The sequence below is a fragment of the Alexandromys fortis genome, unplaced genomic scaffold (genome assembly GCF_014885135.2).
Source record: "Alexandromys fortis isolate MF-2015 unplaced genomic scaffold, M_Fortis_MF-2015_v1.1 scaffold_225, whole genome shotgun sequence".
Taxonomy (NCBI): domain Eukaryota; kingdom Metazoa; phylum Chordata; class Mammalia; order Rodentia; family Cricetidae; genus Alexandromys; species Alexandromys fortis.
In genome coordinates, this window is record NW_026068119.1 from 1,337,165 (window position 1) to 1,394,181 (window position 57,017).

The 57,017-nt window shown below is 40.7% G+C and overlaps 2 protein-coding genes and 1 pseudogene across 2 annotated transcripts; all 3 read right to left on the reverse strand.

Annotated features, from left to right (window-relative positions):
- Nucleotides 1–22,869: 22,869 nt before the first annotated feature.
- On the reverse strand, nt 22,870–23,436 carry LOC126490216 (CDGSH iron-sulfur domain-containing protein 1-like). Its single transcript, XM_050124969.1, has one exon. It carries the CDS (start codon nt 23,419–23,421, stop codon nt 23,101–23,103), a length of 321 nt encoding a protein of 106 aa, XP_049980926.1. The 5' UTR covers nt 23,422–23,436; the 3' UTR covers nt 22,870–23,100.
- Nucleotides 23,437–28,158: 4,722 nt separating this feature from the next.
- On the reverse strand, nt 28,159–29,118 carry LOC126490229 (olfactory receptor 10V1-like). The gene has a single exon (XM_050124992.1). The coding sequence runs from the start codon at nt 29,116–29,118 to the stop codon at nt 28,159–28,161; it is 960 nt and encodes a 319-aa protein (XP_049980949.1).
- A 5,748-nt stretch (nt 29,119–34,866) lies between these two features.
- LOC126490210 (splicing factor U2AF 26 kDa subunit-like) lies at nt 34,867–35,519 on the reverse strand (annotated as a pseudogene).
- Between the last annotated feature and the right edge of the window lie 21,498 nt (nt 35,520–57,017).

The window sequence follows — 57,017 nt, forward strand, 5'->3', positions numbered from 1 at the left end:
TTTGTGGGAGCCTAGGCAGTTTGGATGCTCACCTTACTAGACCTGGATGGAGGTGGGTGTTCTTTGGACTTCCCACAGGGCAGGGAACCCTGATTACTCTTTAGGCTGACGAGGGAGGGGGAGTTGATTGGGGGAGGGGGAGGGAAATGGAGGTGGTGGCAGGGAGGAGGCAGAAATCTTTAATAAATAAATAAATAAATATGTTTTTATTATTTTGAATTTCACACAATGTATTTTCAGCATACTAACAAAGGTTAGGTGAGTTGTCCATGAATATACAGTATGAGTCAGATTTTGAATTATTTTAGGTTTGTATTTATTTTGGGGATGACAAGAAGGCTCTAAATTAATTGTAGTCACAGCTGCATAACTGGATATATTAAAAATCACTGAATTACCAAAAAAAAAATTTACTTCACTCAACTGCTGACTGAGATGAATCTGGTACACAGGTTATACCATGAAAGACCTGAATAACAGTGCCCCCATTCAGCACGAAGCAGTTTGGGGAGAAAAAACTGCTCCCATATTCCCAAATATTGTTTATAAATGTTCTTTTACATTTAAAGGGGGATATGATCTAGATATGAATAATTTAAATTGGTATAAATTTTACTCTATTGATATAAATTTAAGGTCAATTTTGTTATTTGTATGTGTATTTCTGACCTTGACTAAGGTATTGTGATTGTGTAGTTCATGTACAAATGTAATGTATATACGTTGTTAATGGATAATCATCAATAATAGTCAAGCTTTTAGTCCTGTTAGTTAGATTTTCTAGATGTGTATAGATATATTTCAGATAGGCATTTTCATATCTTTCAAAGAAAACAGAATATGACATTTTAAATGTTTTAATAACTTAGGGCTTTTCATGACAATGAGACACGTCTGCTCCTGGCAGCACCAATCTGCTTCAAAAGGAAGATGGGCATCAAAGAGATTTCCTATGGAGTTTGATAGCCATTTGGGCAAGAAACTGCTCTTGCCTGGACTATTGAATAAACTGGACACAGAGAACCCTCAGAGAGAGGACTGCTGAACTTGCCTAAAGGTGAGATGATCTTTTGGGGTTCCTAATTCATGAAAGCGTCTGTGAGACATTCTGCAGGACACAGTAGATAGTGACTGAACTGCCTTTGAAATTTCATGTTTCATGGAAATGTCTGCTGGAAACTATAGGTCTATAGGCCAAAGATGAATGCCCCAATGGTACAGAGGAACTTTGTGTGACTGTCCAGGCAGTGAGATGTCTCTGTGATTTCTAGAGTTTTGTAAGTTGCTTACTTCTTATTTACTTAGGTAATATTATATCCTTCTGGAGTCTTTGATGGAGTTGAAGAACAGATAGATAGTTATAGTTGTTTTCCTTTGTTAAAAGATAAAATAGATGTAAAGATTGTAACTGTAATTCTTACTTGATAACTGTTTTGTTATATGTAATTTTGCTATGTTAAAGTTAAAGCCTTCCTTTTTTTGTTTAAACAGAAAAAGGGGAAATGATGTGGGAGGGTCTTCTTTTTGTGCTGATTTCATTGGTTAATAAAGAAACTGCCTTGGCCCAGTTGATAGGCCAGCCCTTAGGTGGGCAGAGTAGACAGAACAGAATGCTGGGAAGAAGGGAAGTGAGGTCAGATGCAATGAAGCTCCGGCCAAAGATGGAAGTAGGCTAGACTCTTTCCTGGTAAGCAACCACCTTGTGGTGCTACATACATTATTAGAAATGTGTTAATCAAGATGTGAGAATTAGCCAGTAAAAGGATAGAGTTAATGGCCAGGCAGTGTTTAAAAGAATACAGTTTCTGTGTTGTTATTTCGGGGCACAAGCTAGCCAGGTGGCTGTGAGCAGGGCAGCAGGAATGCAGCCCACTTCTCCTTTTACATCTAATGTGTGATTTCTCCATTTTGTTTATGTGGGCACTTAGTGCTATAAACTTTCCTCTTAGCACTGCTTTCATAGGTTTGGGTATGTTGTGTCTTTATTTTCGTTGAATTCAAGGGAGACTTTAATTTCTTTCTTTATTTCTTCCTTGACTCAGGTGTGGTTCAGTAGTTGACTGTTCAGTTTCCATGAGTTTTTAGGCTTTCTGGGGGTAGAATTGTTGTTGAATTCTAACTTTATTCCATGGTGATCCGGTAGCACACAGGTGGTTACTACAATTTCTTTGTATCTATGGATGCTTGCTTTGTTACCAGTTATGCGATCAATTTTCAAGAAGGTTCCATGAGATGCTGAAAAGAAGGTATATTTTTTCTGTTTGGGTGGAATGTTCTATAGATGTTTGTTAAGTTCATTTGGTTCATTACATCTGTTTGTTCTCTTATTTCTCTGTTAAGTGTCTGTCTGGTTGACCTTTCCGTTGGTGAGAGAGGAGTGCTGAAATCTCCTACTAGGACAATAAGGAAATGCATGGAGGTAGAAAACATTATTTTGATTGAGGTAACCCAGATACAGAAAGACAATTATCACATGTACTGACTCATAAGTGGTTTTTAAACATAAAGCAAAGGAAACTAGCCTACAAATTACAACCCCAAAGGACCTAGACAACAATGAGGACACTAAGAGAGACATACATAGATCTAATCTACATGGGAAGTTGAAAAAGACAAGATCTCCTGAGTAAATTGGGAGCATGGGGACCTAGGGGGAGGGCTTAGGTGGGGTTGGGAGAGGCAGGGAGTGGAATAGAGAAAAATGTAGACCTCAATAAAATATTTAAAAAAGGAAAAAATAAGGAAATGTAGGTTAGTAATTAGTCACCTATTATAATCAAACTTGTAGTCACATTGGGTAGGTTTTCAAGGTTAAACAAAGATATATTTTAGATAGACAAGTCATCTTCAAACACTTCCGAGATCTATAGAATCTGGTATTTAAGATGTTTTAATAACATAGGCTCTTTGTTATGACAATGAGACATTTCTGCTCCTGGCAACACCAATCTACTTCAGAGAAGATAATGGGTATTGAAGAAACTCCACATGTGTTGAATTATCGTGGGTTGAGAAATACCAGGCTAGATACAAGGTACACAAATTATATTTTCCTTTATTATAAGGGGCAAACTCATGAAACAGAAATGAGAATTCCAAGCTCAGCTGTGTAGCATGGGAACCACAGAGAGAGCGAACCCTGGGCTGCCTGGCATTTTTCTCCAAGTACCCAAATAGTCACACCCTAAGTTGGTTCCACCCCTTAAAGTTCATTGGCTGACAGAGGTTCCCATAACACATGGAGTTTACTTTCTTTGTGGAAAAAGTAAACTTCTGGAAAAGAAAATGCCCTTGCCTCAACTGCTGACAATATGCTGTCTTAATTTGATAAGCAGAACACAGATAGTTATAGTAGCCCTGTTTACTTGATGCAGAAAACAAGTTATGACAGAAAGCAAATCAGGTACAAGACTTTGGACTCACCAAGATAGGATTGATATGGAGTATTTTTTCTGAATTCATCAAAATCCAAACCATTTTGGACCAGATATTGTTGATGTATTTATTGCTTTTATATATTGTATATAGTCATTGTACCTATTATATATATTAGTTATAACCTATTTTATTTTAGACACAAAGGGGAAATGTGGTGATATTTCATTTGTATTTTGGTAAATAAAGCCTGCCTAGAGATCAGAGAGTAAAATAAATCCACTAGTCAGCCTTACAGACCACACAGTGGTGACATACATCTTTAATCCCAGTAGCCACACTAGTTTTCCATAGAAACCAGGTGGTAGTGGTGCATGCCCTTAATCCCAGAACTAGAGACAATTATAAGGTGGGAGGAGACAGCTCTCAGACAGTCTCATTCTGAGATTTCTGGAGGCAGAATCACTATTTGGAGCTGAGGTAGAGAGAAGAGCCAGTGGTTAGCTGTTTTTCTTTTCTAACCTTCAGGTTGAACCCCAATATTTGTCTCTGGGTTTTTATTAGCCATGCTACAACCTACCAGAAAAGATTCCTTTCCTTTCTGCCACACTAGCAAGTTGGTCCTTCTCTTTCCAGGATCTATCTCTTATTCCTCTTTTCAGTGCCCGAGACAATGAAGAGCATTATCCAAAAGGACTTCCTGGTTTTGGTATAACTGGGGTCACTCTAGATGATACTGTACAGGAAAGAAAAACAGAATGTTGTAGGTCAAAAAAATAAAAAGTTTTGCTATTAAGCCCTTCCCTGTATCTTCTATTCCCCCTTTGACCAATAAAATTCTATACATTCTGTAAGTATTGATTATATATATATTATATATATGTTTTATTGAACACTTCTTTATAAATATGTAGAGCTGGTTTTGGAGTTGGACTATGGCTCAGTCCCTCTTCAATTCCAAGCCTGTTGATAAGAGATATCTCAGAGTTTCTGTCTCAGGTCAGGAGCCATGAAATGGGACAGAATAAGAATAATTATATACTTGATAAACTTTCTTTGCCTTTCCTCATATCTGTGTCTTTCTTTATATGTCAGTATATGTCCTTGTTGTTAATGTTTAAACTCCCCATAACAAGCAACAAATTTTCCTACAGCAATCTTTGAAGTTTCCAGGATGAAGATGGGGCCCCACAACATCAACTCAATCTGGTTTTTATGACGTCATGAATATATTTTTTTTAAGCGCTAATTTTAGACCTGTTTTTTGGTACCAACTGCACGAGACAATTTCGAATGGTGCACATTTTTGACAATACTCTGGCCGGACCTTCTCAAAGCGCTCAGGGACTAGTTCCAATTTTCTTAGGACAAAGGTTAATTTGGGAATTTTACCATCATTTGCTTTCACAGGAGCCCCTAAGAAGAACGTCACCCCTATGTTAGCTAGAAGCAATCTTAGAGGACGACGTCCCCTCTCCCAACAGAGTTTGCCCTCAGGGTTAGGGACATCTTTTAGTGATTTGTTTAGGGTTGAGGGGATGGGGAGATATTTTATAGAATTAAGGGTATATTCTAAAAAAAAAAGAGGGGGATTAACTGGTTTGATGGGATGATTGGTATTTGTGAGTTACTGTTTTTAAAAAATTGTATTGGTACTGTTTCCTGTATATTGATATATTGAATATTGAATGTGAGTGTTCCTACCTCTATTTTTGTATAAGAGTATGCTTATAACTTTGTCTATATTGTATTGACACATCTATCATATCACAATGTACATTTCTACATCTGATACTATTTATGTAATAACATTGTTTACATTTGATATGTAATGACATTGTTTACAGGTGAAGATCATTGTCTTCATATATTGCACAGTTGTTTATTCTCTTAGTCTTCAAGTTAGATAGGTATTGAGAATTATATGTTTGTCATATTTATTTTTAGGTTAATCAGGCCTTTTAGATACATAGAGATTATATTTAGTATAGATAGTATAATCTTCAGCCTTTTCAAAGAGCTGTAGAAAATGGCCTTTAATCTAACCTAGAATTCTGTGCTAATGAGACACATTTACTCCTGGCAACGCCACTCTACTCCTGAGAGAACGTTGAGCACCAAAGACACTCCACGGGGAGCTTGTCTTTTTGGCAGAACTGGCCTTTGGGTTAAGAAAAGCCCATACCTCAACTACTGACAAAGATATGAAACAGGATTGTCTTATCTTGCCAAGACAGGGTAGGATAATTCTAAGAAAGCTCCTTGCATTTGATAATGGTATGTCAGTTATGTTAGGCCTTAGCCAAAGTTGGTTGACTTAACATTGCAAACGAGACTTTAGGTGATTGCCCAGGTAGTCAGTTGTCTCTGTCATTTATTGCACATTTTGGATATCTCTCATTTGTTGTAATATTTATTCCCTTCTCAGATCTTTGACGGAGTTGAAGATTATATAATTGTAGTACTCTCTACATTATTTAGACTCCTTGAGATAGAATATCTAGCAAAACTTTTGTTCTCAATAGTGTTTGTTATATTTATTATTTGTTATTATTTTTTATAGTTGTATTTGGTTTAGTTCCGTCTTATTTAGACAAAAGGGGGAGATGTAGGGTTAGGCCAGCCCCTAAGGGGGCGGGCTTGCCTCCGGCGAATGTTTACTGATAAATCGGGCATGCGGAAGTGTGCGTGCCCTTTTCTGTTTCCTGTGCTCCGCAGGAACCTTGGATCTGTAAGTCTAATTTCCTCCATTAAAGCTGTGTATATAGTATTTACAATCTGCCTGCATTCATTTACCACGCAACATACAAATATAAACAAATTATATTCGTTACTTTTGTTTATATTATTTGTACACCTATGCAAAGTTATTCATTCAGATTGTATATATGCATGTTTCTACATCTGTTTAGGACATTTTGTATATTGATACAACTTTTAGGATATATTTTCATATTGCATTATATATTACTCCTACCTCTGATCAAGATACTTATATATTGTTTAGATTTTGAGGTCATTGTTCTCATTTGTTGCACATGAAGATTTAGTCTTTAAGTTATACGGGTATTAAATAGTATAGGTCAATAGTTGTACATGTTTGTTGTATATATAGTCAGATCAATTAGGTTCTTTAGATACACAGAGATTGTATTCTGTTTAGATAGGTAATCTTCAACCACGTCCAGGATCTGTAGAACATGGCATTTAAATAACTTAGAGTTTTGTTGACATGAGACATGATTGCTCCTGACAGATCCAATCTATTTCCCAAGAGAATGTTGAGCACCAAAGGCAACCCACTTGGAGTTTGTTTTCTTCTTGGCACCATTGGCCTTTGGGTAAGGAACTGCACATCCCTCAACCACTGTCAAAGTACATCATATCCAAAACTGGATAAGCAGGACACAAGGAAAAAGACTATTAAATCTTGCCAAGACAGGGTAAGATGGTTCTGAAAATTTTCCTGCCTCTGAAAATGGTCTGTCAATTATGCTAAGTCTTAGCCAAAGTTGGTTGCTTCCACGTTGCAAAATGAGACTTTGGATGATTGCTCAGGTAGCTAATTGTTTCTGTCATATATTGCTTGCTTTGGAAGCTGCTTGATTGTACTTCCTGCCCGCTCAAGTAATATTATCTCCCTTCTCAGGCCTTCGATGTGGTTGAAGATTATATGGTCATAGTTACTGTATTCTAATGATCTTGCCAAGCCATTTCCTATACAAGACTTAGACTCCTTAGGATAGAATGTTTATTAAAACATTTAGCATATGTTCTTTGCTTAATATTGTTTAAGCTAGTTGTAATTCTAATTATACTTGATATCTGTTCCTAGTGTATATAGTTTTGTATTGGGTTTGGGACTCTCTTATTTAAACAAAAGGGGGAGGTTCTGTGGGAGCACATTCTGCTCCTTCATCCCATAACATTTAAGATACTAGCCCTCTTGGTGTGGTCTCTTATACTATAAAAGCAGCTTTAAAGTGTGTGTCCTTCTCTTGCTTCCAGCTCCCGCTTGCGGCTGCTAGACTTTGTTTCTGTTCATGCAGAGAACTGTTACCTAGGACAGTGATCTGAAGTTTTCCCTTAAATAAATAACCCTTTATTATTTATAATTTTGAACTGGTGTGGGATTATTTTGTGACTTCTGTCATCAGTATAGGACCTTTGTACTTCCACAGAGAACTCTTCATATCTTACAGAACACCATATAAATGCTGTGTTAGGTTGATATCACTGGGAGGCCTTCTCTTTTCTGAAGGGAAATGGCATAACAGTAGATCTGAGGGAGAAAGGAGGTGGGAGAGGACTGGAGAAGAAAAGGGAGGGAAGGCTGCAGTTGAGATGTATTGTATGAAAGAAAGATGAAGAAAAAAGTTTGCCTCAGTTCTTACTCTTTGGAAGACACATCTAAGGTGCAAGTGGCTATTGAATAAACAAAATGAAATGAATAATTATAAATAAGAATGGACCAATGATCACTGACTTATTAAGCAAATGTAGGTCTTATGTGTGGAGGAATATTGCATATAGAAGTATTTCTACATTGTTTGAATTATTTATGCCTATAATATATTCAATTAGTATATAGATAAAAAATATTAAAAAGAAAATTTAGATGAATGTTATTTTATTTTTGGATAGGAACATACTTTTCTTGAATCCACTTGCAACTGAACAGTAACAACAAATGTCACTTACTGGCAATTTTTATGTAATCTTTGCTGTAATCACTAAACAGAAATTTGTTTGTCTAAATAATATACATTTTCATTATGGCTATCTTTCATGACAAGATGGTGGTGAACTTTTTATGGTTAACATGTATAACATTGATAAGTCTACTAAAATTAAGGAAGTTATTTATCAATTGTTATGGAAGAACTTGTAATTAGTTCCCAATTGATTTGCTTTGCTGAGTTTTAATTATCCCGTATAGTTCATTAAAGACTGATTTTTTTTCCTCTGAAAGTTCTTCTAATTGGTACCCTATTAATCATGCAGTGAGGAGGACTCTACTTTAATGAAGTCCCTGAAGCCACTGAGCATTGAGTTCAGAACTAGTCACCATAGGGACAACACAATGGAGATTTTTTTCTGTTTCTTTGGCTTTAAGCTATTTCAGAAAAGCAACTTTTGCAAAATTCTGCACATACACTCATGTGATGTTGAAAGTTATCCTCAAGAGAGCCACTGATGGCTTGCTTCATCAACATTTTGTCAACATTATACAGTGGCATTTGTATTCTGTTTCTTCAAGTGCTCTCAAATAAACCCAAATGCTTAAACACAAAAAATATGCATACAAGGCAAGTGCTTACCAAATAGAAGGTCCTCTTCTCCATAGTGGCCAGCCCTAGTCTGAACACATTGAATATCATTGCCTTTCTGCTTATATGTCATAGAAGACATGTTTAAAATGTAATAAACATTTTAAAATCTCAATCTGTAGTAGTTAAGCCTAAAAAGTGATACTATAGGCTATTTCTATAGTGATAGATAGACTGAGTGTATAAGTTTGAGTAAAATGGAAATTAAATGTTTATTTTCCAGATACCTAAGGCATTTCTTGGGATCTTGAAATTCAAAGAAGTCCAATTATCTTTTAGTATTTGTAAAAAAATGGTTCCAGGGCCCTCTTAGAGCCTAAATCCTCATATTTAAGGACTTTATATAAAATGGCATATTATCTGCATATTACCTATCCTCTCTGCACTTTAAATGGCTTCTAGGGTATTTTTAATTTCTAACACAATGTAAAGTCTATACAAACAATTGTTACACTATTATTTAAAGAACAATGGTAAGAAAATCTATGTATTTTAGTACAAATGTATTTTTTTTCAAATATTTCCATTTCATGTTAGTTATCCCTAAAGATTTTGGATGGCTAAGTATATAGCACATGAATTTACATAGCTTGTGGTCACATTAAATCTAACCAATCTCTAACCAACTTAACTGTGTATTTCCTTCATTTAAAAAATGTGTCTCTCTTATTTGTTCTGTCTTGGTGATATGCATTTCCTCCAGACTGTTAGCTCCCCTTCTATAAGACCAGTTGTCTTAGCTATGTCCTATCTGATCTCCCTAGGCTACCAGAGACCAAGAGGGCAACACCTCTCACTTGTACAAGGACAGTTCATTTCAGATTCTTGGGATTTTTCCTGTAAAGATTTGGCCTAAGTGGGACATAAGGGGCATGCAGCTGGCATAGACTTAACTCACATAGACAAGGGAAGGACCAGGTGCACTTGATAGAGCTGGTGGGCCTGACCTTGTTTCTTTCCTTGGAGATCCCTGAAGACCTCCAGTTTCCTTTGGGTCTCTTGTTCTAGACCTGTGACTTGGGGTATGGAGTCTTGATGTCTTTGGTCTGCTCTGAATAATTTCCCTTCCCCTATTCTCCCACTATTTGGAGACAATGAAAAACAGCCATGAAGTAACAGCACTAACCTGTTTGGGAATAAGGAAGGTCATTATGCCTTGAAAGGCTAACGTGTTCTCCAGTTGCTGCCCACTTGACTAGGAGGCCACCTTTCATAGATGACCCTTCCAATGTCATCTTTTTTCTTTCTGTTCCCATAGCCTTATATATGCACTACTTTTGATTAGGACTGCTAAAGCCTTATCTTCCTGACTGGGAATGACCTGATTCCATCTTGGTCTACCCTATTCCCCAAATCTGTGTACCTATGTATGTGCACATGAGTGCATGAGTGTGTGCGTGTGTGTCTGTATGTGAATACAGTGGCGGGGAAAGGACATTCTAAGCAACTACACTGCTTAGACTAATGGGTACTATTAGTAATCTTTATTTTTTAAAATGTTTTATTACACACATTTTCCCCAATTTAACTTTTTATTGATTCTTTGTGGCTTTCACATCATGCATCTCAATCCCACTCATCTTCCTACCACTTCCCATTCACCCTCCACCCTTGCAACCTCCCCCAACCCAGAATAAAAACAAAATAAAATTTAAAAGAAAAGAAAACAGAAAGAAAAGAAAAATTTTGTCGTGGAAGCTGTAGTATGACACAGTGAGTCACACAATATACCTTTTTGTTCATATATATTTACTTGAAAGTGTTCATTGCAATGAATCATTGATCTGATTTGAGACCTCTGGCTTCTACTACACTAATAATTCTGGGCCCTCACTGGGACTCCTCTTGGATATCTTGTTATTTCCCTGTGTCAGAGAGATCCTGTATCTTTGGATCTGCAGGACTGGCCCCTTCATATGTTCCAACAGGTCACAGATTTGGTGGATGTTAGAGTGGGTCAACTCATAACCCTGGTTCTGGACCTGGTGGTAGTTGGGTTGTTCAGCCCACCAGCTTTCCCTTATACTTAAGTGATGTGGGAGTATCTTCTTTCTATCTGTTGCTTTCATTGGTTAATTAATAAAGAAAACTGCTTGGCCTGATAGGGCAGAATTTAGATAGGTGGAGTAGACCAAACAGAATGCTGGGAAGAAGGGAAGTGGGCCAGTCGCTATAGCTCTCCTCTCCAAGATGGATGCAGGTTAAGATCCTTCCTGGTAAGCCACCACCTCATGGTGCTACACAGATTATTAGAAATGGGTTAATCAAGATGTGAGAATTAGCCAGTAAGAGGCTAGAGCTAATGGGCCAAGCAGTGTTTAAAAGAATACAGTTTCCATGTAATTATTTTGGGTAAAGCTAGCCAGGTGGCAGGCCCACCGTTCCTACTACACTTAAGACCAGAGTAAACTCTCTAGCACTGCCCCAGATAGCTCACCCAATGTAGTAAGCAGCAAGGGGTGGGTCCAGTTTTCCTACTCTCAGATCCTAGAGCCATCTCATCCACACCTACACCACCAGAGCCAGCTCTACTGTGCTGCCCAGGCAAGGTGATCCAGTATGAGAATTAGGGTCCAAGAAGTCACTAAAAGAGTGAGAGACAACACCTGTTCCCACTGTTAGGAGTTCCATAATAGCACCAAGCTACACAAGTATAACAAATATGCATAGTGCCTAGATCAGTCTCATGCAGGTTCCTTTGTTGTTATAAGTCTCTGTGAGCCCCTATGAGTCCAGTTGAGTTGATTGCTTGGTCCTTCTCCAGATGTAAGACTACACACCTATGGACACCTGATTTTTTGACAAAGAAGCCAAAATTGTACAATGGAAAATAGAAAACATCTTCTGTAAATTGAAGTTTCTGTCCTGCCCGTTCTCACAGACATTCAATCCCCCCAAAACCACACAAAGGCTTATATTAATTATAAACTGTTTGGCCTATTAGCTCAGACTTATTATTAACTAGCTCTTACAACTTAATTTAACCCATAATTCTTGTTTATGTTTAGTCATGTGCCTTTGGTACATTTTCTCATCTTGCTTCCTCTCTGTCTGGTCGGTGACTGCACCTCTTTCCAGAATTCTCATAGTCTGATTGTCCTACCAATACTTCCTGCCTCACTACTGGCCAATCAGCATTTTATTAAATTAATACAGGTTACAAATCTTTACAGTGTACAAAGGCATTATCTCACAGCATTTCACCTTTATTATTTTCAAAACAAGACCTTGAATCTAATTTCCTTTGTTTATCTTTTTCCTGACCATTATGCATAACAATTTGTAAGCAATATTTTAAACAAAGACAAACATCCATAATCCATTATTTTGGGAATGTGGGCATAGTTTTCTAGGCTACTTCCTGCTGATTGGGGGGTGTTGGTAATCTTATAGAGGACCCAAAGAAAATTTAGGATTATGGTAAAGTACTGTCTGGAATATTCTGTGAGGCTGAATCATCTCAGCCATCAGTCTTGAAACTGTTATGGATGTAGAACTCAGAGAAAACTACAACAGAGCTGATCTGAAATGTTGGATCATCTGGGCCATCCATTTCCATTGAAGATTTTTCTATGGGCCTTCTTTGATAAAACTTTATTTTTCTTAACAAAGAATGTGTAACATGAGGGGCCTGCTTGTAGGAGTTTCTGTCCTGCCCAGTTCCCACAGCCAGTAAGGTCCCAAAGAAAATCACAGAGAGTCTGCATTAATTATAAACGGATTGACCCATTAGCTCAGGCTTCTTGCTAACTCTTATAACTTATATCAACCCATTATTCTTATCTATGTTAGCCACATGGCTCAGTACCTTTTTCAGCAGGGTAGGTCACATCTTGTTTCTTCCGTGGTCTAGGCAGGACTGCCAAGCAATGGGCTTCCTACTTCCCAGAATTCTCCTGTTCTCATCACCCTGCCTCTACTTCCTGTCTGGTTGACCCACCTATACTTCCTACCTGGCCAATCAGCATTTATTTAAAACATGATTGACAGAATACAGACAATTCTCCTTTCCAACCCATCTCCATTAATGTGTATTGCCACTTGACTGTGGCTTACCAGCATGAGTCTAACCAGCATCTGTCTTGGGCAGGAGAACCATGGTGTCTGCCCATCTCTGCTTTCTTCCTCCTCAAATTCTGTTCTCTCTTCCCTGCCTACCTGAGTTCTGCCCTATCAACTAGGCCAAGGCAGTTTCTTTAATAACCAATGTAAGAAACAAAAATACAGAAGGGCCTCCTACACCATTTCCCTTTTTTTGTTTAAACAAAAAAAGAAAGCCTTAACATAGTAAAATTACATATAACAGGTATCAAGCAAGAATTACAGTTACAATATTTAGATCTATTTTATCTTTTATCATAACAAAGGAAAACTATAACTATCTATCAATTCTTCAACTCCATCAAAGACTCCAGAAGGATATATTACCTAAGTAAACAAGAAATAAACAACTTCTAAACTCTAGAAATAATAGAGGCATCTCACTGCCTGTACAATCACCCAAAGTTCTTCTGTACTGTTGGGGCATCTATCTTCAGCCTACAGGCCAATAGTATCCAGCAGACATTTCGATGAAGCAGGAAATTTCAAAGACAGTTGAGTCACTTTCTTCTGTATCCTGTAGAATGTCCCACAGACTCTTTCATGAATCAGGAACCCCGAAAGACCATCTCACCTTTAGGCAAGTTCAGTAGTCCTCTCTGCGGGTTCTTTGTGTCTAGTTTATGCAACAGTCCAGGCAAGAGCAGTTTGTTGCCCAAATGACTATCCAACTCCATAAGGATCCTCTTCGATGCCCATCTTCCTCTTGAAGTAGATTGGTGCTGCCAGGAGCAGATGTGTCTCATTGTCATGAAAAGCCCTAAGTTATTAAAACATTTTAAATGGCATATTCTGTAGTCTTTAAAAGATATGAAGAATGCCTATCTAACTGAAATATATTTCTATATATCTAGAAAATCTAACATGTCTACAAGCTTGACTATTATCAATGATTATCCATTAACAACCTATATTTCCTAATTATACATTACATTTTTAAATGAACTACATAATCACAATACCTTAATCAAGATCAGAAATACATATACATATAACAAAATTGGCATTAAAATTGTATCAATAAATCAAGATTTATACTAATGCAAATTATTCATATCTATATCAGAATGAATCCATAGCTTCTCATTTCCTGTGGAAACAAAAGCAAAACCTCTTCTCCAAAATAACATAACTTTTGACGTAAATTTTGAAGTCAAGTCATTTTCAAAATATATAGGTTGAATTAATACAGCAATATTTATAATCAAATGTCTTTTAGCAGCTGTTGCTCCTTCCTCAGTAGTCAAACAATTCAAAGACTATACAATAACACACAGTAACCAGATTTTCTGTGTATTTTCCATCTTTGTGTGGCCTTTAAAAAGCTCTATTTCTTTTATTTTATTTTTAATTTTTGGTTTTTGGGAAAGGGCTTTTCTTTGTACCTTTGGCTATCCTGGATCTCATTTTGTAGACCAGGTTAGTCTTGAACTCACAGAGATCTGTCTGCCTCTGCCTCCCAAGTTCTGGGATTAAAGGCATGCACCACCATGCCAGCTACTCTTCTTTTCCTTTTTAAAGGACTTTCAATATAGTTTTTCTTTTCTTTCCCAAGCCTATGTATGATTTTAAACACACTTTAAGCCATTTAGAGTTTTTTTTCTGTTTGAATATGTCTTTATTGTGTATCTCTATTTTTTTCTGACCATATGAGTCTTTTATCTGCTAAACAGAATGGCTAGAATTAAAGCTGTGGCTTTAGCATCTGGCTCCACCCCATTCCTCAACTTCCTGAGAGGCTAGCTTCATGCCAGATGTACAGGCAGGAGACATATTTATTGTCATATCTCTGTGGAGTTTCTAGGTCCATGCCATCACCAATAAGCATGCTGCTGGCTGCTCATAAACACCATTTAAGTGTTTGGTGGCAGGGCCTCTTAAAAGAGCTGTGAGGTTTAAGCCTCACTAACTTAGTGTTAGTCAGGAAACCTCTCTTAAAGGAGCAGTGCCTCTGCTTGCCTACTGGAGTAACAAAGCCTACTGGAGTAAAAATGGTTACCAAAAATTGTGCATGATTCTGATTTTGTCTGTCTAAAATCCTTTCCTCTTAAGCTTTCTCGGGCTTTATGTAGAAATTCTTGCCAAATGTTTGGGTACCATTTGTAAACAGAAGTTTCTGTCCTGCCTGTTCCCACAGCTATTTAGTCTCAAAGAAACACACAGAGGCTTATATTAACTATAAACTGTTTGGCTTATTAGCTCAGGCTTATTATCAACTAGCTCTATGTGTGTCTGTGTATCATGAAAGATGTTAGAATACTTTCTGGAGATGACTGAAGCCTTTGTTATTTTCCAGGATACGTTGCCCAACTACCATGCTCTAATTTTACATGTTCCCAATGGGCAGATTAATCAGGTATCCAATAGTTATAAATGAGGTCATCAGTCCAAATATGTATGTCTTGCATGCATTTGTCACAGGACTAGCAAATAAGACTCCACATTGCTACAACAATACAAGTACATGTGTTACTTTCCTAGAGTCTGATTTTGGGCAACCTCAAAAAAGGAGTTTTCTAAAGGGACTTCAATTGAACCCATTATTGGATAGGCTGTTTTATCCCTCACTGAAGGAAGAGGTCCAGTGACAGATTTTTATCTGCTCAAGGGATTTATATATGCTCTGCAGTTGTATGTTTGGCTTCCACCCTTTTCCGGAGGACTCCAGTTTTAGTCATAAAAGAAGTCCAATGAACATTACAAAAATCTTAATTTGATCAAAAGCTTCTTGCATACTTGGCTCCAATTCTATGTGGCCCATATTTATTACATCATATAAGAGATGGACAACTTGAACAAGACAGGGCATATCATGTGCCAATATCCCAGAAGTCTTAGAAACAGCATCTATCATTATTTCACATTCATTAGTATAGGCTGCTGTAAAATTTTCTCAATGACCTTTTCAGATACCATGGATGTCTCACATGACCATAAAATTCCCTAAAATTTTACTGCCCTGTCAGGCCCTTGCATGTTGTGGGGATTAATCCCTCCATCTCTTCAGGGAACAACAGTTGAGAAAATGTGTCCATAAGATTGGCCTATAAGCAAATTTGTGGGAAATTTTCTTGATTCAGGAGTGATGTGGGAAGGCTCCCAGCTCACTATAGGTGGTGTTACCCCTGGGAAAGTGGTCCTGAGTTGTAGAAGAAGACAAAATGAGCAAGCTAGTAAGAAGAACTCCTCTGTGACCTCTGCATCAGCCCCTGCTTTCAGGTTTCTGCCTGATTTCCCTCAGTGATAGAGTATGATAGAGTTGTAAAATGAAATATGCTCCTTTCTTATCCAGGTAGTTCTGTGTCATGATGTTTTATCATAGCAATAGAAAACCTAAGACAATAATGAAACATTTTATAGTTGGTGGCCAGGATAAGAAAGCAAGATTACAAGGCACCATTTTATGGCATACAATAGTTAGAGGGACTGTGTAAGTAACCTTATGCAAGTACCCTGGGACTCAACAAACATGTGATCAAACCGGACTCTCTAAATGTGGCTGACAATGGGGGCTGACTGAGAAGCCAAGGACAATGGCACTGGGATTTGATTCTACTGCATGTACTGGCTTTGTGGGATCCTAGTCTGTTTGGATGCTCACCTTCCTAGGCCTGGATGGAGGGGGGAGGGCCTTGGACTTCCCACAGGGCAGGGAACCCTGACTGCTCTTAGGACTGGAGGGTGAGTGGGGGAGTGGGAGTGAAATGGGAGGATGGGAGGAGGAGGAAATTTTGAATGGTATTATTTATAAAGCAAAAAAAATTAAAATGTTTGAATTAAAAAAACAAAATAAATATAAATTGGTACTGGGATTTATTGGCTAAAGGAATGCTTAAAGAAGTGTAAGAAGATCCAAAAGAATATGGGATACCACAACTTGTATCAGTTGTTTAGTCAGGAGAGTAATGTTGGGTACAACAGCCTGAGTGGAGAAGGTATTGCTTCATTATCTCTCTATAATCCAGTCATTCAGGAGTAACATGACTTCTTTATTGGCCATATTGGACTGTGTTAAAGAGGCTTTAGGCTGTTTGACTTTTTTCTTTTTATTATTATTATTATTACAAATTTTCACCTCCTCCTCTCCTCCCATTCCCCTCCCTCTTCCCCTCCCTCTTCAGTCCAAAGAGCAGTCAGGATTCCCTGCACTGTGGGGAGTCCAAAGTCCTCCCCCCTTCATCCAGGTCTAGGAAGGTGAGCATACAAACAGGCTAGGCTCCCAAAAAGCCAGTACATGCAGTAGAATCAAAACCCAGTGCCATTATCATTGGCTTCTCAGTCAGCCTTCCTTGTCAGCCACATTAGGAGAGTCTGGTCTGATCACATGCTCGTTCAGTCCCAGTCCAGCTGGCCCTTGTGAGCTCCCATTAGATCAGGCACACTGTCTCAGTGGGTGGACGAACCCCTCATGGTCCTGACTTCCTTGCTCATCTCCCTCCTTCTGCTCTTCAACTGGACCTTGGGAGCTCAGTCCAGTGCTCCAATGTGGGTCTCTGTCTCTATCTTCATCCATTGCCGGATGAAAGTTCTATGGTGATATTTGAGATATTCATCAGTGTGGCTATGGGATAAAGCCAGTTCAGGCACCCTCTCCTCTGCTGCCCAAGGACCTAGCTGTAGATATCTCCTTGGACACCTGGAAACCCTAGAGCCAAGTCTCTTGCCAACTCTAAAATGGCTCCCTTAATTAAGATATCTTCTTCCCTGCTCCCAAATCCACCCTTCCACCATCTCAACAATCCCATTCCCCCAAGCTCTCCCCAATCCTCCCCTTCTCCCTTCTCTCTCCCCCTCTCCCCTTACCTCCACCCCACCCCTATGCTCTCAACTTTTGCCCAGCAATCTTGTCTGCTTCCAATATCCAGGAGGATAAATATATGTTTTTCTTTGGGTTTACCTTCTTATTTAGTTTCTCTAGGATCACAAATTATAGGCTCTATGTCCTTTGTTTATGGCTAGAATTCACTTATGAGTGAGTCCATACCATATTCATCTTTTTGGGTCTGGGTTATCTCACTCAGTAAAGTGTTTTGTAATGAAAGCCCAGTATAATGCCTTCAGTCATGTTCTGAACATGACTGCAGACGTTTCAGACAACACCCAGTTCCTTTCTGTTATCCCACCATTTGTCAATCCAATGCCTCTTCTTTTCATTTTTAAGGAGACTCAGCTCTACATTGCTATGATTGAAGTCCCACTGGAGGGTTCCCCTGCGGCCTTTCACAATGACATTGAACCTTGTTGTGGGACAATGGTCTTTTATCTTGTCACTTGTATTATTTAATGAAATGCTGACTGGCCAGTAGCCAGGCAAGAAGTATAGGTTGGAGTGACCATGCAGGAAGTAGAGGTGGGGCAACGAGAATTCTGGGAAGAGGAGAGGCACAGTCTGTAGTTGTCACCCTGACTCAGAGGAAGCAAGATAAGACTGCCTTATCTTAAAAAGGTACCAAGCCACATGGTTAACAGAGACAAGAATTATGGTCTAATTTAAGATGTAAGGAAGAGTTATTAAGAAGCCTTAGCTAATGGGCCAACCAGTTTACAATTAATGTAGACCTCTGTGTGCTTCTTTGGGGCCAAACAACTGTGGGACAGGGCAGAACAGAAACTTCTATCAACGGAATAGTGCTCAACATGTGGACAACTGCATCCACATAAAACCTGAGAGAGCTTGTGAAGTAATTCTAGACACAAAATAACAGTGTTAAGCATGGCTTTTTGGTAGCAGCTATTTCTTGGGTTTGCTCTCTTTGCTAGAGTCAAGCACATCTCATTTGAGAGAGGCTCCCTGACTCAGCTTTAGCTGCAAAGCTTTGCAACTCTTTTAAAATGCCCTACCACCAAACACTTAAATGGTGTTTATGAATTGCCAACGACATGCTTCTGGTGGTGTCAGGGACCTTGAAATTCCATAGACTTGTGGCAATAAACATGGCTCCAGCCAGCACTTCTGCCATGAAGCTAGGCTCTTAGAAAGCTAAGGAATGGGTTGGATCCAGCAATCAAAGCCATGGCTTTAATCCCAGCCATATCATTTAGCAAATTGAAGACTTATGTGGTCAGAAAAAGAGAGATATACAGTAAAGATAGATTCAGATGAACAAAACCTCTAAATGGTTTACAGTGTGTTTAAAAATATATGTAGGCTTGTGAGAGAAAAGAAAAAGGGTAAAGTCCTTAAAATAAAAAAGAAAGAGTAGTTGGGTGTGATGGCACACACCTTTAATCCCAGCACTTGGGAGGCAGAGGCAGGCAGATCTCTGTGAGTTCAAGGACAGCAAAAGATACACAGAGAAACCCAGCACAAAAAGCCAAAAATTGAAAATAAAAATAAAAGAAATAGATTTAAAATAAAGCCATGCAAAGATGAAAAATACAAAGATTCTGGATGCTATATGCTATTGTGTTGTTTTTAAATTGTTTGATGGGTGAGAAAGGAGTAAAAGCTGCTAAAAGATATTTGATTATAAATGCTACTGGATTAATTTAACATATATATTTTGAAAATGCATTGACTTCAAAATTTAAGTTAAAAGGTATTTTACTTTGGAGAAGAGGTTTTGTTTTTGTTTCCACATCAAACGAGAGGCTGTAGATTCATTCTGGGCTAAGAAAAATCAGGTTTGATCGAGGAGGACCACCTGAAGAATCTCCAATAGGAGCAGATGGTCCAGATGATCCAACATTTCAGAGGACCTCTGTTGGAGTTTCCTCCAAGCTCTGCATCCAGAACACTTTCAAGACTGCTGGCTGAGATGATCAAGACTCACAGGATTTTCCAGTCAGAATTTGACCATAATCTTAAATTTTCTTTAGGTCCCTATAAGATTATCAGTGCCCCCAATCAGCAAAAAGTAGCCTGGAAAACTATGCCCACATTCCCCAAAAGTGGCTTATGGATATTTATCTTTGTTTAGAGTGTTGGTTATAAGATGTTATGAATAATGGTCTAGACAAAAAGCTAAACAAAGGATATTTGATACAGAGTTCTTGGTTTTTTTTTAAAGAGGGGTAAGTGTTGTGGGACAATGGTCTTTTATCCTGTCACTTGTATCATTTTAATAAAATGCTGATTGCCAAGTAGCCAGGCAGGAAGTATAGGTGGGATGACCAGGCAGGAAGTAGTGGTGGGGCAGTGAGAACAGGAAAATTCTGGGAAGAGGAAAGATTTAGTCTGCAGTTGTCACCCAGATTCAGAGAAAGCAAGATGGGAATACCTCACTGAAAAAGGTACCAAGCCATGTGGCTAACACAGACAAGAATTTTGGGCTAATTTAAGATGTAAGAAAAAGTTCATAAGAAACCTGAGCTAATAGGTCAGTTAGTTTATAATTAATGTAGACCTCTGTGTATTTTTTTTGGGGAGGGGGAGTAAACGGCTATAGGATTGGGCAGGACAGAAACCTTAGTCAACAGAACCTCTTCAGAGTGATGTTGACATTTTCTGGGATGTCAACTGTCTGATTGCTGAGAATGGTCACCATTCTCGAAGTAGATGTGGCAAAAAGTGCTCTATGAATGATTTTCTTTTAATTCTTTGAGGGAGGCTATTATATCCTCATATTACTCTGGTTCAGTCTTAACTATTGTATGTGGGGTAGAGGTAACTCCATTGGCTCTCATTTTGCCCAGCCTTTAGTATTTGTACTCTCAGACAGGTGAAATTCTCTGATAACATTGTATAGTTTGTACATTTTCTCATAGTGTGTTTTCTTTACAGGGAATAAATAGAAGTGATATACTCCTGGAGGAGAATAACTGCTTGGCCTTCTTATACTCTTCCACATCTGTATCCATCTACAGATGTTCATTGCCCTTTCTATTTTATGAAATTGACATGTTATGGTGAGCTATGCTCATCCCACTAGACCCCATGTGGTCTGTACATTAGAATGGAATCAATATATTTACGTCTAAGTGTGAAACTTCTGGTCATCCTGTATGACCCTCATTTTTAGGCAATCTTTGTCACCCTATCAGAGGAGCTACTCTGAGAGTTCCTACTCCATGGAATTCTATGCTTTTAACACAGAGAGTGCTACAGATGTGGCATAAACTCTTATCCCTCTACCTACCTAGATTACTTACTGTTCTGAGCTTCCCATAAACTTACCAATATTAGGTTCACTATCATCATTATCATGTGGCATACCAGGATGGCTCAGATCCTGCCATATTACTTCTGCAACATGTTTTTTTTTCAAACTTTTTGCTTTGCCCTTATTTCCATCTATTTATTTTACTTCATAACAAAGTCTTATTTTGCAATGCAAAATCAGTTCTTATAAAAAACATTCTCTTACAACTTTCTTTACATCCGTCTATCTCCTACTTACTAGTTCCTTTCTATTCATTGCTTTTGTTAATTTACTAAAGATATTTTACTTAAAGATCTAGTCATGAAACATAATAATGTAACAAAATGTACTAATTTGTTAAAAAGTGATACATATAAATTGTATTTCTGACATAAATTTATAAATGACTACACAATAAAACAGTACAAGCAGAAAAGCAGAAAATCCCAAATCTTTATATATTAACTCTATAATTACAGTTAGTTTTAGGATACAAAAGATAACTAGTGTCCCAGAGAACAGGGAGATATTAGATGGATACTTTTCCCACAGAGGACTAGCGAAGGTACAGCCCAGTGTTGTAGACTACAGAGGAAACTCACTGTTGAGTCTAGCATGGCAGTGACACCAAGAGTACTTTTCTCCATATTGTCCCATTATATCTTATTTTTTAAAATTTATTTTTCCATTCAAAAATCTCCACTTCCTCCCCTCCTCCCATTCCCCTCTCACTCCCCCACTCACCCTACTCCCTTCCCTTCCAGTCCTGAGAGAGGGCAGGGTATCCTGCCCTGTGGGAAGTCCAAGGACCTCCCTCTTCCATCCAGATCTAGAAAGGTGTGCATCCAAATAGACTAGAATCCCAAAAGGCCAGTACATGCAATAGAGACAAATACCAGTGCCATTATCAATGGCTTCTCAGTCAGCCCTCATTGTCAGCCACATTTAGAGGGTCTGATCTGATCACATGCTCATTCAGTCCCAGTCCAGCTGGGTTTGGTGAGCTCCCATTAGAACAGACACACTGTCTCAGTGAGTGAACCAACCCCTTGTGGTTCTGACTTCCTTGCTCATCTTCTCCCTCCTTCTGCTCTTCAACTGGACCTTGGGAGCTCAGTCCAGTGCTCACATGTGGGCCTCTGTCTCTATCTCCATCCATCACTGGACGAAGATTCTATGGTGATATTCGAGATTTTCATCAGTGTGACTATGAGACAAGGCCAGTTCAGGCACCCTCTCCTCTGCTGCCCAAGGACCTAGCTGTAGATATCTTCTTGGACACCTGGAAACCCTAGAGCCTTGTCTCAATTTTCTGGAGATATGTACAATAAATTTTGCCCTCTGAATTAGGACAAAAGAGACCATAGAATGATTTGAACATGTTAGGTTGACAAGTAAATTAGTTAATTATGGAGTAATGGATGACTTATAGGCAGCTGCATCTACTGACATTACCAACGTATGCCTTCCAAGTTCTTAATTTATAGAGCTCTAAATATATATTGCTCCCAGAAGATGGCAGAAATAAACAATACCTAGAAAGGAACTGTGTGTGTGTGTGTGTGTGTGGACATATATGACATATTTAGCTTCATTAGAAATTTCTTTTTTTTTCCCACAAGGAAGTTGTTGCCCCTTTATTGTTGACCTGGGCAATTTTAGGGAGAATAACATTCAGTTAATTCTGACTGAAAACATTAAAACACACAAGATGAACCTATGCCATCACCTTGGCCACAAGGACAGACAAGGTGATGGCAGGTTTCCCTTATGCTGTAATAAATCAATGCAACTTGATCATACTCCATCACCTTCTACGTTAACTAAGTAATCTGAAAAGGTGATTTTTCTTTAAATTTACAAGTACAATGTACATGATGAGAATAATTTAATACGTTAACCTCAGATACAACTATATTCTAAGACCATTATTGTAAAGCAACGGATCCTTACAAGGCCAAAATAACCCATATACCATGAGGTTGGTTTAGCCTTTCTTTTTTATGCTCTTTCAACAAATGTGCACCACGATGCTCCAACAGCAAGGCTAAAGCCATGAATACAAAAGCTGCGATTTGTGAGGTACCAACCACATCTAGAACCAGGGAGGCCAATCAGACAGAGTGAGTGTCTCGTTAATTAATTAATTCTAATTAAACGATCAGGTGACATCACAACACTCTGGGGTGCAGCACTGAAAATGTCCATTAAGTTTATTTTTTCTTGATGATCAGAGGTCCCACGTTGTCGCCAGTCTCTTCGTTATGTTTTATGTGAGCCCCATCACAGAATGGAAACTTTTTGGACCTCCAGCAGCGGCAGTACACAGCCTTATCTCCCAGGTCCTCCATGGCGAAGGCGTGCACGACCTTGGGGTTGTCTTTCTGGAGACGGAGGTTCACCATAGCTTTGGTACGATTATCTTTACCATAGAACTTTTTGTAAGCCAGGTAACCGAGAGCATCTGTCCCAGCAGCAAATGTCACGGCTGCAATCCACTCAACTCGAACTGAGGAGTCGTAGTCGAGGCCCATGGCGTGGGCAGCGGGAAGGCCGTGGCAGGACCGCGCGGGCGAGCACTGGGGACAAGAGAGACCCGGGCAAGACGCGACCTCCGGGAACACTTCCAGTCACCTCATTAGAAATTTCAAAGGTCACAGCATACACTATCAAACTTTTGGACAGATTGCTTTGTTTGCGTACAGCCCCAGTATACAAAACAACTAAATGATGGCCATCTGTAAAATGGTGTTACTTTGGCCAGGATGTAGAGGACTGTTTTCCCCAGAAAGCTACATTGTTCATTATTACTGTCTTTTCAGATATACTTATCTCTGACCCTTTGATGCTTCTGAGGGCAGACTCACCACTCAGGCATCATGATAGAGGTGATAGAAAGTATGAAGTGAAAAGTAGAGCAAGGTTGTAGATAGATAGTGTTTATAGACTTTCTGTTCCATGTCTTATTTAGGAATGGTTTTTCAGCTTGATCCATACAAAATTAATCTTTGATTTAGTACAAAATCTAGAGAAATGTGACCATGGTTATATTTATTTGTTCAATGAAGGGTCCAACAAGGAGCTAAGCTCCCTTGAGACAAATGAGGATTACTATATATGGTGGGAAGAATGAACAAATAAGAAGTAATCATTGTATTAAAATTGTTTTAGTGTCTAACAGCTCAGGCTAATTTGCTAGCTCCTCGAGGATAGAAACCTTGATTTCAACTTTTCTATATTTCCAGTTTTGAATTCAGTTCTGGACAATTGAGGTGCTTATTCATACAAGAGATATCCATTTCTACATGTTATTCATAGCATGTTATCCAGTCTGTGGTGTGGGAATGGAATCAGCAAATACTTTCTCATAATCAGTACACCTAGTCTTTGTCCTTGGACTGTAGGTGATGGCTTAGACAATTAGATAACCTATTTAAAAAGTTTAGAGTCTGGAGAGATAGCATAATCAATAAAGTGCATGAGCACAAGGACCTGAATTTGATCCTTAGGACATATATTTAAAAAGTCAAACATATTGGCATGTGCTTATAGCCCCAGAGCTGGAAAGATAGAGACAGGTGGATCACTAGGGCTCAATGGACATCAAGTCTAGCTGGCTTGGTGAGCTCAAGGCCAGTGAGAAACATTTTCTCAAAAAGATGTAACAGCAGATAAGGAACATGGAATGAGAATATCCAAGGTTGTTCTCTGACCTCTACACCCACAAAAAATGTATGTGCACGTGTATCTTCATACACACAAACACACATGCAAGCATACTACGTGCTCGCACGCGCGCGCGCGCGCACACACACACACACACAGAGACAGCTGGACAATCAATTAACAACTGAAGACATCCTTGTTCCAAAACTCATGGGATTTCATAGTTCAGGCAAATGACTATTTCTCAGGTGCCTGCTATGTGCTAGGTGCTAGGATAATAGAAATTAATCACACTTTTCACCTTCAAGGAGCTCCCAGGCTGGTAATAGAGGCATATAAATAATTAAAGCACTAAAAATGCATAAGCACATGTAGTCACAGAGAAGGGACATCTCTTTCAGCTGCTGGGTCAGCTAGGGGAAGCTGGCATAACTTTAATGGTTAGATTGGTCCTTTAGCAAGATGTGAGAAATGAGGGATCACTTGGCCCAGAGTGGAAGGAAAGAAATCAAATACTGAAGCGCCTTGGTGGGGGAGTTGAGGGTAGATCACAGTGTAGGCAGATTTCAGATTCTCAACACTGCCATTGGTAATATTAGTGCTGCTGCTTCACTTTGCATTGTTTCTCAACTAACGTCTAAGTTATCTTTTGGAGGCACAGGAATTCAAATTCTGGGCTGCTTATTCATTTTAACTCCTTACCTAGTTTTGATAGGGAGGTTTCTTATATTTATATTTTCCTTGATTCTTTAGCCAGAGAAGCTTTATTTGGGTCATCCTATCACCTTCTTGCTCATCAGTGTTCATTTCTCTGGCAGTGCTCCTGATGATGGATCAAATTGTTTATAATGGGGAACAGAAAAGCATCTAAAAATGCATAATATTCTAGTGATTTTATAAGCCATAGGAAACTTTGAAACCCTTTCCATACCCCAAACAACTTTAAGACTCATTTCATCTTCCTAAATATAGGAAAGCGAGCAGTAAATTGCATGTACACCCAGAACCATAGAAAAGCCCCCAAAAGAGAGCATGGGCATACAAAGTGTTCAGCAAGGTGACCGAGTTGTTGAAAAAAGGTCTATTTAGTGTTATTGGGTTGTGCCTTTCCTTTCTTTTTTTTAAAAAAAAAAAATTTTTAGTTGTTGAGAAAAAAAAATTTCCGCCTCCTCCCCATTTCCCATTTCCCATTTCCCTCCCCCTTCTCCCACACATTGCCCCCTCCACCCACTCCCCTACCCCTCTCCCCCTCCCCACCCCACTCCATTCCCCTCCCTATCGAGAATGAAGAGCAGTCCAGATTCCCTGCCCTGTCGAAAGTCCAAAGTCCTCCCCCCTCCATCCTGGTCTAGGAAGGTGAGCATCCAAACAGGCTAGGCTCCCACAAAGCCAATACATGCATTAGGATCGAAACCTAGTGCCATTGTCCTTGGCTTCTCATCAGCCTTCATTGTCCACCATGTTCAGAAAGTTCGGTTTTATCCCATGCTTATTCAGTCCCAGTCCCGTTGGCCTTGGTGAGCTCCCAATAGATCAGTTCCACTGTCACAGTGGGTGGGTGCACCCCTCGTGGACCTGACTTCCTTGCTCATGTTCTCCCTCCTTCTGCTCCTCATTTGGATCTTAAGAGCTCAGTCCAGTGCTCCAGTGTGGGTCTCTGTCTCTATCTCCATCCATCACCAGATAAAGGTTCTAAGGTGATATGCAAGATATTCATCAGTATGGTTATAGGATAGGGTCATTTCAGGTTCCCTCTCCTCAAGTTGCCCAAGGTACTAGCTGGGAACATCTCCCTGGACACCTGCGAGCCCCTCTAGAGTCAAGTCTCTTGCCAACCCTAAGGTGGCTCCCATAATTAGGATATATATTTCTCTGCTCCCGTGCCCACCCTTCCTTTATCCCCACCATCCTATTCCCCGAGCTCCCCTAATCCTCCCCTTCTCACGTTTCTCACCCCAATTCACCTTAGCCCCATGCCACCTCACCCCCAAGTTCCCAGTTTTTGCCCGGGAATCTTGTCTACTTCCCATATTCAGGCAGATTACTATATGTTTTTCTTTGGGTTCACCTTCTTATTTAGCTTCTCAAGGATCACAAATTATAGGCTCAATGTCCTTTATTTATGGCTAGAAACCAATTATGAGTGAGTACATCCCATGTTCATCCTTTTGGGTCTGGGCTACCTCACTCAGGATAGTGTTTTCTATTTCCATCCATTTGCATGCAAAATTCGAGAAGTCATTGTTTTTACCGCAGCATAATACTCTAATGTGTATATATTCCACACTTTCTTCATCCATTCTTCCATTGAAGGGCATCTAGGTTGTTTCCAGGTTCTGGATATTACAAATAATGCTGCTATGAACATAGTTGAACAAATGCTTTTGTCATATGATAGGGCATCTCTTGGGTATATTCCTAAGAGTGGTATTACTGGATCTTGGTGTAGGTTGATCCCAAATTTCCTGAGAAATCGCCACACTGATTTCCAAAGTGGTTGCACGAGTTTGCATTCCCACCAGCAATGGATGAGTGTGCCCCTTACTCCACAACCTCTCCAGCAAAGGCTATCATTGGTGTTTGATTTTAGCCATTCTGACAGGTGTAAGATGGTATCTCAAAGTTGTTTTAATTTGCATTTCCCTGATCGCCAAGGAGGTTGAGCATGACCCTAAGTGTCTTTTGGCTATTTGAATTTCTTCTGTTGAGACTTCTCTGTTCAGTTCAGTGCCCCATTTTTTAACTGGGTTAATTAGCATTTTAAAGTCTAGTTTCTTGAGTTCTCTATATATTTTGGAGATCAGACCTTTGTCTGTTGCAGGGTTGGTGAAGATCTTCTCCCAGTCAGTGGGCTGCCTTTTTGTCTTAGTGACAGTGTCCTTTGCTTTACAGCAGCTTCTCAGAAGCATCACCTTTCACGATAGCCACAAATAGCATAAAATATCTTGGGGTAACTCTAACCAAGGAAGTGAAGGATCTATTTGACAAGAACTTTAAGTCTTTGAAGAAAGAAATTGAGGAGGATACCAGAAAATGGAAGGATCTCCCTTGCTCTTGGATTGGGAGGATAAACATAGTAAAAATGGCAATTCTACCAAGGGCAATCTATAGATTCAATGCAATCCCCATTAAAATCCCAACAAAATTCTTCACAGATCTTGAGAGGACATTAATCAACTTTATATGGAAAAACAAAAAACCCAGGATAGCAAAAACAATCTTATACAATAAAGGAACTTCTGGAGGCATTACCATCCCTGACTTCAAACTCTATTACAGAGCTTCAGTATTGAAAACAGCTTGGTATTGGCATAAAAACAGAGAAGTCGATCAATGGAATTGAATAGAAGACCCTGACTTTAACCCACAAACCTATGAACACCTGATTTTTGATAAAGGAGCTAAAAGTATTCAATGGAAGAAAGAGAGCATCTTCAACAAATGGTGCTGGCAGAACTGGTTGTCAACCTGTAGAAGAATGAAAATAGACCCATATCTATCACCATGCACAAAACTCAAGTCCAAATGAATTAAAGACCTCAATATCAGGCGGAACACACTGAACCTGTGCCTTTCCTTTCAACTTGTACTGTGCTGTCACCTTATCAGTTGTGGTTCACCAGGAGTCGCCTGAGGGCAACTTTGACTTCCTTGTTTCTCAAGCTATAGATCATAGGGTAGAGCATTGGGGTTACGTTGGTATAGATTAAGGACACAATTTTGTCCTGTTCTGGGGTGTAGCAGGACTTGGGACGAATGTAAATGAAAATTGCACAGCCATAGTGCATGACAGAGACCAGCAGGTGGCCAGCACAGGTGGAGAAAGCTTTGCTCCTGCCTTCTGCTGAATGGATTCTGAGGATGGCAGCAATAATGAATCCATATGAAAACAGGATCAGCAAGAAGGGTATCAACAGAATCAGCATGCAGACAAGGAAGACTGCAATCTCATTGCCCCGTGTGTCAGAGCAGGCTAAGAATAGAACAGCAGGAATATCACAGAAGAAATGGTTGATGACATGGGACTGACAGAAGGGCAGGAGGAATATCAGTGTGGTAAGGGTGAGTGAAAGTGTAAAACCACTGATGCATGCCAGAGCCAACATCTGCAGACAGAGTGCCTTGGTGATAATAAGTGTATAACGCAGGGGGTTGCAGATGGCCACAAAACGGTCATAGGCCATTGCAGCAAGGAGGAAACACTCTGCTCCACCCAGGGCAATAAAGAAGTGCATTTGCAGAGCACATCCCAGGATGGGCATTCGCTGGGTTTTGGACAGGAAATTGGCCAGCATGTTAGGGACAATAACTAATATGTAGCAAATTTCAATGGCAGATAGATTCCGAAGGAAGAAATACATGGGTGTCTGAAGGCAGGTATCAATGAGGGTGATAAGCACAATAGTTGTATGGCCTGCTAGGGTGACAAGATGCATAATTAGAAATAGTCCAAAAAAGAGGATCCGTAGTTCAGCCAGGTCCCCAAAGCCTAAGATAATAAATTCAGAGCTTAAGGTGTGGTTTTTCTTCAGTGGTTCCAATTTTATTCTTCTTTGTAGATCCATTGGGCTGAAAAGTAGATTTTTCTAGCAATTCTCTAAGCCATGAGAAATCCCAGAGCCCCTTTCACAGATGAGAATTTAGCCTGATTTTCCAGGAGTAATCCTTAACCTCATTCTATCAGCTAATTCTGCCCTTTGATGGCGTAGAAGGAAAGACTGCTTGTGTGAGAGTACTTTAATTCACATGGCCTCTAAATGCAAAGTTGTTTCTCCTAGACCTTAAGGCAATGTTTTCAACAGAGATGCTATACATCTTGAACAGTTATCTGAGATAGAAGCAGAGGCTGATTTGGCTATATTAAGTAAGGTTTAAATGGAGACTGAGCCTGTAAGGTTATCGGTTGGAAGTGATGTAAAGAATTCCTGTAGAAAGTAAGGTGTGATAAGTTAATGTTAGATACTTTTGAATTTGTACATTAGTCATATTGTTATCTCCTTACCACCACCTCCAAACTCCCATTATTTCTGCATTCAGTGGGCTATGAACAGGATGCCAGATAGGAATACCTTGCAGTAGCTGCTTTACTTCCTGTGTCTTAGCTCTTTGTGGACATCCTCATTTTTGTGTCACCTCCTAAATGTCTCTTCTAATATCTTGCTTGAATTAGTCCCTTCCCTTTGCTCCCACAGTCTTACAGGTTTCCATAACCATGTTGTTTACCATTGATTCTTATAATTCTTTGGTTATTTTTCTGTTTACCTTACCACCTTGTGAGTTCCAGAATGGTAAGAATGGTGTCTCATTTTGCTTCTTAAGCAATGGCTGGTACATATTAGGAGCATCAATAAGCCACATAAGCCTGTTCATCTGTTGAGTTTCTGAATGAATGTCAGTTTCTCACTTATTCATACTTCGTAGTGGGCACCAGGTCTGGCCTAGGACAGGGAGAAAAGACTGGACTAGGTTATAGGGTAGGAAAAGGGAGTGAATAGGACAGAACTGGAGCAGATTTAGGGGCAGTGGGTAGGTAAATGAGCAATCCCTTGTCTGATGTGCTTTCTAAATTTTAGAGAAGCTTACCTTCGTCCAAAATAGAAACATAAAGTTTTATTGTCAATCACTGTTTTATTCCTCTGTTCCCTTCCATCACAGAAATGAGAAATGGGGAAGGTTTCCAAATAGTTTAGGTATTCAAAAAAATCAAGAATCAGTAAGAGGCACTGGAGAGATGGCTCAGAGATTAAGAGCACTTGTTGCTCTTGCAGAGAACCCAGGCATAGTTTCTAGCAGTGACATGGTGACTCACAACCATCCATATCTCCAGTCACAGGGGATATAATACTGTCTTCTGGTCTCTGTGGGCACCAGACATGCACATGGTACACTGACATACATGCAGACAAAAAAACCCCCCATACATATAAAAGAAAATAAATAAATCTAATTTTTTAAAATTATTAAGCACTAAAAACTTTGTGAGAGTAAGATAGCTATGAAAAGAGCTCATTTTTTTGGGGGGGGGAGATGTGACATTTCTACTAGGGCCACTGAGGCTCAAAGTAGTACCAGTGAAATCAGAAATCTGATTTTGATTACAGGTTTGTTTGGCATACATAATGGCTATACTTGTAGGTTCCATATTGAGAAGTATTTTGGTATACATTTACCTAACAGGTGCATATGACAGATCAACATACAGCTTTTCACTTTAAAATGGAGTACTGAAAAAGCTCTTTTCTCTGAGTGATCCACCCCTTGAGCCTGCTCCTATCACGGGCCTTGCTCCAGATATTACAATAAGCCATTACTCAAATTTCTGTGTTGTAACAGAGAGCATCCTAGCACAAACTTTCATCTTCAGCTATTTTCTCTACCTATAGTCACAAAAGCTCTGGTTGTTAGAGGCCTCTTTATCCAATAGAAACCAAAATAACTTAAGCTTAACTCCCTTAAACTATGACTCAGTCCAGCCAATTACCTTCTTCATGCTCAGCCTCCCTCACAGCCTCTTCTTTACCCCTTAATAACTTTGTGAATAATAGTGTGCTTCTGGGTGTTTGTTTGTCTTTTTCTGGATGCATATGCCCGTGACTTTATCTTTGCCACACTCAATCTTTTCTACTTTTTACTCCCACATCAGTGCTACAGAGATATGGTAATCTCTTTCTTTCACTGGGCCCTAAACTTGAAAATACTGACAATACAAAGCTTCTAAAAATAGAAATCACACATGATCAAAACATTTAAAAGTAAGAACGATCAATTTATGCAAAAATTTCTGCTTCTTCCATTCTTCTCTCGTACTCTCCAGGAAAAACAATTTTCTTCTGTTTTGTCTTGTGCATATAAATACCCATTTTGCAGGGCATGGTGGCATGTATCTGTAAACTTGAGTTCAAAGACAGCTTGAGCTATGTAGTGATTTCCAGGCCAGATTGGGATACATGAGACTCTGTATACACCCACACCCCCACACCCAAACCTCCCTACATATATATATGTATATGTATACATACATACACACACATATATATGTATATATATATGAGCAGTAACCACTAACACATTAAAATATTAAATGATATCATGGTACACAAATGATTATTATAATATGATCCTTAATAATATGTCTGACAGGTTTTTAGTCAGCACAGACCAGTTTCTTCATAATTTGAGTACACTGTAAATTAATGAATTATAATTTATTAAAATTGCATATCAGTAACACATTGTATAATGAGCAAACAAAAATGTAATCAAAATAAAGATCTAATCAATCTCTTATTACTTAGACATTCAAGTGGTTTCTCCTTTTTTCTTATTATATTTGATGATACAAAGCACATTCCAGGACAGAAAGCAGTTGCTAGACTGTGAAAGCTTACAGGGTATCTCCTCCTAATCTTTTCTCACATTTTGATACCCCCTAGAAAAGAGGCCTAGGTTACCTGGGAGAGCCAGATATGTGCCTGATGGGGAACCTGGGGATCTGCCTTGTCGAGTATCTTCCTGTCACCATCTTCTGTTGTTGAACCTGAAAAGAACAAAGAAGCCATGTTCAGAGAGCACTAGAGCAAACAAATGGCTCTTACCTAGAACTAAGGATTTCCAGAGCCCAGACAGTGGCTTTCTAAACTGTTATTCTGGAACACGGAGAACAGTCCTTGGAAATATTGCTGATGTCTCTAGGAAGAGTATGTCACCTTAGGAAAAGCATGTTTTTGTAATAGTTATCATGGTTTGTTACTTGTTTTAAGTAGCAGTGAAGGCAGAACTCAGAAAGTCCTAGGAGAGGTCAGAAAGAAGACTGTTCTGGGATCTACTCACCAATGGGACTGCTTTCCCCAGGTTACACAGCTAGCTGAGCCTAAGCCCAAACCCCATTGGCGATTGTTTCATTTACAAACTTCAGATATACTATAGCTCTTGACAAGGTTGTTTAAAAGTCAGGTCTGCTGAAACTTCAGTCCCTGTTATGCAATCTCCATAGTGTGAATGGAGCTGATTTAAAAAGAGAAAAAATCATAAAATTTGACTCAGTCCAAAAGTGGGCAACTAAGCCCGATATTAATATCCTGATATGTATTTCCTTTCACTTTGTTGAGTTTATGGCTCTGTATAACGAATAGTAAGGACAAAGAATTCTCAAGGTTTCCATTTTTCTTTTATATATTTTATTTTATTTTAAAACCCTTTTTAAATTTATTTCACATAAAGACTGCAGTTTCCCCTTTCTGTCCCCCACTCCCACTTTCCATTTATTCCCCTCGCCTTCTACTCCTTTGTCTCCATTTAGAAAGGGGCAAGCCTTCTATGGTGTGAACAAAGCATGGCACATCAAGTCGAGGCAGGACCAAACTCCTCCCCTTGTGTCAAGGCTGGGGGAACAGGTTCCCAAAAGCCAGCTAAGTGCCAGTGACAAGTCTTGATCTCACTGCTAGGAGCCTTACAAAGAGATCAAACTACATCACTGTCACACACATGCAGAGTGTCTAGATTGGTACCATGGAGGCTTACTAACTGTTGGTCTAGAGTCCATGAGTTCCTACGAGCTCAGGTCAGCTATCTCTGTGAGTTCCCTTTTATGGCCCCTTGGCTTGTATGATCTCTCCTTCCCTTCTTCAGCAAGACTCCCAGAGCTCAGAACAGTGCGTGTCTGCAGACATCTGTCTCTGCTTCCATCAGTTACTGGATAGAGTATCTCTGACGACAATCTGCTTACAGTAGATGACCAGTTAAAGTACCCTCTCCACTATTGCTAGGAGTCCCAGATGCTGATTAAAGAAGCTTTCTCTCTCTCTCTCTCTCTCTCTCTCTCTCTCTCTCTCTCTCTCTCTCTCTCTCTCCTTTCTTTCTAAACAGCTCTGACTCTTTTAGGAGGCAGAGCACATGAATGGGGTTTGTGGGCAGCACACTGCAAATTGCTTGGTGGCAGCATGGGACAACTGCTTACCAGAGTTGAGGTGGTGGGCACGGCTCCTACCAGGCAGTCCTAGAGCTGGCAGTAAAGGCACCTCTGTCATAATGAAAGGCTGAGAGAGGAGGAGCTGGCATCCAGGGCAGCTGCAACCACACTGTTTAACATTTTAAAGTGCTCCTGGTCAGAAAATGATTACAGATATGCAGTAATGTAGTGATAGGAGCGGCGGGCTGCAGCCTGGCTCCTGCTTGGCTAGCTTTACATCTGAAATAACAACACACAAATTTTCATTTAAACACTGCCTGGCCCATTAGCTCTAGCCTATTACTGGCTAATTCTCACATCTTGATTAACCCATTTCTATTAATGTGTGTAGTACCACAAGGTGGTGGCTTACCAGGAAGATTCTAACCTACGTTTATCTTGGGCCAGAGCTTTATGGCGACTGCCTGACTCTGATTCTTTCTCCCAGAATCCTGTTCTGTCTACTCTGCTTATCTAAGCTGCTGTCTTATCAAAAGCCAAAGCAGTTTTCTTTATTAACCAATGAAATAACACATAAGCAGATGACCCTCCTACATCACATTAAGACAGATTCAGACAGAAATAAACCTCTGAATGCATTACAGTATGTTTTTAAATGTACAAGAGAGAAGAAAAAGAGTATATAAACAGTTATAAAAAGTAAAGTCTTTAAAGAGACAGTAAAAGTAATATAAAAGAGTTTAGTCATAGATTAAAGGAGTAAGAAAAATAAGCCGTGTAAAGATGGAAAATACACAAAGAGCATGTATTATATGTATTATTGTGTTTTTTGAATTTTTTTGATAGTGAATGAACTAAGTACAGAGAGACATTTCATTGTACAGCCTGCAAAGCTAAACCAACATACATGTTTTAAAGGTATCTTGACTTCAAATTTGGGCCTAAGGATATGTTGATTAGGAATAGATGTTCTGCATTTGTTTCCACAGAGGATAGAAAGGTGTTGGATTCCTTACTAGCTAATATGGTTAGATCAAATAAGACCCACTGAAGCAATGGCCCAGATAATCCAACATTCATGATAGCTTCAGGACTGCTGGCTGAGATGAACAAACCACACAGAATACCCCATGAAAGACCTGATTAACAGCACCCCCAATCACCAGGAAATAGTCTAGAGAATGACACCCAAATTCCCTAAATGATTGTTTATAAATGTTTGTTTACATTTTTTTCAAAGTCTAAAGCTTTATTAGAGGAGGGATGGGAGAAGCAAGTTCCTCTGCTGAGCAGATTACACCGTGAAGCTCTGAAGCCTGGGATGGAGCTGGAGTGAAGAGGGCTTTGAGAAGGGACCCTGCACAGGAACGTCTCTACCCTTGGTCGAGGAACAGGAGCACCAGTCTCAGAAGCGACCATGCCGGTGGTCTGGGGAACGGCACCAGTTCCTTTCTCAGGGACTGTGGCCTGTATGGGATCTTGGGGGTGACCTATGCCTGGGTCTTTGCCCATAGAGCTGCCGGTGCAGGTTCCGGGATATGGGTCGTAGGTGCATGAAGTTGCAGAAGCCACCTCGGGTACATTCCCCCATCTCGCCCAGCAGCACGACTCTCTGAAGTCAGTGACAGGGGACTCGTGCACAGCCTGCCTGTTGAACCAGTGGTTATTGAGTTCAGTCACAGCCCGCTCTGCATCCTCCTCCCGGCGGAACTTAACATAGACATTGCCCACGAGGTGGTCCCCAAGGTTGTCACACACATTCATCTCTTCGATCTCTCCGTACTTCTCCTGCAGTTCTGTGAATACCTCCTCAAAGAAGTTATCATAGTGCTCTTGCACCTCCACGTCGCTCACGTGACAGTGCGATCCGTCTGCCGTTTGGGCTGTGTTCTGTGGATTTCGGTACAAGTTGAGCAGCACTATGGTCTGGCTGAATGTCGGTTTGTTGTGAAGTCGGGAGCACCGGTCCCCGTGCCGGCAGGCCCCAATCTTAAAGTAAAAAGAGCAGTTAACCTTGTCCTTCTCAGTCCCGAATATCGAAGCTAAATATTCAGCCATTTTTTTCTGTTTGTTTACATTTAAAGGAGGATATGTTATAGAGATTAATACTTTGCATTGGTATGGATCTTTCTTTATTGATATAAATTTAAGGTCAATTTTGTTATATGTATATTTATTGTTTTATTTCTTTATAAGTAATACAATTCAAAATTTCCACTTCCTCCCCTCTTCACATTTCCCTCCTGCTCTCCCACTCACCCTCCTCCCTCTCCCTCCAGTCCTAAGAGAGAGCAGGGTATCCTGCCCTGTGGGAAGTCCAAGTCCTTCCCCACTACATCCAGACTTAGGAAGGTGTGCATCCAAATAGACCAGGATCCCCAAAAGTCAGTACATGCAGTAGAGACGAATCCCAGTGCCATTATAATTGGCTTCTCAGTCAGCTCCCCATTGTCAGCCACAATCAGAGAGTCCAGTTTGATCACAGGCTCATTCAATCCCAGTCAAAGCTGGATTTGGTAAGCTCCCATTAGATCAGGCACACTGTCTCAGTGGGTGGACCAACACCTCATGGTCCTGACTTCCTTGCTCATGTTCTCCCTCCTTCTGCTCTTCATCTGGACCTTGGGAGCTCAGTCCAGTGCTCTGATGTAGGTCTATGTCTCTATCCCCATCTGTTGCTGTATGAAAGTTCTATGCTGATATTCAAGATATTCATCAGTGTGGCTATGGGACAAGGCCAGTTCAGGCACCCTCTCCTCTGCTGCTCAAGGACATATCTGGGGATATCCCCATGACACCTGGGAACCCCTCTAAAGTCCAGTCTCTTGCCAACCCTTAAATGGCTCCCTTAATTATCTTCTTCCCTGCTCCCATATCTGCCCTTCCTCCATCTCAACGATCCCACTCCCCCAAGCTCTCCCCAAGCCTCCCCTTTTCCCTTCTCTTTCCCTTTCCTCCCACCCTAGCCCCACCTCCATGCTTCCAACTTTTGCCTGGCGATCTTGTCTGCTTCCAATTTCCAGGAGGATCTATATATGTTTTTCTTTGGGTTTACCTTCTTATTTAGCTTCTCTAGGATCATGAACTATAGGCTCAATGTCCTTTGTTTATGGCTAGAATCCACTAATAAGTGAGTACATACCATATTCTTTTTTTGGGGTCTGGGTTATCTCACTCAGTATAGTGTTTTCTATTTCCATCTATTTGCATGTAAAATTCAAGATGTCATTATTTTTAAGTGCTGAGTAGTACTCCAATGTGTAGATGTGCCACACTTTCTTTATCCATTCTTCATTGAAGGGCATATAGGTTGTTTCCAGGTTCTGGCTATTACAAATAATGCTGCTATGAACATAGTTGAACAAATGCCTTTGTAGTATGATTGGGCATCTTTGAGTTATATTCCCAAGAGTGGTATTGCTAGATCCTGAGGTAGATTGATTCCCAATTTTCTGAGAAACCGCCACACTGATTTCCAAAGTGGTTGCACAAGTTTGCATTCCCACCAACAATAGATAATTGTTCCCTGATATGGGAGTGTCATATATCAATCTGTTGATTTCATTGGTTAATTAAATAAAGAAACTGCTTGCCCTGATAGGTTAAAACGTAGGTGGGAGGAGTAAACAGGAGGAAGAGGAAGTGAGGTAAGACTCCTGAGACAGACGCGAGATAGCTCTGCTCTCAGAGACACACGTGATGAAGCTCCAACTCAGGATGGACGTAGGCTAGAATCTTCCCGGTAAGCGCCCCTTGGGGTGCTTACACACATTATTAGAAATGGGCTAGTCCAGGTGCGAGAGTTAGCCGAGAAGAGGCTAGATATAATGGGCAAGCAGTGTTTAAAAGAATACAATTTGTGTGTTGTTATTTCAGGCATAAGCTAGCAGGCGGCCGGGGTGCTGGGGACGCAGCCCCACCGCTCCTATTTCAACAGTTCCCCTTACTCCACATCCTCTCCAGCATAGACTATCATTGGTGTTTTTGATTTTAGGCATTCTGACAGGTGTAAGGTGATATCTCATAGTTGTTTTGATTTGCATTTCCCTGATAGCTAAGGAACTTGAACATGTCCTTAATTATCTTTTGGTCAAATGAACAGAAATTCTTCTGTTGAGAATTCTCTGTTCAGTTCAGTACCTCATTTTTTAGTTGGGTTATTCAGAATTTTAATGTCTAGTTTCTTGAGTTCTTTATCTATTTTGGAGATCAGACCTTTGTCTGAAGTGAGGTTGGTGAAGATCTTTTCCCATTCAATAAGTTGCCTTTTTGTCTTAGTGACAGTGTCCTTTGTTTTACAGAAGCTTCTCAGTTTCAGGAGGTCCCATTTATTCATTGTTGCTCTTATTGTCTGTGCTACTGGGGTTATACATAGGAAGTGGTCTCCTGTGCCCATGTATTGCAGTCTACTTACCACTTTCTCTTCTATCAGGTTCAGTGTGGACAAATTTATATTGAGGTCTTTAATACATTTGGACTTGACTTTAGTACATGGTGATAGATATGGATCTATTTTCATTCTTTTACAGGTTGACATCCAGTTATGCCAGCACCATTTGTTAAAGATGCTTTCTTTCTTCCATTGTATAATTTTTGCTCCTTTGTCAAAAATCAGGTGTTCATAGGTTTGTGGATTAATATCTGGGTCTTCTATTCGATTCCATTGGTCGACTTCTCTGTTTTTATGCCAATACCAAGCTGTTTTCATTACTATAGCTCTGTAATAGGGTTTGAAGTCAGGGATGGTAATGCCTCTGGAAGTTCCTTTATTGTATAGGATTGTTTTGGCTATCCTGTTTTCCCATATAAAGTTGATTATTTTTCTCTCAAGGACTGTGAAGAATTTTGTTGGGATTTTGTTGGGGATTTTATTGAATTTATAGATTACCATTGGTAGAATTGCCACTTTTTACTATGTTGATCCTACCAATCTAAGAGCTTGGGAGATCCTTCCAATTTCTGGTGTCCTCTTCAATTTCTTTCTTTAAAGCCTTGAAGTTCTTGTCAAATAGATTTTTCACTTTCTTGGTTAGTGTTACCCTAAGATACTTTATGCTATTTGTGGCTATCGTGAAAGGTGATGTTTCTGTGATTTCCCTTTCTTCTTCCATATCCTTTGTGTATAGGAGGGCAACTGATTTTTTTGGAGTTGATCTTGTATCCTGCCATATCACTGAAGTTATTTATCAACTGTAGGAGTTCTTTGGTATAGTTTTTGGGGTCACTTATGTGTATATACTATCATATCATCTGCAAATAACAAAAGTTTGACTTCTTCCTTTTCAATTCATATCCCCTTGATTTCCTTATGTTGTCTTATTGCTAGAACTTCAAGCACTATGTTGAAGAGATATGGTGAGAGTGGACAGCCTTGTCTTGTTCCTGATTTTAGTGGAATGGCTTCGAGTTTCTCTCCAGTTAATTTAATATTAGCTGTTGGCTTGCTGTATATTGCTTTTATTATATTTAGGTATGATCCTTGTATCCCTAATCTCTCCATGACCTTTATCATAAAGGGGTGCTGATTCTGTCAACTGTTTTTTCAGCATCTGATAAAATGATCATATCATTTTTCCTTCATTTTATTTATATGATTTATTACAATGATAGATGTTCGACTGTTGATCCAACTCTGTATGTCTGGGATGAAGCCTACTTGATCATAATGGATAATTTTTTTTGATTTGTTCTTGGATTCGGTTTGCCAGTATTTTATTGAGAATTTTTGTGTCGTTGTTCATGAGCGAGATTGGTCTGTAATTCTCTTTCTTGCTTGAGTCTTTGTGTAGTTTTGGTATCAGGGTAACTGTAGTTTCTTAAAAAGAGTTTGGCAATGGCTCTTCTGTTTCTATTATGTGAAACACATTAAGGAGTATAGGTATTAGCTCTTCTTGGAAGTTCTGGTAGAATTCTGCATTAATACCTTCTGGCCCTGTGCTTTTTTTTTTTTTGGTTGGGAGGTTTTTAATGAAAGCTTCTATTTCCTCATGACTTTAAATTCTTTAAATTATTCACTGGTCTTCATTTAATTTAATTTTGGTATATATGTTATTTATCTAAAAAAGTCCATTTCTTTTACATTTTCTAATTTTGTGTCATACAGGCTTTTTTTTTATTAATACCTAATGATTCTCTGAATTTCCTCAGTGTCTGTTGTTATGCCCCCTTTTTCATTTCTGATCTTGTTAATTTGAGTGACTCTCCCCACCTTTTGATTAGTTTGGATAGGGGTTTGTCAATCTTGTTGATTTTCTCAAAGAACCAGCTCTTCATTTCATTGATTTTTTTGTATTGTTTTCCGTTTCTATTTTGTTGATTTAGCCCCCAGTTTGATTATTTCCAGTCTTCTACTCCTCCTGGGTGAATCTTCTTCTTTTTTTTTTTTTTTACTAGAGCTTTCAGGTGTGCTGTTTAGTCTGTAATGTGAGCTTTCTCTGTTTTTTGTTTTTGTTTTTTTTTGTTTTTGTTTTTTTTTAAATGTGGGCACTTAGTGCTATGAACTTTCCTCTTAGCACTGCTTTCATAGTGTTTCATAGGTTTGGGTATGTTGTGTCTTTATTTTTATTGAATTCAAAGAATAATTTCTTTTTTGATCCAGGGGTGGTTCAGTAGTTGACTGTTCAGTTTCCATGAGTTTGTAGGCTTTCTGGAGGTAGTATTGTTGTTAAATTCTAACTTTATTCCATGGTGATCTGATAAGACACAGATGATTACTACAATTATTTTGTATTTGTGGATGTTTGCTTTGTTACCAAGCATGTGATCAATTTTTGAGAAGGTTCTATGAGATGCTGAGAAGAAGGTATGTTATTTTCTGTTTGGGTGGAATATTATATAGATGTCTGTTAAGTCCATTTGATTCATTACATCTCTTAGTTCTCTTATTTCTCTGTTAGGTTTCTGTCTGGTTGACCTGTCCATTGGTGAAAGAGGAGTGTTGAAATCTACTACTATTAGTGTGTGGGGTTTGATATGTGATTTGAGTTCTAGTAATGTTTCTTTTATATATGCGGGTGCTTTTATATTAGGGGCATAGATATTCAGAATTGAGACTTCCTCCTGATGAATTGTTCCTGTTATGGATATAAAGTGTCCTTCTCCATCTCTTCTGATTGATTTTAGTTTGAAATCAATTTTGTTATTAGTATAGCCACACCCACTTGTTTCTTAGGTTCGTTTGATTGGAAAACCTTTTCCCAACCCTTTACTCTGAGATATTGTCTGTCTTTGAAGTTGAGGTGTGTTTCTTATAAACAGCAGAATGTTGGATCCTGTTTTCATATCCATTATCTTAACCTGTGCCTTTTTTTCTTTTTTCTTTTTATTGAGAAAAGGAAAAAAAAACTTTCCACCTCCTCCCAGCCTCCCATTTCCCTCCCCCTCCTCCCACCCTTCTCCCCCCACCCCCACCCCCAAGATCTCAATTTTCCCCCCGGCAATTTTGTCTACTTACCATAGCCAAGAGGATAGCTATATGATTTTCCTTGGGTTCACCTTCTTATTTAGCTTCTTTAGGTTCACCAGGTATACACTCCGTGACCTTTATTTATGGCTAGAAACCAATTATGAGTGAGTACATCCCATGTTCATCTTTTTGGGTCTGGGTTACCTCGCTCAGGATAGTGTTTTCTATTTCCATCCATTTGCCTGCAAAATTTGAGAAGTCATTGTTTTTTACCGCTGCATAGTACTCTAATGTGTATATATTCCACACTTTCTTCATCCATTCTTCCATTGAAGGGCATCTAGGTTGTTTCCAGGTTCTGGCTATTACAAATAATACTGCTATGAACATAGTTGAACAAATGCTTTTGTCATATGATAGGGCATCTCTTGGGTATATTCCCAAGAGTGGTATTGCTGGGTCCAGGTGTAGGTTGATCCCGAATTTCCTGAGAAATCACCACACTGATTTCCAAAGTGGTTGCACAAGTTTGCATTCCCACCAGCAATGGATGAGGGTACCCCTTCCTCCACAACCTCTCCAGCAAAGGCTATCATCGGTGTTTTTGATTTTAGCCATTCTGACAGGTGTAAGATGGTATCTCAAAGTTGTTTTGATTTGCATTTTTCTGATCACTAAGGAGGTTGAGCATGACCTGTCTGTCTCTGCAACACCACATATTCACAAGATCTTAACTGACTTACCGAGGTTCCATTTATCATCACGATGACCACCCTGGCCTGTCTTCAGGAAGAGTCACATTAAGCCAGTTTGAGCAAAGTGGCCCCTCACCCCTGATGTTTACTCCTAATAAGTTTTAGTTCACTGACTTTCTCCCTATTTTTTGGCTATATACTATACCCTCATATTTCCTCGTTGTATTTGAAGTTGAACTCAATCATTCTCACCTACTACAAAGCTTCATTGTATTACTCCTTATACCTGATAGAATTTTTGCCCCAGAAAGTCTGCCTTACTGTTTTCATTACATATTCTCTGTGCTACAGGGGTTATATGTAGGAAGTGATCTCCTGTGTCCATGTATTGTAGAGTACTTCCCACTTTCTCTTCTATCAGGTTCAGTGTGGTGGGACTTATATTGAGGTCTTTAATCTATTTGGACTTGAGTTTCGTGCATGGTGATAGATACGGGTCTATTTTCATTCTTTTACAGCTTGACATCCAGTTCTGCCAGCACCATTTGTTGAAGATGCTTTCTTTCTTCCATTGTATACTTTTAGCTCCTTTGTTGAAAATCAGGTGTTCATAGGTTTGTGGGTTAATATCTGGGTCTTCTATTCCTTGGTTAGAGTTACCCCAAGATACTTTATGCTATTTGTGGCTATCGTAAAAGGTGAAGTTTCTCTGAATTCCCTCTCTGCTCCTCTGAGCATCCAAACTGCCTAGGCTCCCACAAAGCCAATACGTGCAGTAGGATCAAAAACCCATTGCCATTGTTCTTGAGGTCTCTGTAGTCCTCACTGAAGTTATTTATTAGCTGTAAGAGTTCTTTGGTAGAGGTTTGGGGCTCACTAATGTACACTATCATATCATCTGCAAATAACGAAAGTTTGACTTCTTCCTTTCCAATTCGAATCCCCTTGCTCCTGATGTTGTCTTACTGCTATTGCTAGAACTTCAAGAACTATGTCGAAGAGATATGGTAAGAGTGGATAGCCTTGTCTTGTTCCTAAATTTAGTGGAATGGCTTTGAGTTTCTCTCTAGGTAATTTGATATTAGCTGTTGGCTTGCTATACATTGCTTTTATTATATTTAGGTATGATCCTTGTATCCCTAACCTCTCCAAATCCTTTATCATAAAGGGGTGTTAAATTTTGTCAAATGCTTTTTCTGCATCTAATGAAATGATTATATGTTTTTTTTTCAGTTTATTTATATGATGGATTACATTGATAGATTTTCGTATGTTGAACCAGCCCTGCATCTCTGGAATGAAGCCTACTTGATCATAATGGATAATATTTTTAATGTGTTCTTGGATTCTGTTTGCCAGAATTTTATTGAGAATTTTTGTATCGATGGTCATGAGTGAGATTGGTCTGTAATTCTCTTTCTTGGTTGGGTCTTTGTGTGGTTTTGGAATCAGGGTAACTGTAGCTTCATAAAGAGAGTTTGGCAATGACTCTTCTGTTTCTATTATGTGAAACACATTAAGGAGCATAGGTATCAGCTCTTCTTGGAAGTTCTGATAAAATTCTACATTAAAACGATCAGGTCCTGGGCTTTTTTTTTGGTTGGGAAGTTTTTTTTTTATGACAGCTTCTATTTCCTCACGACTTATAGGTCTATTTAAATTGTTCACCTGGTCTTGATTTAATTTTGGTAAATGGTACTTATCTCAAAACAAGTCCATTTCTTTTACATTGTCCAACTTTGTGGCATATAAGCTTTTGTAGTAAGACCTAATGATTCTCTGAATTTCCTCAGTGTCTGTTGTTATGTACCCCTTTTCATTTCTGATCTTGCTAATTTGTACGTTCTCTCTCTGCCTTTTGATTAGTTTGGATAAATGTTTGTCAATTTCATTGACTTTCTCAAAGAACCAGCTCTTTGTTTCATTGATTTTTTTTGGATTGTTTTCTGTGTTTCTATTTTGTTGATTTCAGCCCTCAGTTTGATTATTTTCAAACTTCTACTCCTCCTGGGTGAGTTTGCTTCTTTTTTTTCTAGAACTTTCAGCTGTGCTATTAAGTTTCTAATGTGAGTTTTCTTTATGTGGGAACTTAAAGTTATGAACTTCCCTCTTAGCACTGCTTTCATAGTGTCCCAAAGGTTTGGATATGTTGTGTCTTTATTTTTGTTGAATTCAAGGAAGACTTTAATTTCTTTCTTTATTTCTTCCCTGACCCAGAGGTGGTTCAGTAGTTGACTGTTCAGTTTCCAAGAGTTTGAAGGCTTTCTGGGGGTAGAATTACTGTTAAATTCTAACTTTATTCCATGGTGATCAATAAGACACAGGTGGTTACTAATATTTTTTTGTATCTGTGGAAGTTTGCTTTCTTACCGAGCATGTGGTCAATTTTCGAGAAGGTTCCATGAGCTGCACAGAAGACGGTATATTCTTTCCTATTTGGGTGGAATGTTCTATAGATGTCTGTTAAGTCCATTTGATTCATTACCTCTATTAATTCTCTAATTTCTCTGTTAGGTTTCTGTCTGATTGACCTGTCCATTGGTGAGAGAGGAGTGTTGAAGTCTCCTACTATTAGTGTGTTTGGTTTGATGGCTGCCTTGAGTTCTAGTAATTTTCTTTTACATAAGTGAGTGCTTTTATATTAGGGGCATAGATATTCAGGATTGAGACTTCATCCTGATGAATTGTTCCTGTTATGAGAATAAAATGTCCCTCTCCATCTCTTCTGATTGAGTTTAGTTTGAAGTCAACTTTGTTAGAAATTAGTATGGCCACACCTGCTTGTTTCTTAGGTCCATTTGCTTCATAAACCTTTTCTGAACCCTTTACTCTGAGTACATGTCTGTCTTTGTGGTTGAGGTGTTTTTTTTTTTTTTTTTGTAAACAGCAGAGTGTTGGATCCTGTTTTTGTATCCAGTATCTTAGCCTGTGCCTTTTTATAGGTGAATTGAGACCATTGATATTAATGACCAGTGGTCGTTAACTCTGGTTATTTTATTTTATTTTTATTTTTGGTAGCAGGGTTTGTGTGTTTCCCGTTTTTGAGTTGTGCTGGTGAAGGGTCTCTAGATGTCTGAGTTATTGTGGGCATTGTTGGACTCCTTGGTTTGTGATTTTCCTTCTATTACTTTCTGTAAGGCTGAATTTGTGACTACATATTGTTTAAATTTGTTCTTATCCTGGAATATTTTGTTTTCCCCATTGATAGTGAATGATAGCTTGGCTGGGTATATTAGTCTGGGCTTGCATCCATGGTCTCTTAGTTTCTGTAGTACCTCTATCCAGGACCTTCTGGCTTTCATGGCTTCCATAGAGAAGTCAGGTGTAAGTCTGATAGGTTTACTTTTATAAGTTACTTGGCCTTTTTCCTTTGCAGCTCTTAATATTCTTTCTTTAACCTGTATATTTTGTGTTTTGATTATTACATGGCGAGGGGATGTTTTCTTTTGATCCAGTTGATTCAGTGTTCTGTATGCTTCTTGAACCTTCAAAGGAATATCTTTCTTTAGGTTGGGAAAGTTTTCTTCTATAATTTTATTGAATATATTTTATGGGCCTTTGAGCTGTAATTTTTCTCCTTCATCTATACCTATTATTCTTAGGTTTGGTCTTTTTATTGTGTCCCAAATTTCCTGAATGTTTTGTGATGAGAGTTTGTTGGATTTGCTGTTTTCTTTGATCAGTGCGTTTATTTTCTCTATGGTGTCTTCAGAGTCTGAGATTCTTTCTTCTATCTCTTGTATTCAATTAGTTATGCTTGTTTCTGCAATCTCTGTTCTTTACCTAGACATTCCATATCTAGCTGGCCCTCGGTTTGTGTTTTCTTCATTGCCTCCATTTTAGTTTTCAAGTCTTGAACTGTTTCCATTATCTGTTTGATTGTTTTTCCTTGGTTTCCTATGATATCATTTACAGATTTACTCAATTCTTCAAACTTTTTGTTATTCTTCTCATCCATTTCTGTAAGGCAGTTTTTTTTACCTCCTGTTTAAGGAACTCTATCACTTTCATAAAGTCAATTTTTTCTGCTTCTTCTAGATTAGGGTGTTCAGTTACTCCTGTTGTAAGTTCGCTGGGTTCTGGAGTTTTCATGTTTTTTTTTTTTTCAGATTGTTGGGGGAATTCTTGCATTGGCGTGTGCCTATCTCTTCCTCCGAATGCTCCCCAATGGATCTTCTGGTACAGGATCAGGTCCCCTTGCTGGCCAGGGACCATGCAGACAAAAGGCCTACCTTGCTGCAGGCAGGCTGTTGAAACACAGAAAATCCCACCCGGTTGTCCTCACAACCCCGTCCCAGTTCCAAAACGGGCTGAGCTTGGGGATCTTATGGCAACGAAGAAGGGGGAAAGAAGGGAGGGTGATGGAGGTGGGTCTTGTATCTTATCTGTTGATTTCATTGGTTAATAATAAAGAAACTGCCTCGGCCCTCATAGGACAGAAAATTAGGTAGGCGGAGTAGACAGAGGAGAATTCTGGGAGAAAGAAGCTTAGTGAGAGAGTCGCCATGATTCTCCCGCTTCAGACAGACACAGGTTAAGATCCTCCCTGGTAAGCCAGCTCGTGGGCTACACAGAATATTAGAAATGGGTTAGAACAATATGTAAGAGCTAGCCAATAAGAGGCTACAGTAATGGGCCAGGCAGTGTTTGAAAGAATACAGTTTCCGTGTAATTATTTCTGGACATAAGCTAGCCATGCGGGCGGGCGGCCGGGTGCCGGGGATGCAGCCCCGCCGCTCCTATTTCAACAGGAGGGGTTTCCTGGGTGTAAGCTCGGATGGGATAGGAAGAGGGAGGCAGGAGCCGGGAAGCGTAGCCCCTTCAGAATGACCAGGACGTATAGGGGGTTGAGGAATGTCTGTGCTCCCTCTCACGGGCTGCTGCTGAGGGTGAGGAACACACTCACCCCTCTGATGGATCATCTGGTACAGGATCAGAACCCCTAGCTGGCCAAGGACCTTGCAGACAAAAGGCCTACCTTGCTGCAGGCAGGCTATTGAAACAATGGAACTCCAGCATGGTTGTGCTCACCACCTTGGACAGAGTTGGGGAATCTTATGACCCTGAAGAAGGGAGGAAGAAGCTGTCCTAGCAGTCTTACAAGTCACCCCTCCTGTGTCATCAAGAGTCCGGGGCCCAGAACACACAGAAAGTGGTCATAGGGACAAGCTCCCCTGTACCTATACTGATGACTGTCCTCTGTTGTAATATGAGCGGCGGGACTGCGTCCCCAGCACCCCGGCCGCCTGCTAGCTTATGCCCCAAAATAACAACACACAAATTGTATTTATTTAAACACTGCTTAGCCCATTAGCTCTAGCCCTTACTGGCTAATTCTGATATCCCGATCAACCCATCTCTAATAAACTGTGTAGCACCGGTCTTACTGGGAAAGATTCAGCATGTCTGACCTGGCGGCTTGCTTCATCGTGTGCATCTGCCCAGGAGAGGGGAGTATGGCCTCTGTCTGAGGCGTCTGCCCCAGAGAGGAGAGCTATCCAGTCTGAGCTCACTTCCTCTTCCTCCCAGCATTCTGTTCTGCTTACTCTACCCACCTACGTTCTAACCAATAAAATGGGCCAAGGCAGTTTCTTTACTAGTCAATGACCTTCCTCCATCATTCCTCTCTAATCAAGTTCTGACACAGAGTCATGTCCCTCTGGGCCAATCTTGTCCAACTCCCTCCTGTCCTCCACGGGTTCTCCAACGCTAGGAATGTGTTGAAAAGGATAAGTCTCTGAACTCGGCCAAGACAAGGGCTGTGATGGAGCATGCTGCATAAATCCCAGTAATCAGTGTCTTTGGGTGATGCCCTGCTGGAGAGGAAAGTGGTGATGAAGATGCATACATGTCTTCTGTGTTGCCTGTGTGTTATGTGTATGTGTTGTGTTTGTGTGTGTGCACACGTGCATTCATGTGCACATGCGTGTGTGTGTGTGTGTGTGTGTGTGTGTGTGTGTGTGTGTTACAGATTTTGGGGCAAACAGTTCTGGTGAGGCAGCTTGACTGAACCACATCTATCAGGTTCTTGAAGTCTCCGAGTGTCTATATAGAACAAAATCGGCCTGGTTTCATAGGCAGTCTGATTATTGGTGTTATCAGTCACAACTGCTGTCACACTGAACTATCTGAAGCCTGAGGGTTTCATGACACTTGTGAGTGGGCCAGCTTTTCGGGAATGGATGATGTGGGTTCCATTTGATCAATCCACGTGCAGACCAGAGTTCCGTAAGTTCTACAGAGACGACCAGTTTGGCCAGAACCAATCCTCGTGAAGTCCTGTTTTCACAAGTGGCATGGGCCTTGCCTCACCTGGTGCCCTGAGGAGAACAGGGCGGGGCTTTGCAGAAGCACCTCAGGCCATCCTAGAACCGGCAGGGGGCAGTAGTGTTGGTGGTGGGTTCTGAGACACCCCAGACAGCCATGAGTGACCCTGGCCGCAGAGAAGACCCGAGTAGCCTCCCAAGCTCTGGTACTCAGGTCAGTGGAGATGGTACCAAAAGAGCTGAGGACAATGCCGGTGTGCCGAGTGGTACTGACTGCTCTGGAATACCCCAAGGTTGTGAAGGCAAAGACTACGAGCGCACATTGGTAGAGAAAGCTGCCCTTGTGGAGAAGCCACCACATGATCCAGAGGAGGGAGAAAGCAGCGAAAGCCAGTTCCTGGAATTGTATCCTTTATGAAATTTGTGACAGCCGCTGAGGGATAGTCTGGAGGTGGCCTGAGATGGCCAGGGAGAAGGTTGGGGGACCAACATGGAGATGTCTTGAGGAAGCAGTGATGGAGAAATGGGGGAATCAAGGGTCCTGGAGGAAGCAGTCTATGTGGAGAGCACCCAGGGACAAGACCAAGTCACCTTAACAGTATCCCCACCAGTGACCTCAAGGTGCCTTTCCAGTCCTTCATGGATGCAGAGATCGCACGCTTGTACTTGACCCAGGAGGAGAAGTCCCTGGAAGGAGCAGTTCACAGGGAGCTCAGAGTGACTGGCAATGACCTCATTATGTAAGTTCCAGAGTGGGAGGAGCCCACATGGGGGCAGTAGGCAGCCTTTCCTGTCTCTGCCCGAGGAGCCTACCCCACTGTACATTGGGCAGACACCTTAAGGGTCACTGTTAAGGAGGGGATATGGTGAGCCAGGCCTGTAGGAGCCTGGCAGGGAGACTGAGGGAGTCCTGGAAGGATTGTGTCCAGCATCTCCAGGGGAGGCATGGGGGAGGAGTGGGCCAAAGGGAGCATTCAATGCCCTTTCCTCTCCCCTCACTTTTAGTCGAGTAACTTCTGAAAACTCAAGCCTCCTCCACAGTTCTGTCTCCTCCCTGCTCAGCCAGCTTCCCACAGTGGTGACTGACCTGAGGTTCTTTGTGCCTGAGTTCTTCAAACCTCACCAGGGATAGAGAGGGGGCTTGGGCTCTCAGCTTGCATCTTCCTGCCCTAGACACTGCACCCTTCCCTAGGGCAAAAACTCTCACAGTCCTTGCTTTAGTGGGGAGGGGAGGGTGGTGGTGGTAATTGTGTCTCTGTACCTACCCTCTGATGGCTAAATGTTTGCCAGCATTGAAAATAGAATAAAATTGAGAGACTGGTCTGTGTCTCTGTCCAGCTATCGCTACTCCAGATTGCCTCATCTTCAGCTCTGCATTGCAGGAGAGCCTCTGGGATTCAGACGCTCAAGTAGTGCAAGGTGATTGCAGGTAGATTCGGAAATGTATTATTAGTTGGGTCCTGTCATTCATTGTTAGTCACCACAAGCACTTTAAAATACTTTTGAACTGTTGAAGTCCAAGACACTCCTGATATGTGTAGAAATGTCATGGGTAGAAAAGGTTGACCGTGCCAGTTTAAAATCTGTTTCCTTCCGGAAATATTTATATGTGACATAAGAGCTTGGCTGGCCCTCTTTCTAAAGCATGTCCACAAACATAAATTGAATAAGTGCACTACATCCCACCATGATGGTACCTGGGAGTCTGAGCAGGAAGACTGAGAGTTCAAGACAGACATTGTCCAGGTTTGACTTTTTTTTTTGTCAGCTTTACACCTGCTAGAGTTCTCTAGATTCTCAATTGAGAAAAAACAAACAAAACAAACCAAAACAAACCAAAAACTCCCCCACTAGGTTGCCTGTAGTCAAATCTGTAGGGCATTTTCTTGATTAATGATTTGTGTAGGAGGGCCTAGCACAGGTGCCCCCAGGTGCCACTCCCTGGGCAGGTGGTCCTGAGTTGTTTCAGAAAGCAAGCTGAGCAAGCCACAGGGAGCAAGCCAGTAAGCAGAGTTCCTTCATGGCCTCTGCTTCAGTTCCTGCCTCTGGGATGCTGCCTTGAGTTCCTACCCTGACTTCCCTTGTGAAGAACTATAGAGTGTAAGCTGGAATGGACCCACTCCTCCAAAGTTGGTTTTGGTTATGGTGGTTTTATCACAGCACTCAAAACCCTAAGACAGACCCTGACTCCTTAATAAAACTTCTTTACATTACACTTGATGAGCATGCCGTGCCTGCCCACCCCCACTCTGTGTGCCCCTGCTTCTGCCATCTTGGATGAGGGCTCATAAGCATTTCTGTATCTTTCCCAGGTAGAGTTCTTTGCTTCTCATGATTCCACAGCACACACAAACCTTTTCATTATTTTATTACAAGAGATGTATTTTTACTGTAAGTATGGGGGGGGGGCGGGACATGTGCTCATCAGTACATATGACCCTAGGAGCCAGAGGTATCAGACCTCCTGGAGATATATATATATATATTCATGAGATCCAATCCCAGAGTGGGTGTTGGGAAATGAACTCTGATCCTCTGGATGTGCAGTAAGTACTCTTCAGTGCTGAGGTATCTCTCCAGACACAATTATTTTATGTTTGGTGGTTGGTTGGTTTTTTTGTTTTGTTTTTTATTTAGTCACAAAGAAATGGGTTTCAGTATGGGGTTTTCCTACATATTTTGTCTTGAAGCTCTTCTCCTGCACTCTTCCATCAACCCAATATCCTCCCCTGCTGGGCCCTGTTGAAGGAGGCTGCTTGTTCTTCCCGGCCACCCAGAACCAAAATAATCACACAGAAACTGTACTAATTAAGTCACTGCTTGGCCCATAGCTCTAGCGTCTTATTGGCTAACTCTTACATATTAATTTAACCCATTTCTAATAGTCTGGTATCACCACGAGGCTGTGGCTTACCAGTTAAAGTTCCGGCGTCTGGTCTCTGGCAGGGCTACATGAATCCTCTCTTGATTCTGCCCTTCTTTCTCCCAGCATACAGCCTAGCTTTCTCTACCTAGTTCTGTTCTTCCCTGCCATAGGCTGAAAGCAGTTCTTTATTCATTAACCAATAAAAGCAACACATAGACAGAAAGACCTCCCACACCAGGCCCCTGCCTCCTCATTCTACCCCACTTTTGTTTTCAAGTCATGTGTATTTTGTTACTCTCTATTTTTCATTTTTAATTTTTTTTTACTTTATATGTGTTGTGTCTGCATGTATGCCTGTGCCCCTTGTGTACGCCTGAGGATCAGTGTGGAGCCAGCCACTATTTAGCCATAGAGGCCCAGAAGTGGTGGCACACACCTTTAGTCCCAGTACTCGGGAGGCAGAGCGAGACCCTATCTCTGTGAGTTGAAGGCCACCCTGGGCTACATGAAATTGATTCAGTCTCCGAGACACAGAACCAGGTAGTGGTGGCTCACACCTTTAATTCTAGTACTTGGGGATCACAGGCCATCAACCCCAGCAGCACTAGGGAAATGGTGACAGGAAGGGATGTGGCTGGGCCTGAATTAATGAAGTCTTTGGTGTAAAGACTTTAGATGTACCCGCCACCATTGCTAGATTTGATCTCCTCAACTACGTCTTCAGTGGTTGTGACAAGACCAGCTCCAAGTCCCCTTTTCTGGGGTAATTTATTATTATAATCTAAGTGTAGAGGACAGGATTTCACATACTGAAGGCAAATTACATCATCCTGTTGGTACTAGTTCCAACTTTTGCTCCAAATACTCTATTTTGACAAAAGTTTACCAGGGTATTTGGAAGAACATTTTTGTAATCTTGCTGTTGTTGTTCCTACTTTGCCTGAATGAAGGCCACTTTTTTACTTCTCCACCTGTGGCTGTAGCATTCTTTTTCTCCTTCTCTTTCTCTTTGACTATGGAATCAATGGCAAGTATCCCTGAGGCTGGAAAAATGAACATTTGCTGCAGGCCCACTGTGCTTGCACAATCGAGTTCTCGCGAGATGAGCTACTGCCTAGCTCTCGGTGGGTATGTCTGGGGGGGGGGCAGGACACCAACAACTCAGCTATAACCAAGTTCTCACGAGGGTTGGCTCCTGCTGAACTACTTCCTGTCTTTTGGTAGATGTTGGGGGGAGTGTGAGGGGGAAGACACCAATAGCTCCTGCTCCCTGCGAGCAAGTTCTTGCTAGGGGTGGCTCCTGCTGTGCTACTTCCTGTGTTTTGGTAGATGTGTGCGGGGGTCGGGGGTCTGGGGAGGGTGGGGGGAGATGGGGGTGGGGGGAGGTGGGGGGAAACACACCAATAGCTCCTGCTCCCTGCAAGCAAGTTCTCCCTAGGGTTGGCTTCTGCTGAGCTTCTTCCTGTCTTTTGGTAGATGTTGGGTGGGGGGGGCACCAATATCTCCTGCTCCCTGCAAGCAAGTTCTTGCTAGGGTTGGCTCCTGCTGAGATACTGCCTGGCTCTTGGTGGGTGTGTCTGCTTCCCCCCCCCCACACACACAGGCAGAATTCCTGCTTCCTAACTGGGCTCTTCCTCTAGGTGGCTTGTACTGATGAAACCTTTCAGTGTACATTCTTCTCCATCCTCAAGTGTCACTGCTTCCTTGGCACACAGAAAGCCCAAGGCTTCATGAAGCTCTCTGTGGCACCGGTAGTGCATGGTGCTGCAAGTTGGCCTCAGCAAGCAGGTCCAGTCTGTGTCTAGCATACCCGTAGTTGTTGGGACCATGAGAGATGGGTCTCCTGAGGCAAACTGTTCCCCCTGAATCCAGAATACCCTTGTACACAATGCAGCCCTACATCCCTCACCAGAGGGGCATCCCTTAATGACACTGATAAGTGTGACTGAAAGACATTAGTGCTGGCTGAGATCAGAGACAGATTCACTGCATCCCTGTAATCATGTTCCTAAAGCTGGACCCTGTGTTGGGGATGGCATGGCATGGCATTTACCCAGAGGTACATTTGCTTCTCTCCCAGACCTGGATAATGCATGGAGGAAATGTCAGCAAGATGATTATAGATGTATTTGTCCCTATGGGTGCTAACAGCGTTTTCAAAGGCCTGGGACTCATTTGACATAATGTGGGGCATAGTATCGAGGAACCCTTTGCTAGGACATTAGCCTTAGTTTGGAGTCCATGACAGGAGACTGTGGAGTGTAAGTGCTTTTTCCCATTCATAGTGAAGAAAGCTGTCCTTTAAGAATGGAGCCTTATTCCTGCTCTTGAAGGGCAAGGCTGAATGTAGTGCATGGAATTGGTGTTTCTTGGTATCTGTAGTGCTGAATTTTTGGAGGAGTGTATGGCCTGCCTCTCAAAGTGAATGATAGGTGTCCATACAGCTTATAGATGATTCATAGGGACTGCTGAGAGCAGAGTATGGACAAGGCCATCCTGGTTACCTGAACATCTTTGTCGTCCCATGTGACCCTGATGGTACACAAGAGTCAAAAGACTCAGGTTACAGACCTGTGAGGGACTCATCTGTACTTCTTGTCCCTAGCTTGTGTAGTGTAATATCCTGCTTGAATCTGAAGTATACAGTTCCCCAGGAGAGGGAATTTTGAACAGTCTAAATAGTTGGACTCTCCAGAGGTTGGTTTGGCCCATGGCCTGATTCAGGGCTGGATGGATTCTGCAAGACCCTAGCAAGTGAGTCAGAAGCAGATTACTTCATTTGTATGACTCCATACAGTGTGTTGTTGTGGTGGGGATGTTCAATGGTAAAGAGAGTTCATGGAGAATGTGAAGGATTCCTAGGGGAACCCACCCAGGAAAATAGTGGGGGATTGGTTCATTGGACCCAGAGGTACACTTGAGTAGAGTGAAATATGTACAGAGGCCTGAGAGCAACCTGGGTCAATACAATTCTCTTAGTAATAGGGAGGCCTACTTTAACTAAACCTCTCACCGGTGTCTTAACCTTCCCTTCCTTGGTGAGCACAGAAGCAGACTTGCTCTTTCAGGCCTCCCCATAGGATCAGCTCCTCCAGGGCACAGTTCAGAGATAGCTCACAGTGTTAGCCAATGCACTAGCAATATGAGTAGAGAAAGGGGGTCTGAGTGGGTCATGATGTCTCACAGGTGGGTTCAGTCACCATTGGAGAGTCATTAAGACGTCAATGTGATCACTCAAGAACCACTATGACCCAAGAGCACACCTTTATTCACCAGAAACAACAGTGGAGTTGTCACTTTTTTCTTTCTTACCTTCACTTTTAGTGAGTTGACAGGTGAAGATTCTGGGCACTTGGAGCTTTGAATAAACTTCTGTATGGATTATGTTGCCTTATTGGTGCAAGTCATTCAGCGTTTTGTGCCCTCATTTTCCCCCTAGGCCTCTAGGCAGAAGAAAACAAGGCTAACCTAATGTTTCTTAAGTCTTTCCCTCATAAGTATGTTTTGCTGCCTTTCGCTTCATCTTCCAGTCTAACAGTTTGGCTGTTTTGGTTCTTCGCTACTTCACCCTTTTATTCCTGTCCTGTTGCTTAAATTGTTGTTGGCTGGTCCTGGGTGGAGAGCCATGTGGCGACGTCAGATGATAGGCACACCATGCAGAGTGAGGTTGGATATTTATCAGGTGGGTTATGGAGGGAAAGAGAAAAGGGGAGAAGAGCAGAGAGAGAAAGAGAAGAGAGAGAGAAAAGAGAAAGAGAGAAGGGATAGACAGAAGTGGGGAAGGGGAGAAGTGGGGAGAGGCAGAAGCTACCTCTTCGAGAGGGAGATGGAAAAGAGAAAGAACTCAGGCTGGAAGCTGAAGATCAGCTTGCCTGATGAGGTAGGGAGTGGGTGTGGCTTGTCTCTTAAAGAGACAGAAAAGATCTCACATTTGAAGGGTAATATTTATCTTGGTAGGGAAGTTGAGACAGCAAGAGACTGATGAAGCTGGAGATAGCACATCTACAATTAGGAAGCAAAGATGATGAAAGTATGCTGCAGTTTAGGTCTGTTTCTTCATTTATAGCCCAGAATTCCAGCTTTTGAATGGTGGCACTCATAGTGGCCAAGTCTCTGTTAAGGCAATCATGATAATTCTCTATAGGCATGTCCAGAGGCTTATCTCCCAGGCAATTGTAGATTCTGTTAACCTGACAACATTGCCCATCACAAGTCTACCTAGTGTCAGCTTGGCACCCAAGCACATTATTTTTAATCCATTTTCTTCCACCTCTTGTCCTTATAGGCTCTCAACCATGTTTCAAGGTAAAATGCATTCAATCCAACTTTTAAAGTCCCCATAAACGTTAGCAAATCTATCAAGTTACAAGTCCAAATTTTCTTAACTGTGAACTCCCATAAAATCAAAACAAATTAGGAACACTGCCACACTCACTCTAATTCTAAGCTGCTGCCATTTGAGGAGCTGCATGACAAACCTGTGCATTCTACAAGTATCACTGCCCCACTCCTTGCAACCCCAAGTCATTTGTCTGATAACCTGTTCCTGAGCCTGGCCAGGAATACAGAGAAAAATATTTTTTCCCCGACAAGAGGATGCCAGACCTCAGGACGGATGGCTGTGAGCCACCATACGTTTAGTGGGAATCGAACTCAGGACCTCTGGATTTCAGGACAATCGGGCCATGAACAGTGCTCTTAACTGCTGAGCCATCTCTTTGGCCAGTTCCAGAGAAAAATATTAAAATCATATGTGACTAACATATCAAAGAATTTGTGGGGACATGATTTGTTACAACAATGGAACACACAGATTAACATTTCCCCAATCAAACCATAAATTAATGTATACTTCTGGGAAAAATATTGCAAGATATTATAAAGAACAATCAATGACCATTCAGGTTGTAAAAGAGCAGGGCACAACAGCTGCTGATCCTCCAAAGACACCAACAGCCCTACCTTTAAAATGATTGACAGACAAACCTGTATGGATTGCACAATGATCTTTAACAACAGAGAAACTACAGGTTTTAGAACAGCTGGTACAGGAGCAGCTAGATGCTCAGCATATTGAAACAACCAGCCCTTGGAATTCTTCTATATTTGTTGTTAAAAGAAATCTTATTTTACAACTAGTTCTCTTTTGCAGATAACTGGGCAAAGGCCCAAGGTATCTTACACATAAGTTTTCTCTGTTGTAAGGGAATACCCACATTTATGACAACAATATAAATTAGATCCAAGAAAAATAAAGTCAGATAGACCCATTCAATTGGGGAATGCTTATACCACCTGACAAATGGCTAAGAACCTTTGCTAACATTGCCATCTAGTGGACAATAAAAGGCCAGTGCCATCATTGTTCCTCCACCCACCAACCAACCTGCAGATGTATCTTTTCCAGAAATTTCTTAGGTATTCAACAACTTTTCTTTATGCATGTCTTTAAACAAAGTTTCATAGAAGCTTCTTAGATAATTCTGAAAAATATATACATAATTTTTGACATTCTTCCAAAGTGATGAGATTTCTAGGAAGAATGTCAATGCTATTATAAGACAGAACTTAAATGATTTTAAGAGAACTAATGTGACTTCAGATTGACTAAAAGGACTATACATTTTGTAGAGCAGTTACATGTGTTAGATTCTAAGTATCCCATGTAAGTTGAAGCATTTCTTGTGGATTCTCAGAGATAGGATACTGAGGATGCTGTGTGGCGATGTTGTCTGTGTTCTTGAGAGACTAAAAAGCAGTAAGTAAATACCACTGTATTATGCTGAATTGACAATTCTTGACGGGGGAGGTGCAATAAAATACCTACTGCTTTTTAAAGGTGTCTTCAGGAGACTGTGTACTAATACTTCCTTTAATGGAAAAAAATACATCTCTGGGTCAAATTTCTATCAATCTGCTACTGATACTAGAAGGAAATTGTGCACCTTGTCATTAGTACCCAAGACACCTACTGATGGTCAACAATATAGGAAATTCTCTTTTCAATGACCAAAGACTACAGAAGAGAAAGGGAGGACAAAAATGGGTTAGCACTACCAGGGAAAGAGAAAAAGAAAGGTATGCAGAAATTCCTTCAGCCTTACAGGATGACAACATTTCCTGATGGTTTCTCTGTTGAAATAAGAGCGGCGGCGGGGCTGCGTCCCCAACACCCCGGCCACTTGGCTAGCTTATGCCCGAAATAACAACACACAAACTGTATTCATTTAAGAACTGCTTGGCCCATGAACTCTAACCCTTACAGGCTAATTCTCGCCCCTGGACTAGCCCATTTCTAATGATGTGTGTAAGCACCCCAAGGTG

What these genes read in the sequence shown, in the direction of transcription:
- LOC126490216 (XM_050124969.1), bottom strand. Translation starts at nt 23,421, where the DNA reads ATGGGCCTCGACTACGACTCCTCAGTTCGAGTTGAGTGGATTGCAGCC.
- LOC126490229 (XM_050124992.1), bottom strand. Translation starts at nt 29,118, where the DNA reads ATGGATCTACAAAGAAGAATAAAATTGGAACCACTGAAGAAAAACCAC.